The sequence below is a fragment of the Nicotiana tabacum genome, chromosome 1, assembly GCF_000715075.1.
Source record: "Nicotiana tabacum cultivar K326 chromosome 1, ASM71507v2, whole genome shotgun sequence".
Taxonomy (NCBI): domain Eukaryota; kingdom Viridiplantae; phylum Streptophyta; class Magnoliopsida; order Solanales; family Solanaceae; genus Nicotiana; species Nicotiana tabacum.
In genome coordinates this window covers 13,897,130-13,969,218 of record NC_134080.1, presented here as the reverse complement: position 1 = coordinate 13,969,218, position 72,089 = coordinate 13,897,130, and the positions used below count along the sequence as shown (strand labels likewise).

The 72,089-nt window shown below is 40.3% G+C and overlaps 3 protein-coding genes across 13 annotated transcripts; 2 read left to right on the top strand and 1 right to left on the bottom strand.

The window, feature by feature from the left end:
• The first annotated feature begins 33,881 nt into the window (after positions 1-33,881).
• On the top strand, positions 33,882-39,063 carry LOC107762106 (NADH dehydrogenase [ubiquinone] 1 alpha subcomplex subunit 8-B-like). Its single transcript, XM_075240123.1, has 2 exons — positions 33,882-34,151; positions 38,734-39,063. The coding sequence occupies exons 1-2, from the start codon at positions 33,964-33,966 to the stop codon at positions 38,861-38,863; spliced, it is 318 nt and encodes a 105-aa protein (XP_075096224.1). The 5' UTR covers positions 33,882-33,963; the 3' UTR covers positions 38,864-39,063.
• An 869-nt stretch (positions 39,064-39,932) lies between these two features.
• On the top strand, positions 39,933-44,380 carry LOC107824478 (APO protein 1, chloroplastic-like). 8 transcript variants are annotated; one of them, XM_016651253.2, is made up of 6 exons: positions 39,933-40,099; positions 40,262-40,314; positions 40,722-40,865; positions 41,365-41,429; positions 42,578-42,942; positions 43,054-44,380. In XM_016651253.2, exons 3-6 carry the CDS (start codon positions 40,787-40,789, stop codon positions 43,883-43,885), a joined length of 1,341 nt encoding a protein of 446 aa, XP_016506739.1. In that variant the 5' UTR covers positions 39,933-40,099; positions 40,262-40,314; positions 40,722-40,786; the 3' UTR covers positions 43,886-44,380. The 8 variants fall into 8 exon arrangements, with proteins under 8 accessions (XP_016506739.1, XP_016506740.1, XP_016506738.1 ...); XM_016651254.2 differs by having other exon boundaries at positions 40,717-40,865; XM_016651252.2 differs by lacking the exon at positions 40,262-40,314 and having other exon boundaries at positions 40,717-40,865.
• Positions 44,381-44,964: 584 nt separating this feature from the next.
• Positions 44,965-54,942, bottom strand: LOC107824477 (uncharacterized). Of its 4 annotated transcripts, none has more exons than XM_075240062.1 (9): positions 54,719-54,942; positions 53,686-53,840; positions 53,130-53,217; positions 52,451-52,742; positions 51,184-51,258; positions 47,754-47,851; positions 46,519-46,644; positions 45,633-45,722; positions 44,965-45,393 (listed from the first exon to the last, which is right to left on the bottom strand). In XM_075240062.1, the coding sequence occupies exons 1-9, from the start codon at positions 54,773-54,775 to the stop codon at positions 45,277-45,279; spliced, it is 1,098 nt and encodes a 365-aa protein (XP_075096163.1). In that variant the 5' UTR covers positions 54,776-54,942; the 3' UTR covers positions 44,965-45,276. The 4 variants fall into 4 exon arrangements, with proteins under 4 accessions (XP_075096163.1, XP_075096133.1, XP_075096188.1 ...); XM_075240032.1 differs by having other exon boundaries at positions 47,742-47,851; positions 53,686-53,837; XM_075240087.1 differs by having other exon boundaries at positions 53,686-53,837.
• Positions 54,943-72,089: the final 17,147 nt, after the last annotated feature.

Here is a 72,089-nt window from a genome sequence, read left to right as displayed (position 1 = left end):
GACTGTCGGTGTGGGCGGGATCCCTGATACTACCAACTTGCTTGGCTCCGGTTTGCTTGTTATGGCGGACGGGCTTTTTCCCAATATCACCACCGGCTTGACGCCTTCTCCCTACGACTGTACACTCGTTCCTCCACTGGTTGAGACTTCTTTCGGGGCGGCTTGGATCATCATCACTGTTTGTGAGGGTTTTCTCAACTCTCCTCCCTCACACACCAACTCAATCATGTGAGTTTCGTGGTGCGCTGGCAGTGGGTTTTGGTTGATGTTAGGAGCTTCTGGTGTCTGGACCTCGATCTTATTGGTGTCGATAAGATCCTGTATGGCATGCCTTAACTTCCAACACTTCTCGATGTCATGCCCGAGCATCCCTGAGCAGTATTCACAACTTATTGATCGATCCAAATTCTGAGGTGGGGGATTTGGTTCTCGAGTCTGGACAGGACTAACCAAACCCAATTGCCTCAGCTTGTGGAACAAAGCGGTGTAGGTTTCTCCCAACTCCGTGAAAGTTCTCTGCTTCCGCAACCTGTCATTCCTAGCATCTGGATTTCCCCGGAAGCCTGCCCCTGAAGGGTTTCTATACGCCCTCGGTGGAGGATAGGTGTTTTGTGGTGGGTAGTTATTATGTGGAGCTGGGTATGTGTTGTGGGGAGCCGGCACACGCCCTTGCGGGCGAACCGGAGGTTGGGCGTATGTCTGGGCTTGATGGACGGTGAAATGCGGTTCTTGGAGTGGATAGTAGTGATGTGGTGGGTTGTATGAGTAGTTTGTCCTGTGAGGTCTAGGTTGGTTGTAGTGTGGCCTGCCAGATCCGGACCAACTGCCTGCCTCGATCGAGGCAACTTCTTCTTTCTTTCTTCTCAGCGCACCTCCCGTGCCGCTCTGAATAGCCTGGGTCGTTGCCTTGAGTGCCGAGTAGTTCAGGATTTTGTCGGACCTCAGGCCCTCTTCTATCATGACCCCTATCTTGACCACTTCGTTGAAGGATTTTTCAACCGTTGTCACCAAGTGACCAAAGTAGGTTGGATCCAATGTCTGCAAGAAATAGTCCACCATCTCTCCCTCTCTCCCTCGCTCATGGGAGGATCGACTCTAGCTGCTTGTTCTCTCCAGCGGAACCCGAACTCGCGAAAACTTTCCCCGGGTTTCTTCCCAGTTCTCAATAATGTGAGACGGTCGGGGACTATCTCAAGATTGTACTGGAAATGACCCGCAAAAGCCTGCGCCAGATCATCCCACGTGTACCACCTGCTGGAATCCTGCCTGGTATACCATTCTAGTGCAGATCCGCTCAGACTTTGGCCGAAATAAGCTATCAGCAGCTCATCCTTGCCGCCTGCCCCCTCATTTTGCTACAGAATCCCCGCAAATATGCCATGGGATCACCGTGCCCTTCATATAAATCAAACTTAGGCATCTTGAATCCAGCCGGGAGTTGGACGTCTGGGAAAGGGCACAGATCTTTGTATGCTACGCTGACTTGATTGCCCAGCCCGTGCAAGATCCTGAAGGAATGCTCCAGGCTTTTGAACTTTCTCAATACTTCATCCTGTTCAGGGGCCTTAGCCGGCTTCTCAATCTCTGCCGGCACTTCCAAATGTGGATTGTAAGCTTGTGGTTCGGGGGCATGAAACGTAGGCTCGGGGGGTAGTATTGTGTATCGTGAGCCTGAAACAATGGCTCACTGGTCGTTCTTTGCAAAGGGGCTGATGTTGGTCCCACAAAAATGGGAATATTGGGTGTTGGGAGAGGTTGATGGGGTGGTGGAGCTTGGGAATCATGAGGGCTTCTTTCTTGATGATAAAGGGGATTTGGGCGGCTTGAGGAAGGGCCAGAGTGAGGGTATTCCGGCATGTGCCCCAGTGTTTCAGGGCTCTTTTGTGTTTTGGCTATGGCTAGCTGCATTGCATTCATCTCTAGTCCCATCCTTTCAATCTTTTCCATCGCTTCTTTTAGCAACTGGCTCATCGGCCTCTCTTCCTCATTACTATTCTCTGAAGTAGTCATGTTTATTGCTACCGGTCCTTTAGATCTGGTTTGGTAAGGGTGTGTTGCCAGAATTCTTTAACAACTAACTGTCTTCATCAGACAACAACAAACTTCGTTAGCGTTAGAGTTTAACGGATTTAATCTCAACACATAGAGGATGCAATGCTCCTAGGCAGTTAACCGTTTCTACATGCTTTGCTTTAAACAACATGCGTCATCCCGGTTTGCTCATTTATCCCCTTTTCTTGTTTTTTTTATATTATTTTTCCTTTTTTATTTTTATATTTTCTTTTCCTTCTTTATTAAAAGCGGTCGAATCTTATGGGGATTGCCTACGTATCACGTCCCCGCACGAATCAGACCAGGCGTAGTTCTGCCTTAAAGTAAAGAAACACAAAATTCTTGTGAAATCGTTAAATTCATTCTCAAAATTTTGCTATTACAAATTACTTCAAACAAGGAATAGCAATAGTACAGACTCCACAGTTCTTAACCCGTTTTGACTAAAAGAAAAGAAAACAACATATGGAAAAGCAACAAAGCCAAATAAACAAGACTCAACCAAAGATTAATTTTCCAACTTAGGGGCCCGCGTGGCATCATTCGGCCTTTCCGCGGCCCTTGGTGTGAGGTCCCTCTGCAGGCTTTTCAACTCATTCATGATTCGGTGGACGCAACCCATGATGGAAACAAGGAGGGTCTTCCGAGGCATTTGCTCGCATGCCAGGCATCTCATGTAGATGTAATGCCCAATCTCGTCGATCCTTCCTCGAATGTTGTCCCTTTCTGCGAACAACTGCCTTATCTGTCGGTTCTTCAATCCTAGTGTTTGCGCATTGTTGGCAAGCTGATCCTGGAACATCTCCATTTGTCTTTCCATTCTGGTCATTGCATCGTAACATCGCCTTCTGTCGGCTTGGGCATCTCGTGTTTGCTTGAAGATCCTCTCTTGAAGAGAGGCATTCGTTTCCCTTAATGTCCCGATGCTCAGTTCATAATCCCTTATGACTTGTTGCAGGCGCTGCCTCCGGGCCATTGTACCCTTTGCCCACTTGGTCCGCAATCTTGCTGTGCCAGCCTTGGCTCTTTCCAAATCTTCCTGGCATTCCGCAACCTGATCCTTTAACCCTGCTATCAATCTTTTATCCGCCCGGCTTCTCAGCTGGTTATCAGCCTCCTTTTTCATCCTCCGGATCTGAGCTTTGAGGATCTCGCCTTCTCTGATTAATCTGTTCTTTTCTCCCTTGTGGGCAGCAGACTGTAATTGGCATTCAAACCTCATATCCTGAACTTGTTGCTTCAGTTTGCCTGTTTCGGCAAGATATTCCCGCTCTTTGGCCAACCAGCCCCACTGCTCTTGTGAAGATTTGGCAAATTCTTGCAGGTGAGGTCTTTTGGTCGGCCTTCCAGATGATGTCTCCCCTTTGTACCAGGCCTGATACCCGGGCGAAACTTCCCCTTTTGCCCGATTCATTACACAAGTATTTGCTTCTAAGTATTGACATTGGCTCCAAATTTGGCGAACCCTTGCTTCAGGAAACTGGCCGTCGGGACTGATCTCAATCACCTGGGTGCTTAGATCCTCGTCTTTCGGCACTATCTGACACCTCCCAAGTTGCCTTAAAACCCGATGCGGTGCATATGGTTGAATGCTCTTAAGTCCCATTAAGAGAAAATGGGGCCTGGCTGCTGGCATGTATATGACTTCGTCGATCGGTAACCATCCTAGCGCCCACTGTATTTGACTGGCGTTGAGGGTATGGAAATATGAGGTCCATGCTGTGACTCCTTCCGGTAGGTAGGTCTCATTAACTCTGGTATAGAACTCCTCTATGCAGGTCTTTTCAGCGGATCCATGGCTCAGAAACTGGGCTCGGTGACATAGGTGTTCGGTCATCCACATTTGCAACAACAAATTGCAACCCTCGAAAAAGCTTCCTCCGGCTTTGCAAGACGTGAGAGCCTGGAACATATCAAATACTATCATGGGCGCCAACGTACTATCTCTCTGTGTGAGCAACGTACTGACGACCCCTGCTATCTTTATGTCAATATTCCCGTCTTTTCTTGGGAATACTAGTAGTCCTAAGAAAGTTATCATGAAAGCAATCCGTCTATGTTCTTCCCACTTTTGACGATTACTTTTGCTGCACAACTGGTTTTCTGGCTTGTCGAATCCTCCTATGTGACCATATCTTTGATATATGAAACTCATGCTGCAAAAACCTTTTGCCAAGTCAGGGTTATGAATTGTTCTGACTATCTTTAAGGAGTCCAGAAACCGGTGTATTGCTACAGCTCTTGGAGCAATCAGATATTTGTGCCTCAAAGGAGTCTCAGCGCTGCCGATATACCCTGCTATTTCTTCTAAAGTTGGGGTAAGTTCAAAATCCGAGAAATGGAAGACATTGTGCGCAGGATCCCAGTGGGGGACTAGTGCCCTTATGATATCTCCTCGTGGCCTGATATCCAACAAACTCGTGAGGCCTTTCAGATACTTCTTGATTTCGTCATGCCCTTCTTTGCCTAAATCATTCCACCAGAGCCGCAATTGGAGGGGGATTTTATTCATGATTGAAAAGGGTTCATTTGGAGTCGTGCTCATTCTGCACATTTATTAATAAGATTTTAACAAACGACACTTATTCTGATAAAAAACAAAAATATATGCGATTTTTCTCAAAAGGATTTCTGAACACGACCTCTCAGCACTTCATGAACGAAGATTTTTAAGGTTGTGTGAGGAAAAAAAACGAGGTGGCCGTCTGTACCAAGGCACCCTTCCGGAGTTCCTTTCGGGAACATTTGGCCATTTTTGGCATAAGCGGCATCACCCGGACTTGTTTATGACTCTTTTATCATTTTTCAAAAATAGAAAATTCAACATTGCAAACACGGCCTTTCAATGCCTCGGGGACGAAGATTTTTAAGGCTATGTGGGTCGACTGGACCAAGTCTTAAAAAATGACCCAAAGGTGGCTGTTTATGCAAAGTCAGTCTTCCGGCGTCCCATTCTGGAACATTCGGCTATTTATGACAAAACAACATTCACCAAAATTAAAATTTGACATATACTTTTTGTTATTTATTTATTTTTGGCTTTTTTAGCAAAAGGTGGGGTTGGACCCGATGAGGGTTGCTTACGTATCTCACATCCGGTGAGAATCAAACCCGCGTAGTTCGGGCAATCAAGGATAAGTAGATGAACTAACTTTTTTTTTTTAATTATTATTATCTTTGTGAAAGAACTACTTTAAAAGAAGAAAGGAAGTATTGATTTTCTTTTTAAAAGAAAGACTTCTAAGATATATTTTTGAATTTTCATTTGTTTTTTTTTCTCTTATTCTAAAAAGAAAATATTTTTGGAATTCTACTTTTAATAAAAGAAATGCTTCTAAAAAAAATATTTTTGAATTTTGAATTTTCTTTTCAATATTTAAAGAAGAGGGAAAATATTTTTGGATTCTTTTTATTATATATATATATACGTTTTTTTTTAATAATTTAAAAAAAACTTTCTAAAGAAGTCAATAACGGAAAATATTTTTGGATTTTTGTTTCGAAAACTGGGAGTCTAAAAGAACTTTTCTAGACTTTGCAAGACAAACATTTTTGCAACAAATAAAGATATATATACATTTTAGGAAATAATGAAAAACCTTTGGATTTATATATATATATATATATATATATATATATATATATATATATATATATATATATATTTGCAACTAATAACAAACTATTTTTTAAAAAAAACAAACTATTTTATTTATTTTTTATTTTTATTTTGGCATTTTCATAAACAAATAAATAAATAAAAACCCATTTCAAAACAAGACTCTTTTTTTTATTTTCATTTTTATGGCAAGACAAACTATTTTTTTCTAATTTGTTTTTTTTTTTTTTGAAAAACAAGACAAAGCCACTACTCTTTTTTTCTATTTTTCCCTTGCTTTTAATAAAACAAACTAATAAGACACTTTTTCATTTTCTCAAAATTTCGGCAGAGTTTTGACAGTATTTGTGTATTAGGTTTTTTTCAAAAATAAACAATCAATTCCCTAACCGCTATTTCTTTTTTTCAATTTCACAATATTCATAATATTCAAACACCGGTCAGCGAGACAAAATAAATGCACGGAAAACAAATAGGATGCCTCAGGATGGTCTATTATTTTCAGGTTGCTTGTCCTAGACGGACCCAACCCCTGTGTTGAGTCCCCTAAGTCAAATGCACATGATGCAAATAAACGTTCCTACTAGGGATCCGGCATGAAGTCACGTTATTCTATGTTCAAAACCTGGGTCGGTGTTCTAGATAGTGTACCCGAGCGGACAACTCGAGCTGAGGAAGGAGCTCCTTTCCGGGAACCAAAAGGCCAGCCGGCTTAGAAACTTTCCGAGCCTCTTTTATTTAGGGTATGACACTAATAGAATAGGGAGTCTCAACCAGTAAGCACATCCCCGGAGGTAAGAAGAGAAAGGTTTCGGCACAATTTATATATAGTTCAAATAATATTAAAGCGGTAAAAGCATCACTTAGCACATTGAGCCCAAACATATAATAAAATCAGATAATAAATAAAGCCAAATAATAACAATTATTCTAAGCTCGAATTCTTAACCCTGAACCAGTGGTTCTGGGTAATATGATCCCCAGCAGAGTCGCCAGAGCTGTCACACCTCCTTTTTACGCACCCGCTAGGGCGCAAGGGAGTTTTTTCCAATTAAAGGACAATCGAAACGGGATTGGTTTATTAATTTCAGAGTCGCCACTTGAGAGATTTAGGGTGTCCCAAGTCACCAATTTTAATCCCGAATCGAGGAAAAGAATGACTCTATATTACAGTCTGCGTACCAGAAATCCGGATAAGGAATTCTGTTAACCCGGGAGAAGGTGTTACGCATTCCCGAGTTCCGTGGTTCTAGCACGGTCGCTCAACTGTTATATTCGGCTTATTTATCTGATTTTTAATACAATTATGAACCATGTGCAAATTTTATCTTTTACCGCTTTCATTATTATTTTTTACGAGAATTGCAACGTCGTGAAAATATATCTCAAACCACGTTACATCAATGCACCCGTGGTTATTGACATATCTCGACTCGGTTGAGATTTGGATTTGGGTCATATAAATGTGCACCCGAATTAAGAAAAATACGTTATTAAGACGCACCTAAAGCAACTAACGTATTGTTATTTTGGAGAAGGCCGCAAAATTTGCTAAACGGCATGTCCCGAATTCTAAGTATTTTTAATATATAACATTTAGAGGGCCCCGCAACTTCTACATTTTTGTTTGTCGAGGCTCGTCTCATTCATTATTTTTAAAAGAATTTGCAACGTCATGGAAATACATCTCGGGCCACGCCATAATCAATATACCCGTGATTAGAGACACATTTCGATTCCGTTGAGATTTAGATTTGGGTCACATAAATGTGCACCCGAGTTTAGGAAAATTAAATTATTAAAGGCGCGCCTAAAGCAACTAGCGCATTATTATTTTGGGTAGGGCCGTGAAATTTGCTAAAACGGCCCGTCCCGAAATCTAAGTATTTAATACATATATTTTGTGAGGGCTCCGCAACCTGTACATTTTTATTTGGCGAAACTCGTCTCGTTTTTATTATTTGAGGGCAAACTTAAGGCAACTACGATTTTCTACCAATGAAATCATCTGAGGTTAAACAAAAAACAACGATTCTAACAGGTAATAATATCCATGGTAAAATGAAAAATAGAATAACCTCGTTCATATGCTCATATTTACTTTAAGCACACAGTCTAAACATAGAATAAACATTTTAACACAACAACAAAAAATTGCATTTGTTGACATTCATAAATATTGTCACACCTCCTTTTTCCGCACCCGAGAGGGCGCAAGGGAGTTTTTCCAATTAAAGGACAATCGGAACGGGATTAGTTTATTTATTTCAGAGTCGCCACTTGGGAGATTTAGGGTGTCCCAAGTCACCAATTTTAATCCCGAATCGAGGAAAATAATGACTCTATATTACAGTCTGCGTACCAGAAATCCGGATAAGGAATTCTGTTAACCCGGGAGAAGGTGTTAGGCATTCCCGAGTTCCGTGGTTCTAGCACGGTCGCTCAACTGTTATATTCGGCTTATTTATCTGATTTTTAATACAATTATGAACCTATGTGCCAATTTTATCTTTTATCCGCTTTTATCGTTCACCGTTATTTTTATAGGACTTGCAACGTCGTGAAAACATATCTCGAACCACGCTACATCAATGCACCCGTGGTTATTGATATATCTCGACTCGGCTGAGATTTGGATTTGGGTCACATAAATGTGCACCCGAATTAAGAAAAATAAATTATTTAAGACGCGCCTAAAGCAACTAACGTATGGTTGTTTTGGGGAGGGCCGTAACATTCGCTAAATGACCTATCCCGAATTCTAAGTGTTTTAATATATATACAGTTGGAGGGCCCCGTGGCTGTGTACATTTTTTCATTTTTTGACGAGGCTCGTCTCGTTATACTTTTAAAAGGAATTAGCGACGTCATGGATATGCCTCTCGGATCACGTCACAATCAATGTACCCGTGATTAGAAATACATTTCGAATCCGTCGAGATTTGGATTTGGGTCACATAAATGTGCACCCGAGTTTTTAAGAAGGCAAGGCTTATTAAAGCGCATCCTAAAGAGACTAACGTATTGTTATTTTAGGAGGGTTGTGAGATTTGCTAAACAACCCGTCCCGGAAACTAAATGCTTCAATAATATACATTTAACAAGGGCCCCGCATCTGCGTGTTTTGTTTATTTTCGTCGAGGCTCATCTCGTTCTTATTTTTTTTAAAGGATATCCTATAGCAACTACGTTTCTTGTCGTGTTCGTCTCTATCAATCGAGAACAGTAGATAGTCCTAATTAATTATATGCTTGCAAGTTGTTTGTGATGTAATTAGGAAATGCTTCAAAATCAGGACCGAAGTTGCGTGCACAGTCGGCCAAACGAATAATCATGGGCCCAAATCCAGCCCACGCGCGGTTGGCCAGACCTGGGCCACTGCTCGTTCGATGCGGGCCTGTCTAGTCTGTCTTCGACCTGGGCTCGACCCTTGTGAGGTTGAGGCCGTGAACTCGTTCTGGGTTCTATTGGCGTGGTATAAAGGGATCGCCTATTAAAGGGAAAGAAATTAACTAGTAGGGGATAGTTTTCATGCTTGGCCTACATTAAAGAATATACTACACAGTTAAACTAAGTCTAAGATACAACCTATTATATTGGGAATATTTCCACCTAACAACATACATATATAAACTAACATTCAACTAATCCACATTGATATATACTGGGCATACAGGCTACTTCCATTGTCAAAACAGAAATGAAAATCATTATACAGTACATGATGTCTAATGTAACAATTTATGTATAAAAGTCACTCTTCAGGTCTTTTCTTTTGTATTCATGCTCAACTTTCCAATTACATTTGACAGAGTATTAGTCATGTACCTGGTATAGAGAGACAAAAGAAGAAGGAAATGATCAGCTGGGCAGTATGCAGTAAATACAGCAGCAACACAGACACGCAGCAACAACACAGCAATAACCAACTAGACCAAGTGTTTTCCACAGCCACAGATAACCAACAATATCTCCCAGAATACAAGGACTAACAGATAGTCGAAACCAAGCCAGCAATCCCAGGAAAGAATAATGAAACAACAGCAATAACTGAGTGTTCAATGCAGCAAAACCACCAGTTCAACAACCCCAAACAGCTCAGTCAATGCAAACAATAGAACTTGGCCAAGACAGCTTGACCAATATGCACTCTTATACAACTTTCAGGCAGTGTTTGGTTACAATGTTTATTGGAAACTGCCTTATACTTTTCAGTTTTCTTTAAGCTCACTAGACCTCTCTTTAGACTAAGAGTTCCAGCCTCAAGACTAAAATTCCAACCTTTCGTTTTTTCCTTTTCTCAAGACTAAAAAATCCACCTTTAAGTTATCAAATGGCCTATTTATAAGCCAAATGACTCAGTGCAGCTAGGCTGCCCTTTTTGCTGCAACTTGCAGCCTGCCCATACCCCTTTAAGCCCCATGCCTCAGCATCTTCTGGTGTCAGCCCCCCTTTATTCCCCACGCCTGGTTTTTGTTTAATCCAGAATTATGGGCTCATTTGTTTACTCATTTTAAGCCCCATACCCTTGTGTCTTGTTCCCCATTGGTATTAGTTTAATCCTAAATTAGTACCCTACTTGTCAGCCCATTTATACTAATCTTTTTTGTCTTTTTCAACACCCCAGAATGCCCTTGTTATCCCTGGATTATTACTGCCTTGCCTATTGCAGCATCAGGGCATTTTGGGCTTTGAACATTCGATCTCAGAACTGCCCCGACCTGGCCTTTAATTGTTTACAATGTAGTTACAAACTACCATTCATGGGTAATGCCCCTATTCCAAATCACAATACAGGCTCATTAGTGATGCGACATTATTAGCTCATTCGATTCATTAGTTATAGAAAACTAATCGACGACATTTATCGAGTCGACTATACTAATTATAGCAGGTAATAATCGATCGCTCACATAAACAATACATTTAGGGACCTAAAGGGCATCGGACAATTTTTGTTCAATTACTGGGGCCTATATGAGTCAACTTATCTGACGATTAAACTAATCGACGATCATGTTTACTCACAGAGTACATTCAGAGTCATACACAGAATACAATCGACCAAATAAAAAGGCCTTTACAGGGAAGAAAGAAATCCGGATGAAAATAACAGAAATAACAAACAAACACAACGAAACATGCTGACCACTTAATCAAAACTAACACAAAAGAAAGGAAAAACTTACCGAAAATGTTTAAATCAAACAGACCCAAACTTGATTCAACGTCGACCTTCTGAGGCCGAACAAACTTTTAATCAGGGTGTTCTCACACGAGAACACCTTGATTAAGGTCTATTAGACCTCAAACCCATGTCAAAACTGGCCGGGTTCCCCAGGTGCATGTGTTTCAAAAGTCTGGATTTCCAGATCTGGATTTTTGGGAGTTGTGGGTAGATTCGGACCAAACCAAGTTTGGTTTGGTCACGAGGAAGGTCAGGGGAGTGTCTGGTATGAAGATGGGATGATTTGGCATGGATCCGGGTTCGGCTCAAATCTTCAAACGAAGATTCGAGACGAACGGAAGTGATTCGAGGCTCGTGGTTAGTGGATTCGTGTTCAGGACAGTGAGGTGGTCCTAGGGTGTTCAGGAGGTGGCCACCGGCGTCCATGCCGCCGGCTTTAATGGCAAGGGAGACGAGGGCGGCTAGGGTTTCTAATGGGAGGTCTGGGTTTGAACTTGGGGACGAAGGGGTGGGGTGTTGGTATAGGGGCGTGGGTGTAAGGGAAGGTTTATATACGGAGTAGGGGATTGGATCTGAGCCGTTAGATCAAATGATCTCAACGGCTTGGATCTGATGGTGAGAGATGAGACGGGGTCGTTTGGTAGTTAAACGAGGTCGTTTGGTTTAAGTGAGGGGTTGGGTCGGATTGGTTATTGGGTCGGGTTTGAACACGGGTTGTTGAAAAAGGTCCTGAGCCGTTGGATTGGCCTGGACGGACGGCTCAGATCGAACGCCCTATACGGCGTCGTTTTGGGGGCGTGCCTGGGCAGGCCTGGTTTGGACTGGGTCTTGCCTTGGCTTTGGGCCTCATTTTGGGGCCCAATCCGATTTTCCCTTTTCTTCTCTTCTTTTTTTTCTCTTTTTCAAATCAACAAATTAAACTAAAAATTCCTAAAAATTGTAAAAATTAAAATAAACTTACACACATATTGGTTAGCACCTATAACAATTTAACATAAAATAAAAATAAAAATGGTTAACTCACAGCTGAGAATGAACGATGCACACATACACACATTTTTTGAATTTTCTTTTAACGACAGGCCTTTTTTGTATTTTTGTTTGATAATGACTAGATGCAAAACGGACAGACTCACAAACGATTAACAAAACATGTCACGGAAAGACCGAAAAATTGTACAGCGAAGCCCTTTGCCGCTATTTTTATTTTCTTTTGGAGCAATTGTCCGTGAAGCAAAAATCACGTGCTTACAGCTGCCCCTCTTTGCACGAAGACACGAAGGGTTTTTGCGCAAAGATAAAGCGAGCGATTTTTGCCCGTCCGAATACTCCGTGTGAAGCATTTTTGAAAATGATTTGACCGAACCTTTGCTTCAGAGGTTTCCTACATATCCTGGGCTGAAACAGGAATCAGGTCAATGTAGTTCGGGAAATTTTGGTAGCTGGGACTACCGTGCGACTGTAGTGTTTGCTGTTGTTGTGCGCTGTTGTATGCTGCTGTAGGATGCTACTGCTCAACCGATCCCCCTATTACATTGCTCTAAAAGGAAAACAAGAAGCTAAGCTAAACTGAGGATCCTGAGATCTCATCCATCTTCAACTTGTTCTTGCTGCCTTGCTTTCTTGTCGGCTAACGTTTTCCTCTGACGCCTTTATTTTGTGAACTTGGAGATGATGCTGGTCCTTCACCTTTTCTGACTGTCAGTTCTCATCACTTTGCTTGATTTGCTGGGGATACGGCTTTCTTCTTTAAATCTTCCAATGGTTTCTTCAGTGGTATGGCTTTTCATCAGAATTGTTATACCAGGCATGCTACAACGTTCCCAAACTGTTCCTTTTTCCTTTTGAATGGCGCGCTTGCCTCTGCAGTTGTCTGCTTCTTGGTGCTGGGGATTTCATTGTTTCCCGTTTGGGGATCTCTGTTGTACCCTTCCGTCTTCAGGTGGGGCGACTGATTCCAAAATCTAGAGCTGAATGTATTCCCGCATTATACTGGTGGGCGACCTAGAACTTAAGAGTATTCCCGCATTATACTGGTGGGCGACCTAGAACTTAAAAGTATTCCCGCATTATACTGGTGGGCGACCTAGAACTTAAATGTATTCCCGCATTATACTGGTGGGCGACCTAGAACTTAAAAGTATTCCCGCATTATACTGGTGGGCGACCTAGAACTTAAAAGTATTCCCGCATTATACTGGTGGGCGACCTAGAACTTAAAAGTATTCCCGCATTATACTGGTGGGCGACCTAGAACTTAAATGTATTCCCGCATTATACTGGTGGGCGACCTAGAACTTAAAAGTATTCCCGCATTATACTGGTGGGCGACCTAGAACTTAAAAGTATTCCCGCATTATACTGGTGGGCGACCTAGAACTTAAAAGTATTCCCGCATTATACTGGTGGGCGACCTAGAACTTAAAAGTATTCCCGCATTATACTGGTGGGCGACCTAGAACTTAAAAGTATTCCCGCATTATACTGGTGGGCGACCTAGAACTTAAATGTATTCCCGCATTATACTGGTGGGCGACCTAGAACTTAAAAGTATTCCCGCATTATACTGGTGGGCGACCTAGAACTTAAAAGTATTCCCGCATTATACTGGTGGGCGACCTAGAACTTAAAAGTATTCCCGCATTATACTGGTGGGCGACCTAGAACTTAAAAGTATTCCCGCATTATACTGGTGGGCGACCTAGAACTTAAAAGTATTCCCGCATTATACTGGTGGGCGACCTAGAACTTAAATGTATTCCCGCATTATACTGGTGGGCGACCTAGAACTTAAATGTATTCCCGCATTATACTGGTGGGCGACCTAGAACTTAAAAGTATTCCCGCATTATACTGGTGGGCGACCTAGGACTTAAAAGTATTCCCGCATTATACTGGTGGGCGACCTAAGAACTTAAAAGTATTCCCGCATTATACTGGTGGGCGACCTAGAACTTAAAAGTATTCCCGCATTATACTGGTGGGCGACCTAGAACTTAAATGTATTCCCGCATTATACTGGTGGGCGACCTAGAACTTAAAAGTATTCCCGCATTATACTGGTGGGCGACCTAGAACTTAAAAGTATTCCCGCATTATACTGGTGGGCGACCTAGAACTTAAAAGTATTCCCGCATTATACTGGTGGGCGACCTAGAACTTAAAAGTATTCCCGCATTATACTGGTGGGCGACCTAGAACTTAAAAGTATTCCCGCATTATACTGGTGGGCGACCTAGAACTTAAATGTATTCCCGCATTATACTGGTGGGCGACCTAGAACTTAAAAGTATTCCCGCATTATACTGGTGGGCGACCTAGAACTTAAAAGTATTCCCGCATTATACTGGTGGGCGACCTAGAACTTAAAAGTATTCCCGCATTATACTGGTGGGCGACCTAGAACTTAAAAGTATTCCCGCATTATACTGGTGGGCGACCTAGAACTTAAAAGTATTCCCGCATTATACTGGTGGGCGACCTAGAACTTAAAAGTATTCCCGCATTATACTGGTGGGCGACCTAGAACTTAAATGTATTAAAATTGCTTCCTCGTTCTTCCGAGAAAATTTTCGACAACCGGCAGAAAATTTTCTGCCCCGGTCTTGGTGACTCCCTTGGCGTTGCTGTTCTCGTCAATCCTTTGCTTTCCTGCAGCAGACAGAAGGATTTAATTAGTTTTTATCGTGGTGGTAGAGGGTGCCTTTCTGGCGGATGGTCTTCCTTTCTTCCCCTTTTCTTGCTCTTTGTCCCCATAATTGGTTGGCGGGCAAAGTTGCCTGTTGGGGGTCTCTCGCCTGCTGGGGATCGGTTTTCAATTTATCCCCTTTTCTTCTTTCTCTTTAAACACATGATGTGGGGGTCTGCTTCTAACTCCCGAAACCACTCCCTTTTGGAGCTTACTTCTTCCAAAATTTCCGGGCACAATCCCTGCATTGCCTGGGACCGGCCTTTACGACTGTTTGTATCATCCGGCATTTGGATGAATTCTCCTTTGGTTTCTGGTAGTAAGCTTTGAAAAATCCTTTCAAGACACATTTTAGGAAAAGAAATAAAGATATGGAAAAAAGAAAAACTTTCTGAACCAATATTTTTGTGGGAGGAGACAATCCAAAGAACTTATCTGGAGGACACAATTGGTCCCCGTGATCATGACGTGCACCATAGATTCCCGACCCAGTCTATTTGTATCAATCAATTTGTCCGACGGTCTGACTTGCTGGGGATGATAAATGGATGTTCATCTTGTTGCAAATGTGGTAGCTTCGCTGATCTGTCTCGTCGCCTCATAGTGCCCTTCGAGGGGTTTTCACTAATGAGACTCTCTCTTTTCTCTCATCTCCCGGCGCCTTATGGTGCCTGTGAAGGTTTTCACCAATAAGACTCTCTCATTTTATATCCCTCATCTTACATCGCCTCTCGGTGCCTGCGAAGGTTTTCACCGATGAGACTCTCTCATTTTATTTCTTTCGAGGAATCGGGGTGTTGTAGATACGACCCTCTTTTCTGGAGATTCCTTTGACTATCAATTCGTTCCCAATCTTACGATCCTCTTCTTTGCTGGGGCTTGGTGTATTATTCTCGGCCTTATTTTCCGGATTTGGCATCTCTCGAACATTGATCGGGAGGTCTTTTGGATGTTGACGTTGGTTTTGGTGTGGGATTGAAGAAAGGCTACAAAAATGAAAACAATTTGAAGGGTGATGTGCTACAACTTTTGGAATCTAACCTTTGTTGGAACTTAAAACATAACCTCTGCCCCAGTTTTCTTGCTTGGGGAATTTTATTTTTTATGCTTATGTTGAGTTACGTGCGTTACGCACATTGTGCTATATTGTGCACACTATGTACATTATGCATCCTATATTTGCTATGATGCATACTATGACCGAGCCGTGAGGCGCCTACGTATCCTCTTTGAGGAATCAGGTCAAACGTAGTTCCCACGGTTTTATATTCCTTGATTTTTCTTTTCTTTCTTTTCATTTTCTTCTCCTTTTCTTTTTCTTTTTCTTTTCTTTTCCTTTCTTTTCTTTTTTTTTTTTTTTTATATCTTTCCCATTAGTGATTCCAAAAGAGGGGTATTGAAAGAATTTGCTCAAGGCTCAAAGGGGAAAGCGAAGGTTAAAAGTGTTTGGATAGAAGAAAGAATTGCCTCCGTCATCTCATTATTCAACAAATGCCAAATACAAACAGATAAACCAAAATTGCCATAATTTAAAGAAATTACGCATAATATCTCTTGACTGCATCTGAATTGATAGCCATGTCGACACATCCACCTTCGACATCTGTCAAACACAAGGCACCATTGGCCAAGACTCTGGTCACAATATAAGGCCCTTGCCAATTTGGGGCGAATTTGCCTTTCGCCTCGACCTGATGTGGGAGGATCTTCTTCAATACCTGCTGCCCTACTTCAAACTTCCTGGGGCGCACCTTTTTATTATACGTTCTTGCCATTCTCTTCTGGTACAGCTGACCATGGCACACTGCTGCCAATCTTTTCTCATCTATCAGGCTCAACTGTTCCAATCGAGCTTTGACCCATTCATCATCATCAATCCCGGCTTCAGCGACAATTCGGAGGGACGGAATTTCGACCTCCGCTGGTATCACGGCCTCAGTCCCATACACCAACAAATAAGGAGTTGTGCCTATGGAAGTCCGGGCGGTAGTGCGGTAGCCCAACAAAGCAAAGGGCAATTTCTCGTGCCACTGTCTGGACCCTTCCACCATTTTTCGCAGTATCTTCTTGATATTCTTATTGGCTGCTTCGACTGCTCCATTTGCCTTAGGACGATATGGGGTGGAATTGCGGTGTGTAATCTTGAATTGTTGGCATACCTCTCTCATCAAGCTGCTATTAAGATTCGCACCGTTATCCGTGATGATCACTTTTGGGATCCCAAATCTGCAGATGATATGGGAGTGAATAAAGTCCACCACTGCCTTCTTGGTTACCGACTTGAAGGTTTTAGCCTCAACCCATTTGGTGAAGTAATCAATGGTCACTAGAATGAACCTGTGACCGTTGGATGCTGCTGGCTCGATGGGCCCGATGACATCCATGCCCCAGGCCACAAACGGCCAAGGTGCTGACATCGTATGTAACTCTGTTGGCGGAGAATGAATCAAATCTCCATGTATCTGGCACTGATGGCATTTCCTCACAAAAGTGATACAGTCGCGCTCCATGGTGAGCCAATAACACCCTGTTCGAAGGATCTTTCTTGCCAATACATATCCGCTCATGTGTGGTCCGCAAACTCCCGCATGTACCTCTTCCATAACCGTCATTGCTTGACTGGCATCTACGCATCTCAACAATCCCAAATCCGGGGTTCTTTTGTACAACACTCCTCCACTGAGGAAGAAACCATTCGACAAACGCCGAAGGGCTCTTTTTTGGTCTCCCGAGGCATGTTCTGGATATATCCCCATTCTGAGGTATTCCTTGATATCATGAAACCAGGGTTCGCCATCTGCTTCTTCTTCTATGGTATTGCAGTAGGCGTGCTGATCACGGACTTGGATATGCAGAGGATCAACATACATTTTGTCAGGGTGGTGCAGCATTGATGCTAAGGTGGCTAAGGCATCTGCAACCTCATTGTGAACTCTCGGGATGTGTTTGAACTTCACCGATCGAAATTGCTTGCTCAGATCATGCAAGCATTGTCGGTATGGTATGAGCTTTAGATCTCGTGTTTCCCATTCCCCCTGAATTTGATGTACCAAGAGGTCCGAGTCTCCCAAGACCAAGACGTCTTGGACATCCATGTCAGCAGCCAAGCGCAGACCCAGAATGCAAGCCTCATATTCGGCCATATTGTTAGTGCAGTAGAAGCGCAGTTGGGCCGTAACAGGATAATGCCGTCCTGTTTCAGAAATGAGTACTGCCCCTATTCCAACCCCTTTTGCGTTTGCAGCTCCATCGAAGAAAAGCTTCCAACCTGATTCCTCGGGTAATTCCAACTCATTCGTATGCATCACCTCTTCGTCAGGAAAATACGTTCTTAAGGGCTCGTATTTTTCATCAACGGGATTTTCTGCCAAATGGTCTGCCAGTGCCTGGGCTTTCATGGCCGTCCTTGTCACGTAGATGATATCAAATTCTGTGAGCAGAATTTGCCATTTTGCCAACCTCCCCGTGGGCATAGGTTTCTGAAAGATATACTTCAATGGGTCCAAGCGGGATATGAGATAAGTAGTATATGAAGACAGGTAGTGCTTCAACTTCTGAGCTACCCAAGTCAGGGCGCAGCATGTTTTCTCGAGTTGAGTGTACTTGACCTCATGCACTGTGAATTTCTTGCTAAGATAGTAGATGGCCTGCTCCTTCCTCCCTGTGTCATCATGTTGCCCCAGTACACAACCAAATGAATTTTCCAAGACCGTCAGGTAAAGGATTAGGGGTTTCCCGGGCTTAGGCGGGACCAATACGGGTGGATTAGACAGATACCCTTTGATTTGGTCGAAAGCCTCCTGGCACTCTGCCGTCCAACCTACTGCAGCATCCTTTCTCAGTAGCCGAAATATGGGCTCACAAGTTGCTGTGAGTTGAGCGATGAACCTGCTGATATAATTGAGTCTACCCAGCAAGCTCATTACCTCTGTTTTGTTCCTTGGCGGTGGCAAATCTCGGATGGATTCAATTTTGGATGGGTCCAACTCAATCCCCCGTCGACTGACGATGAATCCTAGCAACTTCCCTGATGGAACCCCGAATGCGCATTTGGCCGGGTTAAGCTTGATATCATACCTCCGGAGTCTTTGGAAAAATCTCCTTAGGTCTGCTACATGGTCCTCCTGACGCCAAGATTTGATGATCACATCATCGACGTACACCTCAATTTCCTTGTGTATCATGTCATGAAACACCGCAGTCATTGCTCGCATGTACGTTGCCCCGGCGTTCTTTAACCCGAACGGCATTACCCGATAGCAGTAGGTTCCCCATGGCGTAATAAACGCTGTCTTCTCAGCATCCTCTTCGTCCATTAGGATCTGATGATAACCCGCATAGCAATCCACAAAGGATCCGATCTCGCGCCCAGCGCAATTATCGATCAGGATATGAATGTTGGGTAACGGGAAATTGTCCTTGGGACTTGCTTTGTTGAGATTGCGGTAGTCGACGCACACCCTGATTTTTCCATCCTTCTTTGGGACTGGTACCACATTGGCCAGCCACTCGGGATACCGAGTGACCCGAATGACCTTAGATTGTAATTGCTTAATCACCTCTTCTTTGATCTTTACACTCATTTCTGTTTTAAATTTCCTTAGTTTTTGCTTGACCGGAGGGTATGCCGGGTCAGTGGGCAATTTGTGAACCACTAAATCGGTGCTCAATCCAGGCATATCATCATATGACCATGCAAAAACATCTTTGAATTCCCTGAGAGTTTCGATCAATTCTGCTTTGACATTCGGCTCAATGTGGATGCTAATTTTGGTCTCTTGGATGTTATCAGCGTTTCCTAGGTTCACAGCCTCAGTGTCATTTAGGTTAGGCTTGGGTTTCTCTTCAAATTGGCATAGTTCTCGATTTATTTCTTCGAAGGCTTCCCTTTCGTCACATTCGGATTCATTATCACAAACGACCTCTTGCATCATTGAGTCAGATTCAGATTGATTTATTAGACTAGGTCGAAGATCCGTTGTGCATGCCATGTCATTAGGACCAGTAAAAAGAGAACTGTTCAGAAAGAAAACAAAACCAGAAATTAAAATGGGACAAAAGAAAAGAACTTTATTAAATTTGCAGGATAAAAAGGGTTCACACTTTTACAAAACGAAAGTAAAATTGGGATTACACCCTTGGATAATCCGATCAAACAAACAAACAAACAAAACATTAATCAAAGCCTACTACCAAGACTCCCCTCGGACAGGGAGAGGAGTAATCGTCCAATTGTTGGTCTTGGCCTCAGGCCCCACAAATTGTATCTCTGCCCTGCTGGAACCCTCTCCAGCTTCCACCATACTGACATCTGCGAATAGTCTCTCAAAACTCTGATTCAGGTCTTCATTTACACCGATCAAAGGTCCTCGAATCTTTGGGATCGCTGACCCCTTGGCACTTGCTTTAACAAAAGACCTTGAGAGGCGTGGCACTGGTTTAGGCAGAAACCAGACCTTCTTCTTCATTCTTCGCGCCTCCTTCCTGTCTGCTGCGGTTGGTTTGAACCCCAACCCGAAGGTTTCCAGATTCTTAGGAAGGGAAACAGGTTGGACTATCCCTTGAAGTTCAACTCCCAGGCCTTTTCCCGGCACAAATCCGTTACCCAGCATCTCCGATACCATCATGACTGTTGTGGCAGCTACCCTAGGGTGCGGGATGATTTCTCCTTCAGAGATTTTGTTGGCCGACCCCGTATCGAGAATCTGGTAGACCCAAGGACCCTTGTCATCACTGGTCTCTATGAAAGGCACAATGATTCCGCCCATGGTGTATGTTGTATCCTCACCGTGCAACACGACCTCTTGTCTTTCCCACTCGAACTTCACTGTCTGATGTAGGGTGGAAGGCACCGCTTTAGCTGCGTGAATCCAGGGTCGTCCTAACAGCAAGTTGTAAGATACCGTGGCGTCCAATACCTGGAATTCCATGGTAAACAGGACCGGGCCAATGGTTAGTTCAAGTACAACATCCCCCACAGTGGCTGTTCCGTTTCCGTCAAACCCTCGGACACAGATGCTATTCTCCCGGATTCTTCCACGGTCAATCTTTAACTGGTCCAGGGTGGACAATGGACAAATATTGGCGCTTGAGCCGTTATCCACCAATACTCGGGTTACCACCGAGTCTTCACATTTGACAGCTAGGTATAGAGCTTTGTTATGCTCCGTACCTTCCACCGGCAGGTCATCATCTGAGAATGTCACTCTGTTCACCTCGAAAATCTTGCTAGCAATGGTTTCCAGGTGGTTTACAGAAATCTCACTGGGTACATGAGCCTCGTTCAATATCTTTAACAGGGCCCGACGATGTTCCTCGGAATGGAGGAGTAATGACAATAGTGAGATCTGGGCAGGTGTTTTTCTCAGCTGCTCAACCACAGAATAGTCTTGTACTTTCATCTTCCTCAGGAAGTCTTCAGCCTCTTCTTCTGACACTGGCTTCTTGGTTGCCACTGGGTTGGTTTTTCTTAACTCCGCCGGAGCAAAACATCGACCTGATCGAGTCAAACCTTGCGCTTCACAACTGACTTCTTCCACCTGTTTTCCTTGGTACGTTACCACTGCTTTTTCATATTTCCAGGGCACAGCCCTGCTGTCAAGCACAGGCAGTTGGACCACCGGCTTTATGGTCACCCGTTCTCTACATACCCCTTTCAACATGACTGCCGGTGTGGGCAGGATCCCTGGTATTACCAATTTGCTTGGCTCGGGTTTGCTTGTTATGACGGACGGGTTCTTCCCCCATATTACTACCGGCTTGACACCTTCTCCCTGCGACTGTACATTTGTTCCTCCCCTGGTTAAGACTTCTTTTGGGGCAGCTTGGATCGTCATCACTGTTTGTGAGGGTTTTCTTAATTCACCTCCCTCACACACCAACTCAATCATGTGAGCTTCGTGGTGCGCTGGCAGCGGGTTTTGGTTGATGTTAGGAGCCTCCGGTGTCTGGACCTCGATCTTATTGGTGTCAATAAGATCCTGTATGGCATGCCTTAACTTCCAACACTTCTCGGTATCGTGCCCGAGCATCCCTGAACAGTATTCACAACTGATTGAACGGTCCAAATTCTGAGGCGGGGGATTTGGTTCCCGAGTATGGACGGGACTAACCAAACCCAATTGTCGCAGCTTGTGGAACACAGCGGTGTAGGTTTCTCCCAGTTCGGTGAAGGTTCTTTGCTTCCGCAACCTGTCATTTCTGGCATCTGGATTTCCCCGGAAACCTGCCCCTGAAGGATTTCTATATGCCCTTGGTGGAGGGTAAGTGTTTTGTGGTGGTGCATATATGTTCTGGGGAGCCGGTGCGCGCCATTGTGGGCGAACCGGGGGCTGAGTGTATATCTGGGCTTGGTGTACGGAACAATGCGGTTCTCGAGGTGGATAGAAATTTTGTGGTGGGTTGTATGGATAGTTTGACCTGTGAGGCCTGGGTTGGTTGTAGTGTGGCCTGCCAGCCCTGGGCCAACTGCCTGCCTCGATCGTGGCAACCTCTTCTTTCTTTCTTCTTAGCGCACCTCCCGTGCCGCTTTGAATAGCCTGGGTTGTGGCCTTAAGTGCCGAATAGTTTAAGATCTTGTCCGACCTCAAACCTTCTTCTATCATGACCCCTATTTTGACCACCTCGTTGAAAGATTTTCCAACCGTTGTCACCAAGTGACCAAAGTAGGTTGGATCCAATGTCTGCAAAAAGTAGTCTACCATCTCTCCCTCTCTCATGGGAGGATCGACCCTAGCTGCTTGTTCTCTCCAGCGGAACCCGAACTCGCGAAAACTTTCCCCGGGTTTCTTCCCAGTTCTCAATAACGTGAGACGGTCTGGGACTATCTCCAGATTGTATTGGAAATGACCTGCAAAAGCCTGCGCCAGGTCATCCCACGTGTACCACCTGCTGAAATCCTGCCTGGTATACCATTCCAGTGCAGATCCGCTCAGACTTTGGCCGAAATAAGCTATCAACAGCTCATCCTTGCCTCCTGCCCCTCTCATTTTGCTACAGAATCCCCGTAAATGTGTCATGGGATCACCGTGCCCTTCATATAAATCAAACTTGGGCATCTTGAACCCAGCCGGGAGTTGGACATCTGGGAAAGGGCACAGATCTTTGTATGCCACGCTGACTTGATTGCCCAGCCCGTGTAAGTTCCTGAAGGATTGCTCCAGGCTTTTGAACTTTCTCAACACTTCATCCTGTTCAGGGGCCTTAACCGGCTTCTCAACCTCTGCCGGGACTTCCAAATGGGGATTGTAAGCCTGTGGTTCGGGTGCATGGAATGTAGGTTCAGGGGGATAGAATTGTGTATCGTGAGCCTGAAACAATGGCTCACTGGTCGTTCGTTGCAAAGGGGCCGATGCAGGTCCCACAAAAATGGGAATATTGGGTGTTGGGAGAGGTTGATGGGGTGGTGGAGCTTGGGAATCATGAGGGCTTCTTTCTTGATGATAGAGGGGATTTGGGCGGCTTGTGGAGGGGCCAGAGTGAGGGTATTCCGGCATGTGTCCCAGTGTCTCAGGGCTCTTTTGTGTTTTGGCCAGGGCTAGCTGCATTGCATGCATCTCTAGTCCCATCCTTTCAATCTTTTCCATTGCCTCTTTTAGCAACTGGCTCATCGGCCTTTCTTCCTCATTACTATTCTCTGAAGTAGTCATGCTTGTTGCTACCGGTCCTTTGGATCTGGTTTGGTATGAATGTGTTGCCAGAATTCTTTAACAACTAACTGTCTGGTTATCAGACAACAACAAACTTTGTTAGTGTTAGAGCTTAACAGATTTGATCATAACACATAGAGGATGCAATGCACCTAGGCAGTTAACCGTTTCTACATGCTTTGCTTCAAACCACATGCGTCATCCCGGTTTGTTCATTCGTCTCTTTTTAGAGTATTCTGCGAAACCCCGCGTCTTATTTTATTTACATTTTCTTTTCTTTATTTATTAAAAGCGGTCGAATCTTATGGGGATTGCCTACGTATCACGTCCCCGCGTGAATCAGACCAGGCGTAGTTCTGCCTTAAAGTAAAAACACACAATTTTTGTGAAATCATTGAATTCATTCTCAAAGTTTTGCTATTACAAATTACATCAAGCAAGGAATAGCAATAGTACAAACTCGACGGTTTCAAACTCGGTTTAACGAAAAAGAAAACAACATATGGAAAAACAACCAAAGCCAAATAAACAGGACTTGACCAAAACTAATTCTCCAATTTAAGGGGCCGTGAGGCATCATCCGGCCTTTTTGCGGCTCTAGGTGTAAGGTCTCTTTGCAAGCTCTTCAATTCGTTCATAATCCGGCGGACGCAACCCATGATGGAAACAAGGAGGGTCTTCCGAGGTGTTCGCTCATATGCCAAGCATTTCATGTAGATGTAATGCCCTATTTCATCAATCCTTCCCCGGATGTTGTCCCTTTCTGTGAACAAATGCCTTATCTGTTGGTTCTTCAATCCCAGTGTTTGCGCATTGTTGGCAAGCTGATCCTGGAACATCTCCATTTGCCTTTCCATTCTGGTCATTGCATCGTAATATTGCCTTCTGTCGTCTTGGGCATTTCGTGTTTGCTTGAGGATCCTTTCTCGAAGAGAGGCATTCGTTTCCCTTAATGTCCCGATGCTCAGTTCATACTCCCTTATGACTTGTTGCAGGCGCTGCCTCCGAGCCATCGCACCCTTTGCCCACTTGGTTCGCAATTTTGCTGTGCTGGCCCTGGCTTTTTCCAAATCTTCCTGGCATTCCGCAACCTGATCTTTTAACCCTGCTATCAATCTTTTATCTGCCTGGCTTCTTAGCTGGCTATTAGCCTCTTTTTTCATTCTCCGGATCTGAGCTTTGAGGATCTCGCCTTCTCTGATTAACTGGTTCTTTTCTCCCTTGTGGGCAGCAGACTGTAATTGGCACTCAAACTTCATATCCTGGATTTGTTGCTTCAGTTTGCCTGCTTTGACAAGATATTCTTGCTCTTTGGCCAACCAGTCCCACTGTTCTTGTGAAGATTTGGCAAATTCTTGCAGGTGAGGTCTTTTGGTCGGTCTTCCAGGTGATGTCTCCCTTTTGTACCAGGCTTGATACCCGGGCGAAACTTCCCCTTTTGCCCGATTCATTACACAAGTATTTGCTTCTAAGTATTGACATTGGCTCCAAATTTGACGAACCCTTGCTTCAGGAAACTGGCCGTCGGGACTGATCTTGATTACCTGGATGCTCAGATCCTCGTCTTTCGGCACTATCTGATACCTCCCAAGTTGCCTTAAAACCCGATGCGGCGCGTATGGTTGAATGCTCTTAAGTCCCATTAAAAGAAAATGGGGCCTGGCTGCTGGCATGTATATGACTTCGTCGATCGGTAACCATCCTAGCGCCCACTGTATTTGACTGGCGTTGAGGGTTTGGAAATATGAGGTCCATGCTACAACTCCTTCTGGTAGGTAGGTTTCATCAACTCTGGTATAGAACTCCTCTATGCAGGTCTTTCCAGCGGATCCATGGCTCAGAAACTGGGCTCGGTGACATAGGTGTTCGATCATCCACATTTGCAACAACAAATTGCAACCCTCGAAAAAGCTTCCTCCGGCTTTGCAAGAAGTGAGTGCCCGGAATATATCAGATACTATCATGGGCGCCAACGTACTATCACTCTGTGTGAGCAACGTACTGACGACCCCTGCTATCTTTATGTCAATATTCCCATCTTTTCTTGGGAATATTAGTAGTCCTAAGAAAGTTATCATGAAAGCAATTCGTCTATGTTCTTCCCACTTCTGGCGATTACCTTTGCTGCACAACTGGTTTTCTGGCTTGTCGAATCCTCCTACGTGACCATATCTTTGATATATGAAACTCGTGCTGCAAAAACCTTTTGCCAAGTCAGGGTTATGAACTGTTCTGACTATCTTTAAGGAGTCCAGGAACCGGTGTACTGCTACAGCTCTTGGAGCAATCAGATATTTGTGCCTCAAAGGAGTCTCAGTGCTGCCGATATACCCTGCTATTTCTTCTAAAGTTGGGGTAAGTTCGAAATCTGAGAAGCGGAAGACATTGTGCGCAGGATCCCAGTGGGGGACTAGTGCCCTTATGATATCTCCTCGTGGCCTGATATCCAACAAACTCGTGAGGCCTTTCAGATACTTCTTGATTTCGTCATGCCCCTCTTTGCCCAAATCATTCCACCAGAGCCGCAATTGGAGGGGAATTTTATTCATGATTGAAAAGGGTTCATTCGGAATCGTGCTCATTCTGCACATTTATTAACAAGATTTTAACAAACGACACTTATCCTGCTAAAAACAAAAATATATGCGATTTTTTGTGAATTTTGAATTTTCATATATATATATATATAAAACTTTCTAAAGAAGTCAATAACGGAAAATATTTTGGATTTTTTTTTTTTTTTTCGAAAAACTGGGAGCCTGAAAGGACTTTTCTAGACCTTTAACAAGATAAATACTTTTGCCATAAATAAAGATATATACATTTTGAAATAAAGCAAAACTTTTGAATTTTTCATATATATATATATATATACATATATTTGTAACAAATAATAAAAGTAAAGACCACACAAGACTTTCTTTTTTATTTTAAAATAAGATTTTTTTTTTATTTTTATGACAAGACAACTCTATATTTCTATTGATATATTTTTTATTATGAAAGGCAGAACAACGACTTTTCAAAATTTTGGCAGAGTTTTGACAGTATTTGTTTTTTTTTTCAACAATAAACAATCAATTCCTAACCGTTATTTCCCTTTTTTTCACAATATTCCAAATATTCAAACACCGGTCAGCATGCGGGCATGAGACAAATAAATGCACGGAAAACAGTGGGATGCACCAGAATGGTCTTTTCATATCAGGTTGCTAGTCCTAGACGGACCCAACCCCTGTGTTGAGTCCCCTAAGTCATATGCAACGTGATGCAAATAAGCGTTCCTACTAGGGATCCGGCATGAAGTCACGTTATTCTATGTTCAAAACCTGGGTCGGTGTTCTAGACAGTGTACCCGAGCGGACAACTCGAGTTGAGGAAGGAGCTCCTTTCCGGGAACCAAAAGGCCAGCCGGCTTAGAAACTTTCCGAACCTCTTTTATTTAGGGTATGACACTAACAGAATAAGGAGTCTCAACCAGTGAGCACATCCCCGGAGGTGAGAAGAGAAAGGTTTCGGCACAGTTTATATACAGTTCAAATAATATCAAAGCGGTAACAGCAACATTTAGCACATTAGTCTCAAAAACATGTAATAATCAGATAATAAATAAAGCCAAATAATAACAATTATTCTAAGCTCGACTTCTTAACCCTGAACCATTGGTTCTGGGTTTTATGTTCCCCAGCAGAGTCGCCAGAGCTGTCACACCTCCTTTTTCCGCACCCGAGAGGGCGCAAGGGAGTTTTTCCAATTAAAGGACAATCGGAACGGGATTAGTTTATTTATTTCAGAGTCGCCACTTGGGAGATTTAGGGTGTCCCAAGTCACCAATTTTAATCCCGAATCGAGGAAAATAATGACTCTATATTACAGTCTGCGTACCAGAAATCCGGATAAGGAATTCTGTTAACCCGGGAGAAGGTGTTAGGCATTCCCGAGTTCCGTGGTTCTAGCACGGTCGCTCAACTGTTATATTCGGCTTATTTATCTGATTTTTAATACAATTATGAACCTATGTGCCAATTTTATCTTTTATCCGCTTTTATCGTTCACCGTTATTTTTATAGGACTTGCAACGTCGTGAAAACATATCTCGAACCACGCTACATCAATGCACCCGTGGTTATTGATATATCTCGACTCGGCTGAGATTTGGATTTGGGTCACATAAATGTGCACCCGAATTAAGAAAAATAAATTATTTAAGACGCGCCTAAAGCAACTAACGTATGGTTGTTTTGGGGAGGGCCGTAACATTCGCTAAATGACCTATCCCGAATTCTAAGTGTTTTAATATATATACAGTTGGAGGGCCCCGTGGCTGTGTACATTTTTTCATTTTTTGACGAGGCTCGTCTCGTTATACTTTTAAAAGGAATTAGCGACGTCATGGATATGCCTCTCGGATCACGTCACAATCAATGTACCCGTGATTAGAAATACATTTCGAATCCGTCGAGATTTGGATTTGGGTCACATAAATGTGCACCCGAGTTTTTAAGAAGGCAAGGCTTATTAAAGCGCATCCTAAAGAGACTAACGTATTGTTATTTTAGGAGGGTTGTGAGATTTGCTAAACAACCCGTCCCGGAAACTAAATGCTTCAATAATATACATTTAACAAGGGCCCCGCATCTGCGTGTTTTGTTTATTTTCGTCGAGGCTCATCTCGTTCTTATTTTTTTTAAAGGATATCCTATAGCAACTACGTTTCTTGTCGTGTTCATCTCTATCAATCGAGAACAGTAGATAGTCCTAATTAATTATATGCTTGCAAGTTGTTTGTGATGTAATTAGGAAATGCTTCAAAATCAGGACCGAAGTTGCGTGCACAGTCGGCCAAACGAATAATCATGGGCCCAAATCCAGCCCACGCGCGGTTGGCCAGACCTGGGCCACTGCTCGTTCGATGCGGGCCTGTCTAGTCTGTCTTCGACCTGGGCTCGACCCTTGTGAGGTTGAGGCCGTGAACTCGTTCTGGGTTCTATTGGCGTGGTATAAAGGGATCGCCTATTAAAGGGAAAGAAATTAACTAGTAGGGGATAGTTTTCATGCTTGGCCTACATTAAAGAATATACTACACAGTTAAACTAAGTCTAAGATACAACCTATTATATTGGGAATATTTCCACCTAACAACATACATATATAAACTAACATTCAACTAATCCACATTGATATATACTGGGCATACAGGCTACTTCCATTGTCAAAACAGAAATGAAAATCATTATACAGTACATGATGTCTAATGTAACAATTTATGTATAAAAGTCACTCTTCAGGTCTTTTCTTTTGTATTCATGCTCAACTTTCCAATTACATTTGACAGAGTATTAGTCATGTACCTGGTATAGAGAGACAAAAGAAGAAGGAAATGATCAGCTGGGCAGTATGCAGTAAATACAGCAGCAACACAGACACGCAGCAACAACACAGCAATAACCAACTAGACCAAGTGTTTTCCACAGCCACAGATAACCAACAATATCTCCCAGAATACAAGGACTAACAGATAGTCGAAACCAAGCCAGCAATCCCAGGAAAGAATAATGAAACAACAGCAATAACTGAGTGTTCAATGCAGCAAAACCACCAGTTCAACAACCCCAAACAGCTCAGTCAATGCAAACAATAGAACTTGGCCAAGACAGCTTGACCAATATGCACTCTTATACAACTTTCAGGCAGTGTTTGGTTACAATGTTTATTGGAAACTGCCTTATACTTTTCAGTTTTCTTTAAGCTCACTAGACCTCTCTTTAGACTAAGAGTTCCAGCCTCAAGACTAAAATTCCAACCTTTCGTTTTTTCCTTTTCTCAAGACTAAAAAATCCACCTTTAAGTTATCAAATGGCCTATTTATAAGCCAAATGACTCAGTGCAGCTAGGCTGCCCTTTTTGCTGCAACTTGCAGCCTGCCCATACCCCTTTAAGCCCCATGCCTCAGCATCTTCTGGTGTCAGCCCCCCTTTATTCCCCACGCCTGGTTTTTGTTTAATCCAGAATTATGGGCTCATTTGTTTACTCATTTTAAGCCCCATACCCTTGTGTCTTGTTCCCCATTGGTATTAGTTTAATCCTAAATTAGTACCCTACTTGTCAGCCCATTTATACTAATCTTTTTTGTCTTTTTCAACACCCCAGAATGCCCTTGTTATCCCTGGATTATTACTGCCTTGCCTATTGCAGCATCAGGGCATTTTGGGCTTTGAACATTCGATCTCAGAACTGCCCCGACCTGGCCTTTAATTGTTTACAATGTAGTTACAAACTACCATTCATGGGTAATGCCCCTATTCCAAATCACAATACAGGCTCATTAGTGATGCGACATTATTAGCTCATTCGATTCATTAGTTATAGAAAACTAATCGACGACATTTATCGAGTCGACTATACTAATTATAGCAGGTAATAATCGATCGCTCACATAAACAATACATTTAGGGACCTAAAGGGCATCGGACAATTTTTGTTCAATTACTGGGGCCTATATGAGTCAACTTATCTGACGATTAAACTAATCGACGATCATGTTTACTCACAGAGTACATTCAGAGTCATACACAGAATACAATCGACCAAATAAAAAGGCCTTTACAGGGAAGAAAGAAATCCGGATGAAAATAACAGAAATAACAAACAAACACAACGAAACATGCTGACCACTTAATCAAAACTAACACAAAAGAAAGGAAAAACTTACCGAAAATGTTTAAATCAAACAGACCCAAACTTGATTCAACGTCGACCTTCTGAGGCCGAACAAACTTTTAATCAGGGTGTTCTCACACGAGAACACCTTGATTAAGGTCTATTAGACCTCAAACCCATGTCAAAACTGGCCGGGTTCCCCAGGTGCATGTGTTTCAAAAGTCTGGATTTCCAGATCTGGATTTTTGGGAGTTGTGGGTAGATTCGGACCAAACCAAGTTTGGTTTGGTCACGAGGAAGGTCAGGGGAGTGTCTGGTATGAAGATGGGATGATTTGGCATGGATCCGGGTTCGGCTCAAATCTTCAAACGAAGATTCGAGACGAACGGAAGTGATTCGAGGCTCGTGGTTAGTGGATTCGTGTTCAGGACAGTGAGGTGGTCCTAGGGTGTTCAGGAGGTGGCCACCGGCGTCCATGCCGCCGGCTTTAATGGCAAGGGAGACGAGGGCGGCTAGGGTTTCTAATGGGAGGTCTGGGTTTGAACTTGGGGACGAAGGGGTGGGGTGTTGGTATAGGGGGCGTGGGTGTAAGGGAAGGTTTATATACGGAGTAGGGGATTGGATCTGAGCCGTTAGATCAAATGATCTCAACGGCTTGGATCTGATGGTGAGAGATGAGACGGGGTCGTTTGGTAGTTAAACGAGGTCGTTTGGTTTAAGTGAGGGGTTGGGTCGGATTGGTTATTGGGTCGGGTTTGAACACGGGTTGTTGAAAAAGGTCCTGAGCCGTTGGATTGGCCTGGACGGACGGCTCAGATCGAACGCCCTATACGGCGTCGTTTTGGGGGCGTGCCTGGGCAGGCCTGGTTTGGACTGGGTCTTGCCTTGGCTTTGGGCCTCATTTTGGGGCCCAATCCGATTTTCCCTTTTCTTCTCTTCTTTTTTTTCTCTTTTTCAAATCAACAAATTAAACTAAAAATTCCTAAAAATTGTAAAAATTAAAATAAACTTACACACATATTGGTTAGCACCTATAACAATTTAACATAAAATAAAAATAAAAATGGTTAACTCACAGCTGAGAATGAACGATGCACACATACACACATTTCTTGAATTTTCTTTTAACGACAGGCCTTTTTTGTATTTTTGTTTGATAATGACTAGATGCAAAACGGACAGACTCACAAACGATTAACAAAACATGTCACGGAAAGACCGAAAAATTGTACAGCGAAGCCCTTTGCCGCTATTTTTATTTTCTTTTGGAGCAATTGTCCGTGAAGCAAAAATCACGTGCTTACAAATATCGAATATTCTCATTTTTTTTTTGAACCATAATATGCAAAACGAATGAAATGAAACAAAGGACGAAGAACACCAACCTTCGAACCTCGACAAACCTAGAACGACAAACAGTGCCTCCTACGGAACTCGAACCGGACCTCACTCGACGAGGAACGATGATAAAACCTCGGACGAGCACCTCGACGTACCGGACCCCGACGAACCAAAGGCGAACTCGATGAAATAGAATGCTCGGACCAAAGTCGACCTCGACGGAAAAACAAAAGGCTTCGGCAAGACAGAATCGCAGCCAACAACAGCTGCTCACGAAAAGATGAACAATGTCGACAGTAGTAAGGTCGACGCAAGGAGGCTGCTGACGGGCTTGTTTTGGCAGTGGTCGAGGGCTGTTTGTTGGTGGTTTCACGATGGGGGAGCAGCTGTGGGGGGTCGTTTGAGCAGTTGACGGAGTGGTGCGACTGGGTTTTTCGTCGAAGGTTGGTGGTTATGGCGTTTGGGTTTTGGCGGGGGAAGGGAGACTGGTGGTTGAAGGTGGTTTTGGGGTTGTTGGTTATGGCGTTTGGACGGTGGCTTGGGGACAGTAACGACGGGATAGTGACGACGATGAGGGAGCTGATGGTTTTGGGTTATGGTCGCTAGGGTTTTTCCTAGGTTTTCTTCAGGAAGAGGAGGAAGACGATGAGCAGCGGATGCCGGGTTTAATGGATGATCGCCGGACTGGTTTGTCGGAGCTCGGAGGAGGAGGAATGGTCGCGTTTTCCGGCGTTCGTTTGGACAGTGGTCGACGGGCCTGTTTGGTTGTTGACGAAGGTGGTGAGACGGAGAGGGGTTAGCTGGACGGGTGATGGTGTTTGGTGATGGTGTTTGGTGATGGTTTTTCTCTGGTTTTCGTCGATGGAGAGGAAGAAGACGATGCACAGTCTTTTCTTTCTTTAATTTCTCAAAATCTCCCCCTTTCAACATGTTTTTGTCCGTGTATTTAGCATGGGTTTGCCCAGAAAAATGAGCCCCACGCGTGGTGGGGTTCGAGCCTTATGTTCCCACGCGTGGTGGGGTTCCCCGTGTACGGGATTCCATCCGTGTTCCCCACGCGTGTCCCCTCATGTGTGGTGGACTCGGATTATTATGGGCTAGGTCCGAAAATTAGGCCTAAAAGCGGGTAGTTTGAACCCGAATATTATTCTTTTGCCGGACCCGAGAAATAGGAACACGTTGCTTAATTAGTCATATGTAAGCAAAATAACTACCAAAAATAAGACTAGTATTTAACAAAACTATATCTTTTTAAATATTTTCAAGATTTTAAAATAGCTACAAAATATTAATAAAACTATTTTTGTAATTTTCGTAAATATTAAGATAAAATATGAAGTAATAATTTTTTGTATTTTTCAAAGTTAAAATGACTATAAAATATTAATAAAACTATTTTTTGTAATTTTCGTTTTTTAATAAAGACAAAATATAAAGTAATATTTTTTGTATTAAAACGACTACAAAACATTAATAGAATTATATATTTTTTTGTAATTTTTGAATTTATATAAAGTACCCAAATAAAGTACAATTTTTTTTTTTATTTTTCAAGTTTATGAGAAATACATAAATTATATATATATTTTTGTGATTTTTTCTTTTTGCGACGAAATAAAGTAAAATAGTTAAGATGACTATATTAGACCCAATTACATATTTATGCTAAAAAAAATGTGAAAATCCTCGGGGAGGGTCAAAAATCACGTGCTTACAGCTGCCCCTCTTTGACTGGAAACATATATTTTTTTTTCTTGTAGTATATATTGTATGTTATGTATATATATTACCTTATATATTTTCTTGTAGTATATATTGTATGTTATGTATATATATTATCTTATAAATTTTCTTGTAGTATATATTGTATGTTATGTGTATATATATATCTTATAAATTTTCTTGTAGTATATATTGTATGTTATGTGTATATATATATATATATATATATATATATATTTTCTTGTAGTATATATTGTATGAGCAATTATAGTAGCAATTATAGTATATATAATGAGGGGGTATTTATAGTTGAAAATTGGGAAAAAGTGTAATTATATAAAGTTTGGGGGCCAATGACTATTTTTTAAACTTCCAAACGGCCAAAATTGCAGCCCAACGGCTATAATTTTAATTTTTGACCGTTGGTATTTTTTTTTCAAAAAAGTAGCCATTAGGCCCGATAAGACCGGCCCAGGCCCGCCAGCCGGTCCTGGGCTTAGCGGTCCCGGGCTCGTGGGCTTTTTGCCATACCTGGCCCGCCATGGGCTTTTTGCACCATTAGGGACCGGCCCACAAGGACTGGCCCGCCATACCCGTTTAGCCCGTTAGGACCGTGGGCCCGGTCCGATCCGGTCCCGGTCCCAACCCGGCCCACCGTACAACATTACTTCAGACCATTGGGTTTGAAGTTAGGTTTTGACATAGTCCAACTTCAGACCTCTAAGGTCTAAATTGAAACTTCAGAAGCTAATTCTAAAGAGGCTAAACTTTAATGTTTTTTATATTTTATACCCGTATGTTTGAATTTCGGTTATTTTTTAGATAAGGGTCCTAAATACGGCTAATTGTGCACTTCGCCCTTCAAAAGCTCTTAGGTCACTTGATCAATTACAAGGCCTCAGCCCAATTCAGAAGCCACAGCGGCCCAAATAAACAGCCCAAGTTTTGGTAGAAATCTACCAGCAGCAATCTGAAGACTACCTCCAGTTTCAGAGAGAGAGTGAACGAAGTTTCGATAGTTGTGAGAAGTTTTGCCGATTGGAGAATGAGTAGCGCAGTGGATGCAGTAGGGAATCCGATCCCAACATCGGCGGTGCTGATGTCGGCGTCGAAGCACATTGACATAAGATGCCGGAGCGAGAACGTAGCATATCTTAAGTGCAAAAAAGACGATCCTAACCCTGAGAAATGCCTTCACAAAGGCCAACAAGTCACTCGCTGTGTCCTTAGCCTGTAAGTGACAAATTCATATCCAAATATTTCTTAATTTTGAAATGCCTTATCGAATTTTTGTGATTATAATTATAGTTGTGATTTGTGTATAAATTAATTTTTGAGAAATGGAGAAAGTTTAGGGCTTTGTTTGTATACATTTTATAATAATCAGGAGGTGACTTTTTTCTGATTCAAGGTATGAACTGTTTAAGTTATCCGTTAGTTAATATTACAGTGTATATAGCAGATTTTTCGTTTTGTTGTGGTGGTTCCATGAAGTAAAGTTGCAGAAGGATCATCATAGATGATCTGATTAGTTGGATTAAAGCTTAATTGTTGTCCGAAGTCTTTTTTGTTTTGTCTGTTATTGTAGTAGCAAGTGTGTCGTTTAGATTGAGTGTGAGATTCAGATAACCTCCAGTTTTTCCAAAATCCTAATTTGTCAAATAGATTTTGATAAGTTTCTAATTTGTCAAATTATTGAGTGATGGAATGAAATGGTCCAAATAGAGCATAACAGATGTAGAGGATTCTTGTAACCCAACCTTACTAGTTTGAGAGTGAGGTTAGTTGATTGATTGATACTACTATTACTACCACAACAACTATGCCTTAATCCCAAACAAGTTGGGCCGGCTATATGAATCTTCACTGGCTGTGTCGCTCCAGTTAAGCTCCTATCAGGCCAGAAATTAAGTTTTGTTTTTTAAATTGAATGTTTGTTTAGTAATGGTTGAATCTTTGCAATTCAACCGCCTTTTATAGTTCTTGTTGCCTTGTAATTGGTAGAGTAGTAAGAGCAATAAGATATATTTCCTTACTTTCTTTTATTGGACTGCTTAGAGAAGTCAGATATAGTGACATAGCTTCAAACAATAATATACCAGAATGAACAAGCGTTCTGCCTGTGCAACAGCAAAAGGTGGTATAGTGTATGATGTGTGGTAGGCTTACGTCACGAGGTTGTAACATGGCTGCTGAACGAAATTTGTATTTAAGAGGAGAAGGATATATTGGTAGGCCAATTTTCACTGCGTTTTCCCTCAGTCATGGAAAAAGAAAGAAAGAATAAACAATTGCTCTTCTGGCAGTTAAAGACTGAGAGTTTGTGTAGTAGGTAGGGGTGGGCATTTGGTATTCGGTACGGCATTTAAAAATTTCGGTTCGGTATTCGATTTATCAATCATGTATACCAAATACCATACCAAAATATTTCGATACGGTTCGGTATTTCTTATTTTGGTTCGGTACAATTTTAGTATGGTTTCGGTTTAATACATAGTCATGTCATGTACTGCTAAGTGCTAAGAGCCTAAGCATTAAGCAAAAGGCACCAACACTAAATAATTGGCCATTCAGCCTAACAAAAGGCAGCAACACTAAATAATCAAATCTGCCTAACAAAAGGCGTGTAAGAAACATTTAAATTTGCCTAACAACATGTAGCAGCACATACATGGAAGATGCACACCTGATTATCACATTCACAACAAGTACTTGAAGGGCAAAAGAAGTAAATAAATATCACAACAAGCTAAGATAGTAACAACCACTAACGAGTAGCAGTAGAATCAAACACCGTGCAACAAAAACAGAGAGGGCATCCCTCAATTCAAGTTTACACTAATAGTCTCGAATCAACTTACTCTTAATTCTTAAATACGAATTTCAGGAAGACGCTTAAGACAATGCCTAATATGCTTCCTTAAACAATATGTGCCATCCTTTTTGGATGAACATTATAGACTTAGACTCGATCACAATGCTTGCACTCTACTTTGCGAACTTCTCCGTTATCTTCTATCACCTCAAAGTGTTCCCAAATATGAGGGCATACTTTAGGAGCACGAGCATGATTGCACTTGAACCTAAAAAAAGAAGATAAATCATATGTCCATTCCGATATAGCGGGCCGTGAAAACAAACACTTACTTGTAAATTGGAAGGATCATGTCCAAAAGGACAACATGGGGAAAGATTTCTCAACATCCTTAGCAGGTTTGAAAAGCAACAAGTATGAAACTGGACCAACAAGTACTGGAACAGTATCTACTCCAAGGTGCGTGAGTAACAAGATCAAGATCAATAAATTAATCATCTAATCTTTTATTACTGTGCATAAACATAAATAGATTTAACAAGATAATGTAAATGCTATAACTAAATTTGCTGAAAACATAAAAGAAATGAACAATAGTCTTTCTAGACCACAAATATGAACTTTTATCTGCTCTTTTCGAAAATTACATAAAGCAAAAAAGTGAAGTCAGTGATGATGAACGATCATATCCATTAAATATATTCCCCTTCCAATTAGTTCAAGAATCAGACATGTATTGTGAAGTGAAAAGTATACATAAGAAAAGAATCACATACCCCCTTGTCCTCTTTGTACTCATCTATTGCCTTGTGTGAATCATAAGAAAATTTAACATCAGGTCCCAACTCAGGGACAATGAACTGATGAAGTGGCTGGATCAAACAATAAAAAACCATAAATCAGCACACATACAAGATAATCATATATCCGATGAAAAGAAAAGGTTGATGTGTCACTTACTAGTTGGTGTCAAACCATTTTGTCATCTCCATAGCAGGGACAAAGGCATTTCCTCAGGCCATAGACAAGTATGCTTAGAACCCGATCTCACCACCGATCTCTATCACAATCAACGTAGCCGATCTCTATTCTCTTAGGTTAGGTTTCTCCGTTTCTGTTTCTCCCTTCTAATTCCCTAATCCCTAATTCCCTGTAATGAAAGACTAAAGAGGTTTCTGTTGGGCCTTATTGGGTTTGGTTGGGCTGGCCGGCTGGGTACTAGAGCAGTGTGGAGAATTAGATGTACAACATATTGGGTTGGGCTGGGCAGTATAGGTCCAACATAATATTCTTTACAAATTCGGTATTTTGGTATACCGAAATTTCAAGATCCTAATACCGAGGACCGTACCGTAATACCGAAATACCGAAAATGTTATACCGAATTAGACCGAAATACCGAAACCGAAATACCGAATTAATTCGGTCCGGATCGGAATTCGGTTTTTCGGATTTTATGCCCACCCCTAGTAGTAGGAATGTTAAATCGATTATGAAGTCAACAGAGGTTATATTTTTGTATGTGTGCTGGGATTAATTTTTTTTTGAGAAGTATGCATTAAGCATAGAAGCTGGGAATTCTTGTGACGTAATGAATACTTGTAACTGTTTATATCCTTTTGGCATGTGCAGATGAGTGTGTATTGCATGAGTTACGTTATGTAATTGGGTTGCTTTGACGATCTTCTTCCTAGGTCACCATGCCTTTGCTAAACATTATTGATCAGAGTAGTTGAATATTCTGTATAGGGATATATTTGAGTGATTAACCCTATGAAATCAAGGGTAGTTTTGAGTGTCTTGCTAATTTGAATTGCTTGAAATAAAAGGCTGGTTGGATATTGTCATCCCCTTATTATCTAACAGAGACGTTGGACCTGGATATTTCTCTCATTAAAATCCTTCTGAAGCATGTTCTTAGACAATGTCGGAAAGCTCTGTAAGTACCTTTTCAGTGCTAACTGTTTTCCTACTTATCCCACCTTCCCTCTGAAAAAAGAAAAAAAGAAAAAAGAGAAACGTCCCTACGATACCGAAGCCTTGGGACCAGTTACCTGATTATTTATACCCAGTTACTTGTGTTATTTCTCAGTGACATTTTAATTCCTTAAACTAATGCAGACCCACTTTAGAGAGAGTCATAGATAAGTACCTAAGGTAATCCCTTCCTTCGACTCAACAAGCGATTCATCCTCTCTACACCAAATGCCATTCTAGGCTACTTATATTTTCATTTTCTCAAAGGAATTCATTTTTCTCCTCCTGCACTTCTTTTATCTCTCCATCATCAACGTTACGATAAACAACTCTGAGAGCCAATAACTAAATACCGCTGACTACCACGTGCCCCGCATGCTTTTTCCTTCAAACAAGACTGGCCTTGCTGTGTCGTGGTATTGTCTAGCAAAAGTCTTTTATGCGTGCGCATTTATTGGTGAATGCACACATTGAATCTCTTGCAAATCCTCTTTCTACCCCGCTTGGATGTCTCTGATATGCAGGCTAAGATTTGAATAGAAGTCGACGCCACGCTATACACCCAGAAATGACATTAATGTGGAAAAGAATAATTTTTATGGCAACGGATTGATTTTTGTCCCTTATTGTCATCTGATATGCCTGTAACAGTGTGTATCCTGCTACATAGCCATTGGTCAATAGCCTGAATCACGGGGGGATTGGGGTTAGGTTAGGGCTGACTGTGTGGAAGGTGGAGAAGATATAAAGACAACACGGGGAGTGGCCATGTTTTGGTGGATTTCCACTAACATAGACTTGGTCTTATTGAATACATGTTGGCTGCTTAAAATCTTGATATTATTTAGTTTAAACCAAGTTGTGTTAGCGAAAGTTAATGAATTTTATAGCTTATGCAACTTAAACCTGAATGATAATCAACTCTCTATGATCTTGTAACTGTGAGAAACCTTACTCCTCTGTTCATTTTTTTGACTTCTCGAGCTATAGCTCCATATTTACTACTCTCATTTTTGGTTATAGGTTGAAGGATCTCCATCAAAGGTGTAACAAAGAGATGGATGCTTATGCTGGATGCATGTACTACAACACAAATGAGTTTGAGATGTGTCGTAAAGAGCAACAGGAATTTGAGAAGGCCTGTCCCTATTGATTGGCTGGGAATAACGTTTTTATTTTATCAAATAATGACTTGAATGTATTTGCAACGAGAAGATCGTTTTGTTGTAAGCACCTTTTGATCAAATATGTTACTGTGGCTGGACCCCTATCACAGGGCAGTGGCCTATTTGATGTTACTCTCAAATTGCCTTCCTACATGAAAGCATAAACGGCTATTCATCAACCACTCAACATTATGTGTTTTCTGGCCATAATTTGGAGTTTGGATCAATCGCCTTCTAGGGAATTTGGAATGGTTGTGCAGCCTTTTCCTCTATTGTTTTGTTTCTCGGACGTATATATTGTTTTTGTCTTTCGAATATACATTTTCATTTCAGCAAGAAATGTTTCTACAGTTTTGAATTCACTTGTCATATGCAGATAGTCACATCTCAATTATATAAGCTAAGGAGTACTCCCTCTGTCCAAAGAAGAATAGTGAGATATTGAGTATGAGCGAAAATCTATTTGATTTTTGATATAGATTTGAGTTTCAGTCCTTAAATTTCTTGCAAACAATGTTGACATATTATGAAACTTAAGCGAAAGTATTATTCCTTCCGTTTCAGCTTATGTGAACCTATTTTCTTTTTTTGTCCGTTTCAAAAAGAAAGACCCCTTTCTAAATTTATAAATAATTTAGCTTAAACTTTCAATTCTACTCTTAATGATAAGCTTTTATAACCAATATTCAGGGCCTCTTTTTTATTTGTTTAGGATCACAAATTTTAAAAGTGTTCATTTTTTCTTAAATTTCGTACGCAGTCAAATAGGTTCACAAAAATTGAAACGGAGGGAGTATGAAAACGTTTGAACAAAGTTGTAGTTAAAGATTGTTTGATTCCTCGATAATAATCGATTACTCTTTTTCCTCAATTACTTGTAGTTAATAGGAGCTGGATTGCACATTGTTCATTGATTTGGCTAAAGAGTTCTAAAAACATAGTGAACTTTAAGTCCAATTAAAGAACACGAGGGGTGTATGTATAAACTTTAGAAACCTCATGGTTCCAAGTAATAAATATTAATAATCTCAGCTTTCTTTTCTTTAATTAATTTTCTACTGCTTAATCTGCTAAAACCTTGTGAGCTTGAGGCTTCCTAGAGCTTTTCTATCGCACCCAATCTACCAAACACTAGTTCAAAGTGGTGCACCTGATTTTTCTTTACTTGGATTAATAGTAAACGTAAAAAGCAGAACTAGTACAAGAAGACCCAAGAAAGTGAGGTAAGCTCAACTTTCCACCCTTTTCCTGGATAAAAAACTTCATTTCAAAGTTTATTTGGTAAGTCAGGATTGTTTTCTTCTTTTTTTCTCCAAGATGGGATTTTGGTCTCAGTTTTTAAGGTAGTTTAAAAACCTTGGTTTATGGAAATTATGTGGTCATAGGTTGGTCCGAAGTGGAGGCTGGGGGATGACAACGTGTGGTTGGGGGTAAAAAGGTAGGTACTGATGTAGGTTTCTGTCCCCCACTATTATGCGAATTGCATATGCGACTCTGTGAGAATTGGTGGCAATGTCCAAAAAGTTTCCTGGGAAAAACTATCATACTAATTATTAATATGCCAGATTGATTGAAATTGCTCTAGGATATTTTTGGTTTTTGCTCTACATCCTAGGACCTCAAAATGAATGTGAATGGCATTGAACTCTGCTTCACAATGCTCCTATAAGTATTTGATTAATTCTGTTCTTGAACGAAAATTCTTGAATTTAAGTCATGAAACTAGTGAAATATTTCTTTTTAGAGTTTCAAGTGTCCCTGTTAGCTAATCTAGTGATTCAATCTGCTTTTTTGGTTCATCTTCATTTTAGTTCCTCAACTAGTTAAACTGCATTTGTAGGACAGTTTTGAGTTGCAAAAATTGCATACTCACTGGAGCCAGCAGGCAGACAGAAAGCAAGGAGAAAGAGATGCTTCAGAATTTTCCAGCTCTGACATATACTCCATGGCAGCCATCTCCAAATAATTCCTGCTCCAAGTCTTTGCCATGTCAGAATTTCTTATCGTTTTAAGTTCTAGTTTAAAAGGATATCTGATACAAATGTTTTACTTGAGTGAGTGGAGGAAATATCTTTTGGTGGTTACTTTCATGTGCAACACATATGATGCATACAATAGTAAACCTTGAAAACCTCAGTCTTTATATAATATGCTTTAGGAGATTACGAATTATTGTTAGCAACCAAGAGGTTGTTCTGATGGTAAGCAACCTCCACTTCTAACCAAGAGGTTGTGAGTTCGAGTCTCCCCAAGAGCAAGGTGGGAAGTTCTTGGAGGGAAGGATGCCGGGGTCTATTTGGAAACAACCTCTCTACCTCAGGGTAGGGGTAAGGTCTGCGTACACACTACCCTCTCCCGACCCCACTAAGTGAGATTATACTGGGTGGTACCCTCTCCAGACCCCACTAAGTGGGATTATACTGGGTGGTTGTTGTTGTTGTTGTAGACCAATATTAAGGTGAATATTTCACGTGGCTTCCATTTTCAGGTGCTTGTCCCAGCGTGGTTGTATATAAGAAGTCACGGCAAGGGCCTTATTTGCCTACTCTAAAGGTGCCTTTTCCCTCTGTTCTAGATGATGTTATTTTGCTTAAATGATTGTTCATTTATTTGCTTTCAGATTTTTCTTTCGAGCTATAATTAGATGAAGCAAGTAGTATCATAGCATATGTATAAGTACTTAGCACTATGCTTTCGTGATTATGTTGTGCAACTTTTACTCTTTCTTAGTTGGGTGTTGTCCAAGTATAGTGGACACTATAGTCAGATTTCCGCTTCAATAATTAGTGCCCTACAGTACTGTGTCCAGGGGAAACTCATTCATCTCTTGATCTTCTCATGTGCCTTCTGAAGAATAAAGGATGATATATTTCAAGAAGAGAAGTTGAGTCCAAAGTTCATGCAGATTGTGCATTCATGCATAGTGGAATTGGGAATTATTTGTAATGTTTGTCCCAAGAAAGCATGATTGTAGCCAAATTCTATTAGTTATCACACAACATAAGAACAACTTATTTATCTTGTCATGATCAATACTTGGTACTTGGGCAGAAAATGTTCTACCCTCTATCATAGTAATTAATATCATGCTACGATGCTGTCCTGGGAATACCTTAAATTCAATCTAATGTATCCTGTAGAGAAGAAAAAGGAAAGCCAGCAAAAAGTAGAAAATCTGTGTCAGAGGTTATATAGAAGGAAACCAGTCTGTTAATTGAATAATAACTTGCTTCCATTAGACACTTTTTAAGTTAGAGAGATATTTTAGTGAGTAGAGGCGTGGACTGAAAGAGCTCATGGTGAGCTACTTTTTGTAAGGAAAGCAATGCAATGGAGGTTGAAAGCACAAGTTTGTAATTGGTGTCAGCATGAAATTTTCAGATTCGCACTGAAGGTCGCTACAGTTTTACAATTTTCCAAAAGAGAAACATGAATGAGTTTCTTTTTGAGTACAGGCACCCAAGCTAATGATTTTTTTCTCAACTGTCAAATGTTATTCTTATAGGCTCTGTATATCTATGCCAAAAATCGAGAGATGTATATGTGCGAGATACTTTATACTTACATTTATTTATTTTTGAGAAAAAAGCTTCATTATGTTTTTTTAAAAAAAAGTGAAGTGTGAATGTTTTGAGATTTTGGCCTTACATATTTTCCTTATGTTTGATGTGAAGGCTAAAGTATTTTGTTTCTGGCTGCAGTTTGATCGTAGATATCATGCTACTGGTCCAAGAAGACGAGTAACCATTTTTTGTACTGATAGGAGGCATCCCCAAGGTCGAAACTCTAAGAAACGTGAAGCTGTGCAGCAGAATGTTGATCTTCCCCCAGTCCTGCCCAAGAAAAAGAAGAAGCCCTATCCCATGCCTCTCAAGAAAATTCAGCAGGCTGCTAGGGCTGATAAGAAGTTGGCAGAAATGGGAATAGAAAAGAAGCTTGAACCCCCTAAAAATGGATTGCTTGTACCTGACCTAATTCCGGTGGCTTATGAAGTATTGGATGCTTGGAAACTTTTGATTAAAGGACTTTCACAGCTTCTCCACTATGTTCCTGTCCATGCTTGTAGGTAACTTTTAAAAATGATAGTTTACTGATTTTTGAACCCTGTTTAATTATAAAGTTAATGAGCAGCATTTTCATTTCTCTATCAACTCACATTCTTAGTTTTTTCCTGCAGTGAATGCTCACAAATCCATGTTGCTCAAAGTGGTAACGACATTCAGGATTGCCTTGGCCCGACCAACAGTAGTCGCAGAAGCTTCCACTCATGGGTGAAGGGTTCAATTAATGATGTGCTAATTCCTATCGAGTCATACCATATGTATGATCCTTTTGGCACACGCATTAAGCATGAGACACGGTTCAATTACGACAGAATTCCGGCAGTTGTAGAACTTTGCATCCAAGCTGGCGTGGATCTGCCGGGATATCCTTCACGGAGAAGGACTAAACCCATCAGAATGATGGGAAAGAAAGTGATCGACATAGGTGGATTAGTTGAGGAGCCTAGACCCTCTGTAAACTCGAGTTCGGTAATTATGGACCTTGACACCCATCGATCTTTTGAACGGTTTACTCCACCATTGGAGTCAGAGGTGCCACGTATTGCCCAGGAGACAATTGACGCATATGAGAAAGTGAAATGGGGGGTGACTAGGTTGATGAAGAAGTACACTGTCAAAGCTTGTGGATACTGTTCAGAGGTCCATGTGGGGCCATGGGGTCACAATGCGAAGCTCTGTGGGGAATTTAAACACCAATGGAGGGACGGAAAACATGGCTGGCAAGATGCAACAGTGGATGAGGTATTTCCCCCAAACTATGTGTGGCATGTTCGAGATCCAAAAGGAACCCCTTTGAGGAGTGCACTAAAGAGGTTCTATGGGAAGGCTCCAGCTGTGGTTGAAGTTTGTATGCAGGCTGGTGCTCAAATACCTCACAAGTATAAGCCTATGATGAGGCTAGACATTGTGCTCCCTGAGAGTGAAGAGAGTCGCCTAGCCGTGTAAGGTTCCTAACTGTTATGCAGAGCCTAATGTATGCAGTGCTTGCTATATTAAGATGTGTTAAAAAGTCTGCACCAAAATAGAGCAGTCGCGATATTGCTGGATCGGTTGAGTAACTGGTGAGGTTGCCGCTGTGTTTTGCCTTTGTAAAGTGAGGATCATGGCACCCATTTCAACTTGGAATAATGTCCGCATGATATAATTCAAAAAGGTTCAAATTTGGTAGGGCATGCTTTTCTTTTTAGTTAACAGGTTTTGCAGAAGGAAATTGGTGATATTAAGAAATTAGAGTACAGTGGTGCAAGTTACCAAGGATAGCTGCAAATCACATTGACAGTCAACTTGAAGTTCAGCTGTTAGTAAGTACATTTATGAGATAGCCTCAACTAGTGATCTGTATTTATGCCTTGAGGTTAGCTTGTTACAGTGTAAAATTTCTGAATTCATCAAATCAGGTCTTAATCTTTCTACATTATTTAAACTTCATAGTTCATAAAATTCCATCCGGTAGTTGTGAGTTTCTCCTAGGGTTACCAGTAGTACTAGTAATATTCTTAATATTCTTGTTGCCGGTTGAAAGATATTTTCTTCTTGTTTGTTATTATATCTGGTACTTGGCAGTCAAGTCCACTATTTTTGTGAATTGCTACTAGAAATTGTTGCTTCATGCTTGTTACTATTTCATGCTACTTTTTTCTCGACTTTTACTTTTTTTCTTGACTTTCACTGGAACTGTTGCTACGTGATTGATACTATTTGATGCTACTATTTTCTCCTTTTGTCTTATCGTCCTTTGTCTCCTTGTTGTTTCTTTCCTCCCCCTATTTCTTCTTCTCCCTTCTCTTCCTCTCCACACGTTCTTGAGCCGAGGGTCTATCGGAAACCGCCTCTCTACCTCTCCAGGTAGGGGTAAGGTCTGCGTACACATTACCCTTTCCAGACCCCACATGTGGGATTATACTGGGTATGATGATGAGTTCATAAATCAATATACAAATAGATTTTTGCAATAGCAGCCTATTTTGCGATTGAGTATGGCATTTCGCTATTGAAAAATACAAGAGCGGGCAAAGATGGAAAAATTGAATGAAACAGGTTCTCTTCTCCAACAATAATTAGAAATGTGTACATTTCTTTCCTTTCTGTTGGGCACTAGCATCTCAAATTCTTTCCTCTATACAATACAGTGTGTAAAAGCCTCTCGATGGGACAGGATTCCCACAAAAGCAGGATCAGTTCATTTGTACTGCAAAATAAGCTAAGCTATAATTTAACTGCTACACCGTCAAGAGTCTTCCAAGAAACTGTCGAAGAGGTAAAGCGATCCATTCCAAGCATCCGTCCAGCCCGGAGGAGGGTATGGTGCAGAAAAAGAATTGCTGCCAAGGTAGTCCTCAGGCAGCAGGAGCATATTCCTGGATGACTGCCGCCAATTTATCTCGATCCTCCTCGGTTTTCGTTCTAATCAAGAATGTCCGTGCGACCACAGCATCATCATTATCACCATCACCCTAAGTACAAGCAACCAGTTAATGCAGTTGGAAATAGAACTAAGTTCTTCAAGTTTTAGCATTATTGTTTTAAGTAAATTGGGAAAAAAACTTGAAGAATGGTATTTACAATGAGTGCTGAACTGCCAATTGTCTAAGCTTTGAAGAACCACGTAGTTAAACTTCCATTTACAGGGAGTTGTTCAAGTGGCGAGAATTTTCTAAGAATGAGATGGATATTCGTGGTTTAGAAATTTTACCGAGGTATGAAATATTGCAACAATGGAGTTCTTCTGCATGTTTGTTTTAATGCCTGGATATAACAATGCATTAAGCAAAATCTTTCCAACCTGCAACAAGTATAAAATACGCCAAAAAATGTTAGGTGTAATCTTCTTTTCGATTAGTAGAAAGGTTAAGGTGTGATCTAGTTCTCCTGTCTGAAGAGCAAGATTAAAATACTCCTTTCCCAAAAAGTGCAATAGCAAGCAGTTAATTATCCAGCATTATCCCCCTCAGACACGGGAAAAATACTTTCTAAACTAAGGGCCTGTTCAGACACTAGGGTAAAGAAAAGGAGCCAAATGTAGGAGAAATAAGAATCTTCTCTTTTAGTTACTTTATGGCAAGTCAGAGAGAAGTGAAAATTGTCTTCTTGACCAATTCAATACGGCCCTTAGAGTAAAGGACATCCCAATTTCCCACTGTTTATGTTACATCTAGTATTATTCTTTTTCGTTCTTTTTTATAACAGAGGTGCCCGTGGTGACATGTGAGCACCTCGACTATTCCACTAGATTACTGCTATCTCCCACTAGCATACGTCCCGGTAGTCGCCCACTAAGGCTGTGGCAAATGTTATCTTAGTTATTAATACTAAATTAAATAAACCCTGAAGAGAGGGGAAAGCTAAAGGTTAAACAGAACATACTGCTACTGCGATTCCCATTTCACAGTTCTGCCTTTATAGTTCAACTGACAAATATATGAGTCGCTTCCTACTCAAAGATACAAAGAAAAAAAGCAGAATAAACTAATAGAGAATAGAAGGATATTATTTCCTTGTTGGGACTAGGTTTATTTCATTTTACTTTAGTTTGGGTGGGTACGGGGGTGCACTGGCAGCAACAAATGGTAGGAACTTACATCATTTCGTATCACAATAGTTGGTTTGGATTCCCGGGTACCTTTGCTAACACCTTCTTTACACTTAATAGAAAGCTGACCAGTGCCCCTGTCTTTCCATGCATCTTTATCCGCTGGATCAGTTGACTGAGCAAATGGAATTAGGAAAAAAGAGAGAGGAAGAAATGTCATAAATAGAGCAGATAGCAGATCACACAAGAGAACTCAAATTCAACATATTAGTCAAAAAAACTCAAACTCAACATAATTTTAATACAAATAAAAATAAGTCAATAACATGAATTTGAATCTCGAAAAGAATCTTCATGACGAAACTTATAGAATGATCCACTAGAAGCATGAAACTATAGTGCCTTGATGACGAGTCTGATTGCAATGAATAAAGTAAAAAAGTTAAACGACAACGAAAAAATGGTGATAATAAGATGAGAATCTGATCCAAAAAATGTTGTTATATGAGATCACAGTGAGAGAACGTAGCAATCTGTATAAGAATTTTCTGTAGCATAAGAATGTCCTTTTATACAAAACTTAAAGCAATCTAATGCAAGAAAAAATGCAGTCATACATGCGAAACACAAAAGAATACAACTAATTGGACATGACTCTGCGACTTGCTCAGTGTGCTTCACCTGCTGAAGCTACCCTTGCACATACCATAGAGCAGTGTAACTATTATTATAGAGAATGTTGGGAAGGCTAAAGAATATCAGCTATTCCATGTCTCACACACGATTTGACCACTACAGTTCAGTTCATTAGTCAGTTGTTGACATGCATAAGTTACTCCTCAAACAAAAATAGACGAGACAACCGCAGTTTAAATAAAAACGAAAAGTGTTACTCCCTCCATTTTAATTTATATGAACCTATTTGACTGGACACGGAGTTTAAAAAAAAAGGAAGACTTATGGAATTTGTAATTTTAAATCGACCATAACATTTGTGTGGCTGTAAAAACTTTTTATTAAGGATAAATGGGAAGTTGAAGTTAATTTTTTTTCAAATTTAGAAAAGGGTCATTTTTTTGGAACAGACTAAAAATGAAATAGGTTCACATAAACTGGAATGGTATGAAAAGAAAAAAAAAGATAGTACATCACAAGACAAAATATAGCTGAAGTTTAAAGACCTGAAAAATGGGTAGTAACCATCCAGTAATATGATTACAACACCAAAAAGAACTACACATGATATATTTCTCTCTGAACAGGAGTACGCACTTGATATGTTACCTTCACATAAAGTTTACATTTGACTTCATGGACTAAAGTGACTCCCTTTTCTTCAGTCTTCTTCACAGATGGGCTGCTTGGCTGCTCCACTTCATCTTCTGCATAAACTCCACCAGTTAGGGAGCAAACAAAAAACAAAATTTTCACAATCTTCTGAGGCTGATAATGAAAGAAGAAAAAGAATAGTCTCCAGAAAACTCTTCAAGATAAAATCTTTTGATTATGTTTCTTCAACTTCATTAGTCTATACAAAAACTATACAGGGTCGTCGCGTCCAGACTGTGTATATGAAGGTATTCATTTTTCTTCCTGTCACTTCTTTTGCAAAAGGGAAAACAATACCCTGTCCATTTTAAAAGGTTAACACTAGGTATGACTTGGCTTAGTTAGACTCTGATTGACCTGTTTTTTTTTGTTGAGAAGGTAACATATTTATATATTAATAAAAAGACTTCACTAAAAAAGTGAAGTCACCCATATTTACAAAGAAAGTGCCCATAAAACCTTGGTCATCTCACAAGGAATCTAGAACATCAAAAATGGATTCATGATCCTCCATAAACTTTCCTTTACACCAAAAATAGAAAAGAGCCAAACATTTCATCTTTATCTTCTGGATGTTACTGGACTTGTCTTCAAAACATCTTTGGTTTCTCTCTTCCCAGATTGTCCACCATATGCATGTTGGAACTATTTTCCATCTCTCTTTATAGCTAGAAATGTTGCCCTCTTTATTCCAGCAAGTTAGAACATCATTAATTCTTCCCGGCATTGCCCATGAAATTTTCCTTAAGCTGATGAAGATTCTCCATAGTTGTACAGTGAGTTTGCAGTGCAAAAAAAGATGGCTAATTGTCTCTGCCTCCTCTCCACATAAGTAACATCTAGAACACAGGTGTAATCCTCTTTTGATTAAGTTGTCCTGTGTTAGTACTGCCTCTTTTGCCAGTATCCATGTAAAGCAAGCAACCTTGTATGGAATTTTTACTTTCCATATCATCTTCCATGGCCAACAACCAACCTGATTGTTAGACAAGTTGAATTCCTTGTAAGCAGACCCAACAGAAAGCCTCCCCTGCCTATTCCTTTGCCATACGATAAGATCTTGATTAGAGTTGGTAGCACTGAATCGCTCCAAAGTATTGTAAAAGTCAGTTACTCTTTTAATCTCCCAATCATTTAGCAATCTTTTGAATGTAAGATGCCATCCCTGATTAGTCCATGCCTCGTGTAATGTTACTTGTGGTTGTTGATTCAAGGAATATATGTCAGGAAAGAGATCCTTCAATGGTCCTTGTCCTAGCCAATTGTCATCCCACAGTAAAATCTTCCTACCATTTCTTACCTTGAACTTGGATTTGTTAATCAGTTTTGGTCACAGATTCCTAATTGACTTACACACACTGACACCATATGGAGTTCTCAGTGATTTGGTTGTCCATTTTCCTTCCGTTCCGTATTTCTCCGTAACAACCTCCGTCCACAGTGATTGTTCATCTGCTGCAAACTTCCATAGCCACTTCATCATCAAACTCTGATTCTGAATTCTTATGTTTTTTATTCCCAGTCCCCCTGCCTTTTTGCTAGTAGTCACAGAGCTCCAATTAACCAGGTGGAACTTCTTCTTCTCACTGTTGCCTTCCCATAGGAAATTCCTTCTTAAGGCATCAATTCTCTTCACTACATTGACTGAGATTGGAAAAAGAGACATCATATAAGTAGGCAAGGCATCTAGTACAGAGTTAATCAGAGTTGGTCTACCCTCCATAGATAGATAATGATTCTTCCAATTTGCTAGCTTCTTTTCACACTTCTCCAACACTCCATTCCAAATTCCTTTTGATTTACTCTTGGCTCCCAATGGCATCCCAAATATACAGTAGGCAGTTCACCTACATTCTCACCTAGAATATCAGCAAGACTTTGTAATTCCATTACCTCATTTACTGGATAAATGAAGCTTTTGTACCAATTTATGCGTAGTCGAGAAGTGGCTTCAAAAAAGAATGAATATCACCCTTAGTACTTTCAGTTGTTCTCTATCAGAGTCACTAAACACCAAAGTATCATCAACATACTGCAAATGTGAAATCCTCATGTTGCTATCGGCCCTGCAATTCACCTTGAAGCCTCTGATCCAATTGTTTGTCTGTGCTCTTTTTAGCATATCGTTCAAACCTTCCATAGCAATAATGAATAAGAAAGGGGAAAGGGGATCCCCTTGTCTCAGACCCCTCTGGGAAGGGAAGAAACCAGCTGGGGCTCCATTGATGAGTACAGAGAACCTTACAGTTGAGATGCAGTATTTTATCCAGTTAATCCATCTTCCACCAAAGCCCATTTTCCTTAGTGTTTCAAGCAAAAACTTCCAATTCGAATGATCATATGCTTTCTCTATATCCAGCTTGCATAGTATCCCCGGTTCCCTGCTTGTTTTCCTTGTGTCAATGCATTCATTAGCTATAAGGACAACGTCCATGATCTGTCTTCCTCTTATGAAAGCCATTTGTTGAGAATCCACCAGTTTATTGACCACCTTTTTTAGCCTCTCAGTCAGTAACATGGAGATAATTTTGTATATACTACCTATCAGACTGATAGGCCTGAAATCTCTCAGTTCTTTGACCCCCAGCTTCTTAGGAATCAGAGCGACAAAAGTGAGTTAAGGCATTAACTCTGATTGACCTGTTTTCAGCTTTAGAAACACTGAAATATCAGCACTGGCCCAATATTATTCTCCCATTCATTCTGTTAATCAGTCATTAACCAGTAGTTGCTAGAAATATCTGTTACATCAAGATGACGTTGCAGTGACAAAATTCTGAAACTTAATTGAATTGGAGCAAAAAAGAACAGATACTAGTCTCAACTACAAAGCTCGTGTTCTAAAATACCAAAAGACAATAAGACAATGTTATTTCCCTTCTACTGTCTAAGGCTGCTCCAATAGGTGCAACAAGAACATAACGGGCCATCCTTAATTAGAGACGGGGAGAATCAAGTAATACAAAGAAACTCTTCAAGCAGTGCTACTAGTCAACATTATGTTATGTCCTCAAAGCATTAGGCACTTAACCTCCACCAACCATATGGCCATATGAGACTGTGTCATTACCCAAAGGAAATGACTAATAAATCATCAACAGTCTTGCATGTGATATGAAAATAAGGTGAATCTGAAACTCTCATATGATGAAAGATAAGAAAAACCAGGACTAATCTACTTGATATGCCCTCCGCCCCCGCCCCCCCCCCCCCCAACCCACCACCACAATATGTCAAGCAGGAAAACAGACAATTATCTAGAGGACTTAATAATCGAAATAAAATAATGAACACATAATGAGTATCAAGCAACACGATAGATAAAGTGATTACATATAATTTGACCTAGAAAAATCAACTGAAACATGAAATCTCCAAACCTTACCAGCATCTTGGACATCGTTTGCAGCATCATTTTTCACAGGTACCGAATTTTGGGTTTGTACCGAAGATTGAAGTCCTAAAAAGGATTAGCAAGTTCAGTAGTGAAATTGAAGTACTACAGTCATGTATACATTTAGATAAAACCATTCATGTGATTAAAAGCTATTTTGACAACAGAGAAAGGTTATATGAGCATGAAAAGACTGAGTGGAAAAACAATATCATAAAATATCGCTTGACATATTCTGCTTTCCCCAATTATATGTTCCACCACACAATATGATTACCTTTGGTCAAGCAAAATAATATAGTTTTTGTGTTCTCATAGCTCGAAAGTTTACACCATTTGGTAAATCGGAAATAAATTGGTCCATCCCAACCCTTCTTTTTGATGAATTAGGTTATAATGCATCAGGTGCAAGCTCGATCTCTTACTTCACTCTTCAGAAAAAATTATGATATTAAAAATAGCCCATTCCGAGATGTAATGAGGATTAACATATTCTAAATGACTGGTCCATTTATCATAGAGCTACTGCAGGAAACAGACAACAGAGAAGTGTCACAACTGAGTATTAAATTAAAACTTCCATAAGAGATGACACCACAGTTCAGATTTTTCTTGAATTAACTTCAGCTACAAAACAGCAATGAACTAATTTGCTCGAAGAACAAGCTAAATACTAGAAGGTGCGAGAGGTTAGCCTGGGTATCAGCCTATTAGGAGGGGTAGAAGTAGGCCTAAGAAGTCTTGGGGAGAGGCGATTAGGCGGGACATGGGGCAGCTGGAGCTGACTGAGGACATGGCCCTAGATAGGAGGGCGTGGAGGTCAAAGATTAGGGTAGAAGGCTAGTAGGTAGTCGAGCGTTTCTCTTTGTCTCCCTCAGTTCGCTAGCATTAGTATGATATCCTTTTATTCATAGATTGATATTATTACCTAGAGTTTAGCGGCTTTCTTGGCTTCGGTCTTATTTTATCTTATTGTTATTCTTACTTGTTGCCATTACTTCTTTTATCCGTTCTCCAGCCGAGAGTCTATCGGAAACAACCTCTCTGCCCTTCCAAGGTAGGGGTAAGGTTGTGTACATCTTACCCTTCCCAGACCCCACTTGTGGGAAATTACTGAGCTTCTTATTGTTGTTGTTGTTGTTGTACATTGTTATAAAATAAAGATACCAGAACCATTTCTTTTAGAAAGGTAGAAGAAGAAGACGAAAAAAAGAGAAAACAGAAGCAACATAAAGCATCCAGGATAAAGAAGACTTACCAAATGAAAAGGGAGATTTGTTGTTAAATAGACCTCCTGAGCTCCATGATGCACCAAAACTTGAAGATGAATTAGCCAGAACACCGAAACTTGGAGATGAATTAGCCACAGCCCCAAAACCTGGAGATGAATTAGCCACAGGAACAACAGGTTTGAGAAAAGATAATCTACCATCATTCTCCTTAGTTTCTGACTCTAGGGTCTTCGAAGCAGCTTGGGATCCCAGTGCAGATTTATTTTCTCCATTGGAAGAATTAGCTTTTAGCCAATTCACAATGTCACAAAACTTATCCTGCAATTGAATGGCGACAATTGAAAAACCACCAGCATACGAGGAAACAGCTATCAAGCCCTATGCACACTCAATTCGACATGAAATCTTTTACACAACTAGCAACATTCTCGGTGTTTTTTTTTTAAATTAAAACAAAATGTTTGGTCTTCAAGTAGATGATATGCTTTTCCAACAAAATCTTGCTGAAATATGTTGGCTTACCCTATCATCAATGAATTAGCAGACATAATTGTATCAATATGGGGAAATAGAATAAGCAACACATCCCCAACCAAAGCAATTTATAAAAGTATCTTTGGAGTGTGTGTGTGTGTGGAGAAACATTCATACTAACTATCTGGAAAAAAAATTGGAGAGTGGAAATCTGAGAGATGCCGAAGATACCTTGATAGTTGAAGAATGGTTTAAGTAGTCTTGAACTCCATCTTCCCAAAGTTCATCAGGGTGGTTCTGTAACTGTGTTTGGACCCAACTGCTCACAAAAAAACAGTAGTATCCACTAGTTCAATACAGATCTATGTCTGCGACAGTTTTTTATCCTCCAATGAGACAAGCAACTTGAATGGAGATAAACAAGAAAGAAAACAAAACTTTCTCATAAAGGAGAAGAACCAGTGAGTTAACAAACATCAAGGAAAACATAGCTTGACATGCTGCTACCATATTTTAACGGAATAGAGTAAGACTCTAGGGAGAGAAAGCATTACTTCAATTAGATCCGTTTTCCACAATCCGTTCTGTGAAAGCATTCTTTTCCTTTTTGTTTTATTTATTTATTTAAACTTTTGGTATTGCTTTCTTCTTTCTTGGTTTTTTTTTTTTTTTTTTTTGGGGGGGGGGGGGGGTAAGTTCAAGAATGTAGAGAGATAGAATAACCATAGAGAGCATGACAAAATTACTTCTTGAGAAGCAAAGTAGTTGAAACAGAAAGATGAGAGACCTTGCAAACTGAGTATTGAGAGCTCTCACATGCTGTCTAGATGACTCAGCCCTTTGCATATCTAACTGCGGAGTCTTCATTGTTTGTGGCAGGGATTGTTCAGCCTTTTGTGAATCAAAAATTGATCCCGCCATTATTCTTTTGCCCTGAATCTGCTTTGAAACCAGAAAACAAGAGATATAAAAAAGGGTCAGCCCAACTATCCACAAAGCTTCTCTTAAGATTACACAACCAGGATGCCCCCAATTTGCCAATTTCTAAAGATGCAAAGTTCAACATCATATCCCCTTGATGCATTGCAAGAATTTAAACAATTTCTTTTGGAAGCAAAATCAAAACTTTATTTATTCTCCAATCCAAACAATGGTAACAACTCTAAAAAAATCAAATCAACTACCGCCCAATCCCAAGTAATTGGGGTAAACAATACGAATGATCAGTATTACCGCTCGGTTCACTCAATTAGTTACACCAGTAAATAATTTGTATTTCAAGTGAATGAAGTGGTTGGAAACCATGACGGCTAAGGTTCAAATCCCAGCGGAGCCAAAAAAGATTACAAGTGATTTATTCCCATATGCCCAGGCATTGGACGGCAAAATTACCTAGTACCTAGTGGAATAGTCGAGGTGCGCAAGATGACCCTGACACCATTGTCATATAAAAAACAAAATCTACATAAAACTCAAACCTTTAGAAAATACAAAAAATACTAGCTTTACACAAATTTAACACACGTTCATCCTTTACACAGTTAAAAACTAAGAATTTAGAACAACAGGGCAGCTCTAATCAATCAATCAACCAGGGTCTCCATCCCAAGTTAGTTACTCTCGGCTATATGATTATTCCTATACACCTTCCACTTTGTTCACATCCATTTCATCCAATACTAAACAATTCATCATTTAACTAAATAAACAGCTCTAATATCTGAAAGATTCAAGCACTCAGAATATTAACCCCCAAAAAAGCTCCTTTACACACTTGAAAACTAAGAATTTAGCATTTGTATAGCAGAGAACAAACTCACTGAGTCGGTAGTGAACGAGTTGGAATCGGGCGACACGAATCGTTTAGTTCCTCTCATGATTGACAAAATCAAACACAATTCGATTTCTGAATACAAAGAGACTTTAGCTTTTGGCAATGTTTTCAATTTTTTTTAAATTAGGGTTTTTCTTTTTCGAATGAACAGGGGTGGAAGAGGGAAATTGATATTTGGGCCGTGAGATTGGGTTTTCGGGCACTAAGCTTATTCAATTTGGATCGTTAGATTGGATTTATTAGGGCGAACGGACGTGATATCGCCGTTGGGGCCCGGCCCTATAACGTTTTTAAGTGCAGCTGTTTGGTAATCATTTAACGGGCACTAAAAACTGCTGTAATTTTCACGTGGGACATGTGCCATTGTCTTTTTTAGCAGTCTAATTTCACATACCCCTCATTCCCCAGCCAAACACCAAAGATATTAGTGGGACCCAGCACTTGAAATTAAAAAAAATAATTCAAAAAGACGAGAGTTTACACAAAAGGCCTTTTATAAGAAATAGATGGGTGTTCATGGTTCAGGTTGGATCGATTGTTTCCTAAAAAAATCAAACCAAGTAAGTCTGATATTTTTTGACTAAAACCAAAACCAAACCAAATTTGATTGGTTTTTAGTGAATTAATTTAAAAAGTATTTTTGTACAACAATTAGTTTTTGGCTAAACTTTAAAAAATCTTCTATTGTATCTTCCCAAAAAAGTACTTTTGGGAAGATATTTTTTCTGCTTCTCAAAAAATGCTTTTACTTCTACTTAAAATTACTTTTTTTCGTTCTAAAAATTTGGACAAACACCTTAATTTTGAAAATACTATTTTTGGCAAAAAAACTTTTAAGCAAAAAAAAAAAAAAAATTGGCCAAATAAGTTATTAAAGTACGATCACATGCTTAATTAGAAATGAGCCAGGCTTTTGGTCAAACTAGTATTTATAAACGTGCGTTGCACGTTAATAATGACACATGATGGTTTAAATATTTATATGAAGGAATAATAAATTTAATTAATGAGAGAAATTTTATATATCATACTATAATAATCATCTACATGGCGAAAAATATTATTACATTACCATAATACGTGAATTCAAAATGAAAGGATGTCATCAGAACTTACATAAATGATCATTTTTAGTCATATTAAGTAGATAATTATGTATTGTAGTTTAAAAGTATTTAATGCGATGATATCTTACCGAATACTTCTTTATAGACGGTGTTTGTTTTGTATATATTTCCTTCATGCTTTGATTACTCTGCCATAACCAGAATTCTTGTTATTGATATTGATATCTCTCTTGAAAGCGCAACATATAGTTATTCATGTAAGAAAATATATTGTGGTAAATATAGTTCAATATTTAGGATGTTTGTCCTTGTGCTTTATTTATTATAACTACAAAATATAAACAAACTGAAACTTATTTTCACACAAATTTAAAAGGATATTCTTTAGTTTCGGAAGACGAAAATTGAATTCGGAGATAAATTTATTCTTAGAAGCGTATTGACCAGTATCATAAGTTCTGCATGTATGACGTTATTGCCAAAAGTTCTATATACCATATGTGTACTATTACATAAGCTATTCAATGAATCTAAGTTTTCAGTAGCATGACAGACATATTTTTCTTCAAAATCAACCTATATGCAATGGAAGATTAATTTTAACTTAGTCTATTATATATATGGTGACACTAACATACATAATATATAATGAATTTGAGAAGAAACATGTACGGTAGAAGGTCATTTGGTATTAAAATATTTAACTATTCTTCTTAGTAGTTATTGTTGGCATCATCTTCTGACGAGTCAAAACTGAAAAATATTTTATTTTTACCATAAAACTTAGCAATCAACCTTTTATTTTGTTAATCAACATATTCATTTTTGCTGGCTAAGATAGCTCTTTAAATTCTATCATGTAATTTGCACAAATTGTGTTCTAATCTAATGATGAAAATCTATATTTTCCTTATTAAATGCACTACTATTACCATTGGGGTTATATCCAAGTGTTCTAGTCTTTTATTGGATGCTTTTCTTTGTTTCTGACACGAATCAAGAAGTCAGTGAATGTTGCATTTGTTTTTACTTTTATATTTCTTGTCATTTGAATATTTTTCATTTGAGGTCATAAGTATAATTTTGGCAAGCTAGCTTTTACAGTTTCTGCTTTGGTTAATTTTGGAACTACTAATCGTACTTGACAGAAATCACCTCCCAAACTATCACTTTTTCACCAAACGGTTCATCGATATCCAATATATCACTAAAACTCTAGGCGATTGTTTCGATCGTTTGACGCTAGCCAAAAGCGCTTCATCCCATATTATCACTTTTACTTTCCTTATAAATTTAGCATTGTTGCTTTGATTTGATATATTTGTGATGGTTATTTCAGTTACTTGAAGAGGCATATCAAATTTGAATTGGGTTGTACGTCCTCATACTAAAATCGTTGTCATTACACCACTTGTTTTTATTGCTAACAATATCATGCCTCTTGATATGACATTTGCAAGTAATGCATGACATAAGAATATTGTTTTGATTCCGTTGGAGGCATCCACAAAGGATAATCCTGCTAGATCAGAGTCGATTATTTAAAATATAGTCTTGAAAGCTTATTCTTGTTCAGGATTTAGCTTTGATTGTGCCTCCCCAAACACTTGTATGGTCTTTTTAATATTATATTAATCTTTTTTACTTTGTGATCTATTTTTTTAATCTAACACTCTTTTTATAAAATAAATTTATGTACCCTAAGATTTGTTTTAACTTGAAAAATAATTTACTCATATGATGAATTTAAAAAATAATTTAATTGAATTCTCTTGCAAATAATTAATTGAAAGATTTGATTATTTGATTTTAACATAAAATATAATTTATTTTCTGTTGATTTAGATTCTTAATATTAGTTCATCTCATGTTTGAATATTTAACCGTAATTATAATTTTTTCCACCATAATTTTTTTTAAAGAGTAAAAAGATCAGTGACATTCCACTTTTAGATCTTTATGTTTGCAAAATCATTAGTGGTATTGGCTCTTACCAACCTTTTTCTTTCTTTTCTCACACATTTATATTCTTAAAAATTTTCTTAGTTGTTCTTTAATAATTGGGTATATTTTTCTATATTACACGAAATATTAATAATAAAAAATATTATTTGAGGAAAGCAGTTTAAATATAATTTAATAATATATTATTGTGGAATTTTTTTCTCAATTTCAACGCTTTATGCAGTCCGTTTAGCATTACTTTTATTTTTTTTGGTATTGAATATTATAGAGTGGTAATATATTACCTATATGGAGGATTTTTATGAAATAGATTTTATTAAACCTTTCTACATATTTTAATAAGAATTTAATAGACAAGATTGTATTAATTTTAAAATCTTAAATATTAAAAAAATTAACATAGAAGTTATTGTAGTTCAAAAAAATAAGTTACTATAACTATGTCCTTTCCCTATGAATTGTCACGACCCGGATTTCCCACCATCGGGTGTCGTGATGGCGCCTACTATCGGAGCTAGGCAAGCCAAATGTTTAAAACACCTTTCCTACTTTCTTTCAACCATATAATAAGCGAGACAAAATCTAAGCGGAAGACTTTAATTTTAAAACAACTGAAAACCAAAAGTGCGGAAGTTTGAACCAAAAGTGCGGAAGTTTGAACCAAAATGCCACCCAGAGTTTGGTGTCACTAGCTCACGGACTACTACAGAATGCTACAAACAATGTCTGAAAGAAAAATACATCATGTTTGTCTGATACAAGATAAACAACGAAAACATGGAAAGGGACTTCGGCCTGCGAACGCCAGCTAGGCTACCTCGAGAGTCCCTGGACTGAAGATAGCTCCCAAAAGTCCTACTGCTGCAGTCCGAAAGCTGCTCCCTGATCTGTGCACAAAAATGCACAAAGTGCAGCATCAGCACAACCGACCCCATGTGCTGGTAAGTGTCTGGCCTAACCCCGGCGAAGTAGTGACGAGGCTAGACAGGACCTACCACAATTAACATGTACAGATATCATATATAAGTGGACGGCGTGCCACACGATCCCATAATATCATATATAAGTGGACGGCGTGCCACACGATCCCATAATATCATATATAAGTGGACGGCGTGCCACACGATCCCATAATATCATATATAAGTGGACGACGTGCCACACGATCCCATAATATCATATATAAGTGGACGGCGTGCCACACGATCCCATAATATCATATATAAGTGGACGGCGTGCCACACGATCCCATAATATCATATATAAGTGGACGGCGTGTCACACGATCCCATAATATCATATATAAGTGTACGGCGTGCCACACGATCCCATAATATAGTATATAATATCTGACTTCATATAGTAGACCCCTTCAGGGGAGAATAACATCTCAATGCCTTTAACCCGGCAAGGGTACAGCTAACAGCCCAAAATATCCCGACAAGGGAGAGTATATATATCAGTCTACACATCCCGGCAAGGGAGTAATCACAACACATTCTCTTTTTAAATCACTTCTTCCTCAACTAACACATTCATGTTCGAGCTAACGCTCCAAGAGTACACCAATCACAATTCTACCTCAACCGTTCACATCATATGAAACTCATCAAATAAACAAGGAGCTTGTGTCACATTATTCGAAATAAAAGCAATCAAGACTCACGGTCATGCTAGACTCCGGTGCATAGATAACCGTCACCATGCCTATACACCGTACTCCACATTAGCAAGTAGCAAATATCATCCTAATCCTATTCCCTCGAGCCAAAGTTAGAACAAACACTTACCTCGAATGCTCCAAACTCAACTCACGCTTCTAGTATAGTTTTACCTCTTGATTCCACCACCAATCCGCTCGAATCTAGTCATAAGTTACTCAATCACATTAATAATTACTAAATGGATCAATTCCAATGCATGAAAATAATTTTTACAAGGTTTTTCCCAAAAAGGTCAAAAACACCCCCGAACCCACGTGGTCGAAACTCGAGGTTCGTACCAAAACCCGGTTACCCATTCTCCCACGAATCCAAATATATGCTTTGTTTTGAAATCGGACCCCAAATTGAGGTCCAACTCCTCAATTTGTAGAAAACCTAGGTTCTACCCTAATTACCCAATTTCCCCCATGAAAATCTTTGTTTTGAAGTTGAAATCATGTTAAAAGATGTTAAGAAGTGAAGAAAATGAGTTAGAAATCACTTACCAATCGTTTTGAAGAAGAAAAGTTGTTTGGAAAATCGCCTCTTAGGTTTTGGATTTTTGAAAAGTGGAAAAAATGACTGAAAATTCCGAATTTATATATATGCTGGGGGCTGGAGCGGACCGCGCAAAAATGCACCGCGGCCGCGTGGCTGCCAGCGCGGACCGCGCGGAAATGTACCGCAGCCGCGCCGAGGGAGGGAAGAAGTGGTCTCTCTCTGAACCCACCCATCGCAGACCACACTGATTTGGTGCGCGGCCGCGCTGGTCGGCCTGGCCACCCCCTCTGAACCCCACCACGTGGACCGCACAGAAAAGTGTCGCGACCGCGTGGCTGCCAGCGTGGACCGCGCGGAAATGGCCGCGGCCGCGCCGGGCCTGCAACACCTGAACCTGCAATTTTTTTTAAGTTAAGACCTCCCGGGCCCCACTCAAAACTCACCCGAGCCCTCGGGGCTCCAAACCAAACATGCACACATACTTAAAACATCTTACGGACTTACTCGTGAGATCAAATCGCCAAGATAACATCATATACATAGAATCAAGCCTCAAAACAAATGATTTTCTCTCAACTTTCATAAAACTCAAATTCCCCATTTTAAGTCCTAAACACGTCATATGACGTCCGTTTTTAGCCAAACTTCACAGATAGTGCTTAAAACATATTTAAGACTCGTACCGGGCGTCGGAACCAAAATACAAGCCCGATACCATAGTTTTTCGATCATTTTTCTTCTTCATTTTCCTTAATTAATTTTAGAAAATAATTTCACACATAAATTCATTTCTCGGACTTGGGACCTCGTAATTTACTTCCGGGCACACACCCAAGTCCCATATTTTTGTACGGACCCTCCAGGATCGTTGAATCATAGGTCCGGGTCCGTTTCCTCAAAATGTTGACCGAAGTCAATATTATGCATATTAGTATCAAAATTCATCAATTTTTTCACAAAATTCACATATTCTAACATAAAAACTTTCCGGCTACGCGCCCGAACTACGCACGCAAATCGAGGCAACTAAAAGCGAGGTTTTCAAGGCCTCGGAAGCACGAAACAAGGAAGAATTACGGTGATGACCCTTTGGGTCGTCACATTCTCTACCTCTAAAACAACTGTTCGTCCTCGAACGGACAAAAGAAAGAAGTACCTGAGTCGGGAAATAAATGAGGATAACGGCTCCGCATATCGGACTCAGACTCCCAGGTCGATGCCTCAGGAGGCTGACCTCTCCACTGAATACGCACCGAAGGAAAACTCTTCGACCTCAACTGTCGAACCTGCCGGTCTAGAATAGCCACCGGCTCCTCTTCATATGACAGATCTTTGTCCAATTGGACAGTGCTGAAATCTAACACGTGCGATGGATCTCCGCGATACTTCCGGAGCATAGATACATGAAACACGGGATGCACAGCTGACAAGCTAGGTGGCAAGGCAAGTCTATAAGCCACCTCTCCCACATAGTGCTGTATTCTGGGCCGGGCCCGGGCCTTCGTGGGCCAAACGGGCCGGGCTTCGTGGGCCTGGGCTCTGGCGGTCCCGGGCCTGGCGGTCCCGGACTTCGTGGGCTCAACGGGTGGAACCGGCCCGTGACGGGCCTAAGCCCAAATGGTCTCGTGCTTAACGGGCCGGGCTCGTGGGCTTCGCGGGCCTAGCGGGGGTTTTTTTTTTTTTTGTAAGGCAATTTATTGTAGTATCATGGCTATATTAAAAATATATATGTAGTATATATGTAGAAATCTAATTATTAAAGTGCTTGACGAAAAAGAAAAATAACAAAACAATAGTAAAACACTAAATTGTCATGCATAATAAATTAATAACAAAGTACAACATGAAGCATATTAATATATATATATATATATATATATATATATATATATATAGTATACTAGTATAGAATGTTATGTATATATATTTCATTGTATATTTTCTTGTAGTATATATTGTATGTTATGTATATATATTCTCTTGTATATTGTCTTGTAGCATATATTGTATGTTATGTATATATATTCTCTTATATATTGTCTTGTAGTATATATTGTATGTTATGTATATATATTCTCTTGTATATTATCTTGTAGTATATATTGTATGTTATGTATATATATTCTCTTATATATTTTCTTGTAGTATATATATTGTATCTTATGTATATATATTCTCTTGTATATTGTCTTGTCGTATGTTATGTATATATATATCCTCTTATATATGTTGTTGTAGTATATATTGTATGTTATGCATATATATTCTCTTGTATATTGTCTTGTAGTATATATTGTATGTTATGTATATATATATCCTCTTATATATGTTGTTGTAGTATATATTGTATGTTATGTACATATATTCTCTTGTATATTGTCTTGTAGTATATATTGTATGTTATGTATATATATTCTCTTGTATATTTTCTTGTAGTATATATTATATGTTATGTATATATATATCCTCTTATATATGTTGTTGTAGTATATATTGTATGTTATGCATATATATTCTCTTGTATATTGTCTTGTAGTATATATTGTATGTTATGTATATATATATCCTCTTATATATGTTGTTGTAGTATATATTGTATGTTATGTACATATATTCTCTTGTATATTGTCTTGTAGTATATATTGTATGTTATATATATATATATATATATTCTCTTGTATATTGTCTTGCAGTATATATTGTATGTTATATATATATATATATATATATATATATCCTCTTATATATGTTGTTGTAGTATATATTGTATGTTATGTATATATATTCTCTTGTATATGTTGTTGTTGTATATATTGTATGTTATGTATATATATTCTCTTATATATTGTCTTGTAGTATATATTGTATGTTATGTATATATATTCTCTTGTATATTTTCTTGTAATATATATTGTATGTTATGTATATATATATCCTCTTATATATGTTGTTGTAGTATATATTGTATGTTATGTATATATATTCTCTTGTATATTGTCTTGTAGTATATATTGTATGTTATGTATATATATATCCTCTTATATATTTTCTTGTAGTATATATTGTATGTTATGTATATATATTCTCTTATATATTTTCTTGTAGTATATATATTGTATCTTATGTATATATATTATAACTTATTACTTATATATTTTCTTGTAGTATATATTGTATGTTAGGTGTATATATTACCTTATATATTTTGTATGTTATGTGTATACAAATTTTTTTTTTAAAAAAAAATCCGTTGGGCCCGTTAGGCCCGCCAGGACCGGCTGACGGTCCCGGGCTAAACGGTCCCGGGCTCGTGGGCTAATCTATGAAGACCGGCCCGTCACGGGCTTCTCAGGCCCACCAGGACCGGCCCACAAGGACCGACTCACCAGGACCGGCCCACCAGGCCTGTTAGGCCCGTTAGGACCGCGGGCCCGGTCCGGTCCGGTTCAGGCCCGACCCACTAAGCAGCATTACTCCCACACGATCAAGAATCTCAAATGGACCGATGAACTTAGGGCTGAGCTTGCCCTTCTTCCCAAATCTCATCACGCCCTTCATAGGCGATACACGGAGCAATACCCGCTCCCCAACCATGAAAGCAACATCTCTGGACCTTGCGGTCTGCATAACTCTTTTGTCTGGACTAAGCTTTACGAAGTCTATCCTGAATAATCCTGACCTTGTCCAAGGCCTCCTGAACCAAATCAGTACCCAATAATCGAGCCTCTCCCGGCTCAAACCATCCAACTGGAGACCGACATCGCCTACCATACAACGCCTCATACGGAGCCATCTGGATGCTGGACTGGTAGCTGTTGTTGTAGGCGAACTCTGCTAAAGGCAAAAACTGGTTCTACGAGCCTCCAAAATCAATAACACAGGCTCGGAGCATATCTTCAAGAATCTGAATAGTTCTCTCGGACTGACCGTCCGTCTGGGGATGAAATGTTGTATTCAACTCAACCTCGGTGCCCAACTCTCGCTGAACCACTTTCCAGAAATGTGAGGTAAACTGCGTACCCCGATCCGAAATGATAGATAGCGGCACCCCATGAAGGTGAACAATCTCCCTGATATAAATCTCGGCTAACCTTTTAGACGAATAGGTGGCTGCAGTAGGAACAAAATGCTCTGACTTGGTCAGCCTATCAACAATAACCCAAACCGCATCAAACTTCTTCCGAGTCATCGGAAGTCCAGTAACAAAATCCATAGTAATCCTCTCCCACTTCCACTCGGGAAGCTCAATCCTCTGAAACAAACCACCGGGCCTCTAATGTTCGTACTTAACCTGCCGACAGTTCAAACAACGAGCCACATATGCAACAATGTCTTTCTTCATTCTACGCCACTAATAGTGCTGCCTCAAATCCTGATACATCTTCGTGGCGCCCGGGTGAATAGAATACCTAGAACTGTGGGCCTCCGCTAAGATCAACTCTCGAATCCCATCGACATTGGGCACACAAACTCGCCCCTGCAATCTCAATACGCCATCATCATCTAAGGTTACTTTCTTGGCACCTCCACGCTGCACCGTGTCTCTCAAGACACACAAATGGGGATCAACGAATTGCCGATCACGGATACGCTCCAATAACGAAGAACGAGCGACCGTGCAAGCTAATACTTAACTAGGCTCAGAAATGTCCAACCTCACAAACTGATTGGCCAAAGCCTGAACGTCCAAAGCAAGCGGTCTCTCACCGACCGGAATATAAGCAAGACTGCCCATACTGGCTGACTTCCTACTCAAGGCATCGACCACCACATTGGCCTTTCCCGGGTGATATAAGATAGTGATGTCATAATCTTTCAACAATTCCAACCACCTCCTCTGCCTCAAATTCAACTCCTTTTGCTTGAACAAATACTGAAGACTCTTATGATCCGTGAACACCTCACACGCCACACCATACAGATAGTGCCTCCAAATCTTCAATGCGTGAACAATGGCTGCCAACTCCAAATCATGCACTGGATAGTTCTTCTCATGAACCTTCAACTGCCTCGAGGCATAGGCAATGGCCTTGCCATCCTGCATCAACACTGCACCAAGTCCAATACGAGATGCATCACAATAGACTGTATAGGGCCCTGAACATGTGGGTAAAACCAACACCGGTGCCGTGGTCAGAGCTGCCTTGAGCCTCTAAAAGCTCGCCTAACACTCGTCTGACCATCTGAACTGGGCACCTTTTTGGGTCAATCTGGTCATAGGGGCTGCAATGGATGAAAACCCCTCTACGAACCGACGGTTGTAACCTGCTAACCCCAGGAAACTCCGAATCTCCGTAGCTGAAGCTGGTCGAGGCCAGTTCTTGACTGCCTCTATCTTCTTCGGGTCTACCTGAATACCTGCTGCTGATACGACATGACCCAGGAATGCGACCGAACTCAACCAAAACTCGTACTTCGAGAACTTAGCATACAACTGACTATCCTTCAGGGTCTGAAGAACCGCTCTGAGGTGTTGCTCATGCTCCTCCTGACTGCGGGAGTATATAAGAATATCGTCAATGAAGACTATCACGAACAAGTCCAAATAAGGTCTGAACACTCGGTTCATCAACTCCATGAACGCTGCTAGGGCATTAGTCAATCCGAATGACATGACCAAAAACTCAAAGTGGCCATACCGAGTGCGAAATGCTATCTTAGGGACATCAGACGCCCTAATCCTCAGCTAGTAGTAGCCAGATCTCAAATCTATCTTTGAAAACACCCTCGCACCCTGAAGCTGGTCGAATAAATCATCGATCCTCGGCAGTGGGTACTTGTTCTTAATCGTTACCTTGTTCAATTGCGGGTAATCAATGCATATCCTCATCGAACCATCCCTTTTCTTCACAAATAGCACTGGTGCGCCCCAAGGCGAAACACTGGGTCTAATGAAACCCTTCTCAAGTAAATCCTGAAGCTGATCCTTTAACTCTTTCAATTCTGGCGACGCCATACGATACGGCGGAATGGAAATGGGCTGAGTGCCCGGAGCTAGATCAATACAAAAATCAATATCCCTATCAGGCGGCATGCCCGGCAGGTCCGAAGGGAAGACCTCGGGAAACTCCCGAACAATAGGGACATAATCAATAGACGAGACCTCAGCGCTGGAGTTGCGAACATAAGCCAGATAAGCTATGTGAGCACGTGATTTTTGCCCTATGAGAACTACTCCCAAAAATTCAAAATAAAATGGTTTGGTGTTGTTTGTGATTTATTTGTATTTTTTTCTGTGCATGTTTATTTCTTCTTTAATTAAGAAAAATACAAAAAATATGTACTGCATGTGCATTTAGGATTTAATTTTACGATCTAGGAATTAACAAGTTTGTTTTACTAAATGGAAAAAATCACAAAAAATATGTGCTTTGCATATTTTGCATTTAATGTCCGAAATATGTGATTTTTATCGTTATTAATGTTTAATCTCGTGTGATAGTTATTATTAAGTGTCAATATTTTTAGTTAATTGCCAATTTTATAATTTAATTATGATTTTTAGTTTTATTGTTGAAAAGAAAAATTGAAAAAATATCTATATAAAAGAGGAAAATTCAGTTGGGCCAATTTGGCCAGGCCCAAATCCTTACAGCCAAACCTGGCCAAAACAACCAGCCCATACCCGCCCCAAATCCAGTCCACCTGCGGCTAAATCGAATGACGTCGTTTTGTCACTCTCAATCTGGGTCGTTGATCTCACTTGATCAACGGTCCAGATCAACTCCTCTGTCACCCGACCCGTTCCCATCCAAGACCGATCCGGTCTCAAGGGTAAACGAAGCGACGTCGTTCCTCTTAAATGAAGCAATCCAGGCTGTTGATCTCAACAGATCGAATGGTTTGGATACCATCCTCACGTACGTATATAAGGGGTCCAAACGAACCCCGCCCCCCAAACTAAGCCCCCCTCTCTCATTCTCCCCTAATCCTCGTCTCTTTCAGAGACAAGAAACCCTAATAGCCGCCACCCCATCCCTTCACCATAAACCCGGTGGCGCCGGCTCCGGTGGCCGTGAAAATAAACCTCTGAACCCCCAGACCCTCCCCTCTATGAATCCACAACCCTTTCTCCTAGAATCATTACCAAACGTCTCGAATCTTCATCTGAAGAATCGAACCAAAACATTAGTTCACCCAATCGCCCCCAAATCAACATCCAACGTCCACCTGACTTCCCTCGTCCCTAACCCATTAACAGATTCCCTCGAATCTCGTTGGATTTTCTCGAATCTTAGATCGAAGTTTGACCCCAAACCCTAGTTCTTTCAAGCTCGAGGTTTAGTGGACAGTTGAAGATCTGTAGACCAAATTGGACTTTAATCGTGTGTTTTCACATTGAAAACACACGATTAAAGTCTGCTTTGGTCTAGATCAAAGGATCCAAGAATGAGTTCACGATGGGGTCCGTTTTGGCCCCAAATCCAAAGGTCGGAGGTTCGAACTCGGTCCTCGTTTAAACTGGTAGGTTTCTGCTTATTTATCTTCTATGTTAGTTTCGTTCAGTAAGTTTATCTTCTACTTTTTTTTAGGATTGAATGCTTTATGTTTGTTCTGTATTTTGTTTCTTTTTTGTATTGTTGTTTACATCGAATTATTCAGTGTCCATAATGCTTTGTATAAAACCACGGCTACTCCTGTAATTGTTTGATGGTTATTACTTGTTCAAATTGGCCAAGTTTGCTCGTTGTTGTTCATCATTTGTTTGGTTCCTTACTCATTTCTGTTTGTCTAAGCTAATTAGGATTGGTTCCCAATATGGTTAGCTTATTCCCTGTGTATGTGTGAATCAGTTTGACTTTAGTAGTTCAATACAGGTTGCCTTGAATCAGTAGTTTTATTTGGTTACTGTTTAGAACTAATCTAAGGGCAAGTTCTAGCTGATTTTGCTGAATTGAATCTCAATGATTGTCCTGTATTGGATTCGGTCTTGATGTGCTTGTTAGGTATCGGTTCATGTGGCTAGGGAGTTAATTGATTAGCTGAATTGGTTATAGCTATTTGGGGTTGTTACTAGTTAAAGGGATTGGGTAGGACAGTAATTTCAGAGGCTTTAAGAGGGTATTTTGGGGATTGAAAAGTTCAGAAATTGGCTAGTTTAAGTGGGCTGACAGTAGGGTACTAAAATGCCATTAAACTAATGAAATAGTTTAAAAACAGTAGTGGGGGGTTGAAGGTTGTGTAAGGGAGCATGGGTACCATTTCACAAGATTTAAGGGATTTGAATAGAAAAATAGGCTGCCCATACCCGCGTGGGATTAATAAATAAAAACAAGTTTAGTGGGGAAGAAAACATATGCTAGTGGAATTAAAAGGAGATGATGGGCAGAATTAGTGAAAATATTCTGCCCAAAGTGCTTTTGAAAGTTGAGGGACAGGGTTAGTTGGGGATAAATAGAGTCACTTAGGACAGATTTGGTTGGGTTTTTGACAGAGGATAAGAGGATAATTTCTGAAAATCTAGGGAGAAACCTTATATTGGAAAAAATCTGGAGAGAGTTTCCCTTCTTGAATCATTTTCTGAGAACTGGAACTCATAGAAAGATTTGAGGATCAGTTGTCTCGAGAGTTTTTAAAACTGAATTCTTCTACACTTTAGAACCTGAAGAGCTTGAGAGAGTGCTTTAGACAATCAGCTCATACTGTTACATTAATTGCAAGAGCAGAAATAGTTCAAATCTCTCTGTTCCTATTCTGTACTTGGGTGTTCAGGACACTTGAAGGAACTTGGTGATTTATTTGAGGGTTGCTGGGTATTATCTGATTGTTGAAAGGTGTTCTATTACTGTCTAGTCTAATTCCTAGTAGATTCAGTGTTTTGGGTTAAGCTTCTTTCTTCTTGGGCTTTGTGATTGTGGTTTGGTCTTAAGTTTGGCCTTGCTTGCTGCTGCTACTGTTGTATTGTTGTGGCTGATCTCTTCTTCTTCCATTGTAACTGATTTCCAGGTACACAACTGTAACTCTGGCATTTGTAAGCTAAAAACATGGAGTTCGAATATACGTGAAGATTTGAAATTTTGTTTTAGTTTCTATATGACTGATGTATTTAAATTATTCAGTCACTGCTGTTAGTATATAGATCCCTGTTGGTATGTAGTAAGTGGACTGAAATGGAGTTGCATGAGATTATTTTTAATATAGTTCATACTGAAACATGTTAGCATATGGTAGCTGATTCCTGTAGTTAAAAATGAGTTTGTTGGACTGTTAAATTAATTGGGGCTGTGACTGTTAGATTACTGGATCATTGGATTCTGTTCGACTAAGTCCGAATGTCAGTTTTTATGCCAATGGCTAATTTTGGAAAGTATCACATCAATTGAAAGGAAAAGGAAAGTGTTGAAAGCAAATAGTATTGGAATTGGTTAAAGCATCGATTGTAGGCATTAGCTATAGTTCGTTTAGTGTGTGTGTTCAGTTTAAACATTTAAAGCTAGAAATAATTGGAATTAGCATTCTATTTTGGAACCTGTGATATTGTGTTTGCATTAAGGGTCGTTGTTCAAATTGGTAATAGTAGTCATGTGAATGTCGAACTGGATGATAGGATGGCAGTGGCATAAGACGTTGGCTGGTCCGTTAGTTAAAAACAGAGTTGGGGTGTCAATTGCATGTTTTGGAAATATAAATCATTTTGCGAGTTGTTTACCTGCTTTCAGTGCATTATTAACTCGTTTTAATTCCAATCAGTAATGAATTAGTGAATTGGTATTAAACTAATGGTTTAGAAACTTCATTCAGGATCGTTTAAGTTAATATGAGCAATTTGGGCCATACCGTAGCCCAATTGTATGGATCATTCGAATTTGGTAACAAGCCCATTCCCCCCTTAGGCCTAACATTCTTGCTAGCCCGATGCTTTGATCAAAGGCCCCAAAATTGGGTAGTTTTAAACACGCAGGTTTATTTTAATATAGTAGTTCATAAATTAACTAAGTTTTTATTTATTTATTAGAGACAATGATATCAAATAGAAAATCATAGTCGCTTTTAGGTTTGCCTTTTAAATAATAAATGAGACGAGCCTCGATAAATAGAATACATAAGTCGCGGGGCCCTCATCAAATGTATATTTGAAATACTTAGATCTCGGGGCGAGCCGTTTAGTGAATTTCATGGTCTTTCCCAAAATAATCACGCGTTAGTCTCTTTAGGCGCGTACTTTAATAACATTACCTCCTTAAACCCGGGTGCACACTTTTGTGGCCCAAATCCAAATCTCAACGAAGTCGAAATGTGTCGCTAATCATGGGTACATTGATTGTGATGTGGTTCGAGATGCATTTCCATGACGTTGCAAATTCCTTTTAAAAAAATAATGAATGAGACGATCCTCGACAAACAAAAATACACAAGCTACGGGGCCCTCTATACGTGTTGGTAAAATTACTTAGATTTCGGGATGGGCAGTTTAGCAAAATTTCACGGCCCTACCCAAAATAATGATACGCTAGTCGCTTTAGGCACGTATTTAATAATGTTATCCTCTTAAACTCGGGTGCACATTTATGTGACCCAAATCCAAATCCCAACAGAGTTGAAATATGTCAATAACCTCGGGTGCATTGATGTGACGTGGTTCGAGATGTATTTTCACGATGTTGCAGTTCTCGGTAAAAATAATAATAATAAAAGCAGTACACAGATAAAAATTTGCACATAGGTTCAACATGTATTAAAATTAGATAAATAAGCCGAGTATGACAGTTGAGCGACCGTGCTAGAACCACGAAACTCGGGAATGCCTAACACCTTCTCTCGGGTTAACAGAATTCCTTACTTGGATTTCTGGTTCGCGGACTGTAATATAGAGTCAACCTTTTCCTCGATTCGGGATTCAACCGGTGACTTGGGACACCATAAATCTCCCAAGTGGCGACTCTGAATCTTTAAATAAAATACTGTTTCGATTGTCCTTTAATTGGAAAAACTCCCTTTTACGCCCCTTTGCGGGGTGTAGCTGAAAAAGGAGGTGTGACAGCTCTGGCAACTCTGCTGGGGACATAAATAGACCTAGAATCTCTGGTTCAGGGTTCAGAATTCGAGCTTAGATAAATTGTTATATTTGGCTTTATCTGATTTTTGTTACATGTTTGGGCCTAATGTGCTAAATGCTGCTCTTACCGCTTTGATATTATCTGAACTGTATATAAACTGTGCCGAAACCCTTCTCTTCTTACCTCCGGGGAGGAGCTTGCTGGTCGAGACTCCCTATTCTGTTAGTGTCATACCTTGAAATAAAAAAGAGGTCAGACAAGTTACAAAGCCGGACGATCCCGCGGGTCCCCGGTACGTAGCCCCCTCCTCGACTCGAGTTGTCCGCTCGGGTACACAGCCTAGAACAGAGACCCAGGTTATGAACCTATAATAACTCAGCTTCATGCCGGATCCCTAGTAGGAACGTTTGTTTGCATCACGTGCATTTGACTTTGGAGGCTCAACACAGGGGCTGAGTCTGTCTAGGACAGGTGTACCAAAAATGAAAACGACCATCCTGATGCATCTTACTTGCTTCTACTTGTGCATTTATTTGTTTCGGACTTGCATGTTGACCGGCTTTTGAGGAAAGAGAGATGGAGATGGTTAATCGCCTATTTTGAAAAAAAATCAATGTCCAAATGGCGTCGAAACTCTGTCGAATTTTTGAGGAAATGAAAAAAAAAAGAAAATGAAAAAAAGGGTTTTGTTTATGAAAAATGGTTTTATTTGCCGTTGAAAAGAGTCTTGTTTTCAAAAGAAGTTTGTTTTATCTACCCGAACTACGTCGGTTTGATTCTCACCGGATGTGAGATACGTAGGCAACCTTCATCGAGTTCAACTTCCCCTTTTTGCAAAATACCTAGAAAATGTCAAAATTTTAAGTTTCGTCATAAATAAGTCGGGTGATGCCGATTTTGGCAAGAATAGCCGAATGTTCCCGAAAGGGACGCTGGAAGGCTGACTTTGCATAAACGTCCACTTTTAGTCATTTTTTTGGATATTTGACCGGCTGACTCACCCAGCTTTAAAATATTCGTCCCCGAAGTGCTGAAAAGTCGTGTGTGGAGCCGGTTCTTTCTTTTAATCTGTGAAAAATTTAAAAAAAATAGTCAATTTGTTGAGTCAAATAAATTTTATTTCT

Bases quoted from the DNA above. Each gene is read 5' to 3' on its own strand.
- LOC107762106 (XM_075240123.1), top strand. From the start codon at position 33,964: ATGAGTAGCGCAGTGGATGCAGTAGGGAATCCGATCCCAACATCGGCG. The intron at 34,152-38,733 runs GTAAGTGACAAA...TTTTGGTTATAG, and splicing joins ACTCGCTGTGTCCTTAGCCT to GTTGAAGGATCTCCATCAAA.
- LOC107824477 (XM_075239997.1), bottom strand. From the start codon at position 54,775: ATGAGAGGAACTAAACGATTCGTGTCGCCCGATTCCAACTCGTTCACT. The intron at 47,852-51,183 runs GTAAGGTTTGGA...GAGTTTATGCAG, and splicing joins AAACGATGTCCAAGATGCTG to AAGATGAAGTGGAGCAGCCA. The intron at 45,394-45,632 runs GTAAAATTTCTA...GCTTGTACTTAG, and splicing joins TTGCAATATTTCATACCTCG to GGTGATGGTGATAATGATGA.
- LOC107824478 (XM_016651250.2), top strand. From the start codon at position 40,511: ATGGCATTGAACTCTGCTTCACAATGCTCCTATAA. The intron at 40,866-41,364 runs GTCAGAATTTCT...TTCCATTTTCAG, and splicing joins CTGCTCCAAGTCTTTGCCAT to GTGCTTGTCCCAGCGTGGTT. The intron at 42,943-43,053 runs GTAACTTTTAAA...TTTTTCCTGCAG, and splicing joins GTTCCTGTCCATGCTTGTAG to TGAATGCTCACAAATCCATG.